The sequence below is a fragment of the Giraffa tippelskirchi genome, chromosome 5 (assembly GCF_054371585.1).
Source record: "Giraffa tippelskirchi isolate mGirTip1 chromosome 5, T2T-mGirTip1v1.2.pri, whole genome shotgun sequence".
NCBI classification, from domain to species: Eukaryota; Metazoa; Chordata; class Mammalia; order Artiodactyla; family Giraffidae; genus Giraffa; species Giraffa tippelskirchi.
The window spans coordinates 100,315,814-100,380,184 of record NC_137279.1 but is presented as its reverse complement, the minus strand read 5'-3'; the positions used below and the strand labels follow the sequence as shown (position 1 = coordinate 100,380,184).

Here is a 64,371-nt window from a genome sequence, read left to right as displayed (position 1 = left end):
CCTAGTTTTCCACAGTGGCTGTACTATTTTACATTCCCACCAAGAATGTACAAGAGTTCCAATTTCTCTGCATCTTTGCCAACAGTAGTTATTTTCTGTTTGTTTTTTACAATAATAGCCATCCTAATGGGTATGAAGTGGTTTGGGTTTGCATTTCCCTGATAACTAGTGTTGAGCATTGTTTCATGTGTTTATGGCCATTTGTATATTTTCTTTAGAGAAATGTCTATACAGGTCCTTTTTCCATTTTTGAATTGGATTGTTTGTGTCTGTTGAGTTGTAGGAGTTCTTTATATATTCTAGGTATCAATTCCTTATCCAGTACATGATTGTATCTCCCACTCCATAGGCTATGTTTTTGCTGTAGACAGTGTTCTTTGAAGCACAAAATTTTGATCATGTCCAACTTACCTATTTTTTTCTTTTCTTGCCTATGCTTTTGGTGTCATATCCAAGAAGTCATTGCCAAATCCCAAGTCATGAAGCTTTCTCCCTATGTTTTCTTTTAAGAGTTTTACAGTCAGAGCTAATCTTTAGACTGACATCAATCCAGTAATTCACTAGTATTTTAAGCATACCTTCATAATCCCAAGTCCACTATTATCCAGCTCACATTTTCCATCTTCCTATTAAGCAACTAGTTGTCTTATCTATTTTTTTTAATGAGTATCTACAAAGCTAAGAACTATGGATACAGTAGTGAAGTGGTCAGAAATGGCCCCACCCTGCTCTCACCAAGTTCATAGTCTACTGATTGAAGAAGTCAGAGACACTGAACAGGTGATTACAAACACAGGTATAATATGAAAGAAGAAAAGGAAGCTGCCAACATGTAAGACTGAGAAACATAAAATAACCCCAAAGATTTTATCAATTTCATGGGAATCCTTGACTTATTGGCTTATTAACCTAAATAAAAGAAATAGTTTAGCTAACTACTGATTCCTAATGGTAATTACTGCTTTCTTCCCTAAGTGCTCACAGACTTCTACTTAAGAATCCATTCTAGGCTCTACTGGGGCCAAGGAGCTCTTGTTTTTCAGATTGTAGAGTCTAACATTTCATGCATTTTAATACAAGGACCACATTTGCCTTTGTATTTTGGCTCTCTGAGACTAAAAATCTGAGAGTATCTTGGGACTTCCCTGATGAAGGTTGGTTAGGAGTTGGTCTGCCAATGCAGGGGACATAGGTTTCATATCTGATCCAGGAACTAGGATCCCATATGCCGTGGGGCAGTTGAGCCCACGCACCACAACTACTGAAGCCCATGTGCCCTAGAGCCAATGCCCTGCAACAAGAGAAGCCACCACAAAGAGAAGCCCACACAGTGCAATCAGAGAGTAGCCCCCACTTTCTGCACCTAGAGAATGCCCATGCACAGCCACAAAGAGCCCTGTGCACTGCAATGAAGACCCAACGCAGCCAAAAAAAAAAAAAATCTGAGAGCATTTTAATTTATCATAGATAATTCTCTGAAGTAACATCTATAACTTCTTTATCTACCTTGGGATATTACTCAATGGATATCAATATCTGAAGTCATTAAAAGCAACTGGATGTTATATCCTCACCTCTTTCAGGTTTTGATTCCTCCTAACAATGTTTGTTTGGTAATTTTGGGCTTGAAGATTGGTTCTCCTTATAGGAGAGACTTGAAGCCTTCCCTGGTAGGGTTTAATCCCTGGGTCAGGAAGATCCCCTGGAGAAGGGAATGGCAACTCAGTCCAGTATTCTTGCCTGGAGAATTGCATGGACAGAGGAGCCTGGAGGACTACAGTCCATGCAGTCACAAAGAATCAGACACCACTAAACGAACTAAAAGTAAAAATAAGTAATTTCTTGTTGTTGTTCAGTTGCTAAGTTGTGTCCAAATCTTCTCGCCCCCATGGACTGCAGAAGCACACCAGGCTTCTGACAAAATGTGATCCACTGAAGGAGGGAATGGCAAACCACTCCAGGATACTAGACATGAGAATCTCATGAACTGTATAAAAAGGCAAAAATAAGTACTAGGAAACACTTACTAGGAAGGAGACAGAATTTGGAGTTAAATGATTTTGTCTTGTCTCTCTCTTTATTAAATCTTTCCCCCAGATGTTGGGGCCTATATTTGATTTTTTCATTATATTCTCAGAATATAGTTTAAAAGCATTAGCTTCCCCTCCACACCCCACCTCACCCAAACCTCAGGTGTCATGGATTAAAAATTGCAGGAGTTGGGGAGTAGTGCTTGTTGGGGGTTAAGGAAGTGCTGAGTGTAAAGTGATGATGTGGCAGCTACATGTGGACAGTTGGAAATAAAGGCTGAGACGTTTGGACTGGTTATAAAGATGTGAATTCCTCTATGAGGAGTTGAGATGAGTATGGATTCTCTCTCAATGGAAATGAGAGAAGAGAGTCACATGGAAGGCCAAGAAATAAGTCATGAAGGACTGGCACAATCAGAAGGGGGGAGAAGTTCCAGCAAAAGAAACTGAAATTCATTGATTAAGAAGAAATGATCTTCCTAGACCTTAGATCTAACTCACCTCTCTCACATAACTGATGAGAAAATCGCTGTCCAGATACAAAAGAATAAGTCACTGGAGTAGCTACAAAAGTATAGAGTTGCATAAATCCTGAAGGGGTGAGAAAGTGGCTTTTAAGCAATAGGAAGTGGTCCACAGGGCCAAGCGGTACTAAGGAATTGAAGAATGTGAGGATACTAAGAATGGGCCTCAAAATTAATTAAATGATGCTTTGGTCTTCTAGCATATAGTTTTGGTAAAGAAAAAAAAAAGAAAAGGAAGCCAGACTGCAAGGTAAGTATCAGGGGAAGGGGTTTGAATGTGAAAGAGACAAGGAGATGGTGAGTTATATATACTCAGCTTGACAAGAGAAATAAGATGATATCTAGAAGGAAAGGAGAAACAAAGTTTAAGATAATGGAAATATTACTATTTTAAGACAGAAAGGAAGGAATGAGAGGGATGGAGGATACAAAAGAACTCCTGCCATCCTTGGCAGGAAGATCACAGAAGCAGAAAAGAAACCAGAGCACAGGTGGAGGTAAGCTTTGGAGAGAGGAAGCTACTAGAAAGTGAAAAGAGGAAGGTACCACAAGCGGTGAAGGAGACAAAGCAAAAGGAAAGCCATACCCCAGAGGACAGGTGTGGGGGAAAAGGGGAGAAAACCAAGCTGACCTCAAGGTCAAAGGTGGGAATCTGAGTCCAGCCTCTGCCTCTCCCTCAATCACTGACTTTCATCCCTCTGAGCCAGCAGCTTTACACTGGGATGTCACAGTCTTCATATGAGGCTGGTATCAGTTAACACAGGTGCATATGCCCAGTACAACCTAAGTTATCAGAGCATTTACGAGATGCATCCCAGGGCTCACAATGCAAAAGAGAAGGTCTGAAATGGCTGCTCCAGTGAGTAAATTCAAAAGCTCACAAGAGGTGTGCTGGCTGGGCAATGGGAAGGTTCTAGCTTGAAATTCCTTATCTTCTTTCAGAAGAGAGACCCAGGAAGCCCTCTTGTTGCTCTCCTGGGCTCTGAAAGGCAGCACAGAAAAGCCTTAAAGAAAGAAGTACCAGAGCAGTAATTTCAAGATGGGACGGTGGGAGCAGTAGCAAGAAGGAGACTCCTAAGAGTCTCCAAGCCCAAGAGGCCCAAGGTGATGGTAGCAACACTCTTAACAGGTTATACTGAGGTCACCAGATTCCCAAGCACTCCTCTCTTCTTTAAAAAGTTCAGAATCATCAAATTAGAGGACCAAACCCCAGCTCTGACCACATGAAAGACAAAAGGAGGCTTGCTTCTGACTCAGACTGTTCACAGGGAATGAAGGATCCTGTGGAATTATAGGACTGCAGGTTCTCAGAGTGGATAGACTTTACAGGTCATTTATTTCACCACTTGGCTGGTGTGTGACCCTTTCCCATACTCTGGTTAAATGCCCGTGTAAGCTCAAAATCCTGCAGGGACAGGAACCCACAGACGTAGCCCAGTTTATGTATGGAAGCTCTGACTATTTCATGGATTATCCTTATATTGCTCTGTATGTCTCTGTAGCTTACATACTGGCCTCAGTGTGGTCCTTAAGACACACATAAATAAAACCTTTGATGTGCCCTGAGCCCTTCCATTCCTCCCCAAGATGGTCCATCTCCAGTTGACCTGTTTGTCTGTCTCTGCTCTCTGAGCACAGCTCTCTGGGAGTGCTCCAAGCTGGGCAGGACAGGACCATCACCTCCTTCATCTCAGGCACCAGCACAGACACAGCACATTTAGAATTTTGAGGAATGCATCATATCATTGACTCGCATTGAATAAATTGCTCACTGCAACATCTATCCTGTTGTGGGCAATTGACTGTGAGATCAAGAACTTAGTATTTATCCCCAGTAAATTTCACCTTGCAATATTTGGCCCAGAATCCAAAAACACAGATATCAATATGGACATCTAACACACTTATTTATTCACTCATTCAGTCATTCAATTACCTATTTCTTCCAGTTTTATGCTTTTAATGAATGTAACTAGCCTATACTCTATATATTTATTCAGTTGTGTTGTTTTTTTGCAAACCATTGAAAAACATGTCTGAAAGGACAGAGCCCTACCATACAACACGCAACACCTCCTTGAAGAATGACTGACTGCTGCATTAGTTGTTTTATTAATTCAGGGAATTTATTCAATTAACATGTGTCAACACAGTATGTGCCAAGGCATGATCTCTGTGCTGGAGAAACATAGAGAAGCAAACAAACCAGACAGAGGTCCTACTGATTATAGAGGGAGAGACAGAGGATAACACGAATACTACTACTAATACTAGCTAACATTTATTGAGCATTTCCAGTATCCCTAGCATTGCTCTAAACACTTTGCATGTTTATTCTTCACAAAATCTTATGAAGTAAATACAGTACTATCATTATTCCCATCTTATTGATTAGGTATACTGAGGCAAAGAAGAGTTAAGACACTTGCTCAGGACCACACAGATCCTAAAGGATGGAGCATCAGTGCAGGCAGTCTGGCTCCAGAGCCTGTCTGTCTAACCACTGAGTCTCTATTGTGTTTCTGCAAAAACAAACACTAAATTAAACATATATATAAACATGCAAGGAAATATATCCTCATATGAAAAGGAATCACATTTAAGCTGAAGTCTGAATGACAAGAAGGAGCCAACACATCAAGAACAGCAAGCCCTCAACAGGGATGAGGGCTTTCCAGGTGGCTCAGTGGTAAAGAACCCGGCTGACAATGCAGGAGACACGGGTTCAATCTCTAGTCCAGGAAGATCCCACATGCCACAGAGCAACCAAGCGACTGTGCCACAACCATTGAGCCTGTGCTCTAGAGCCCATGTGCTGCAACTACTGAAGTCTGCATGCCCGAGAGCCAGTGCTCTGCAACAAGAGAAGCCACCTCAATGAGAAGCCCATGCACCCCAAAGAGAGGGTAGCCTCTACTCACCACACCAGAGGAAAGTCCAAGCAGCAGTGAAGACACAGCACAGCCAAAACAAGTAATAAGCTAACAAAAAAAAATAGGTAGGGGATGAGGCTGGAGAGGTGAGCAGAGGGCCTATTATGAGGGGTCTTGTGTACTAGGGCCTCCTAGGGATGTAGCTCTAGGAATTCAAGCAGTTATGAATATGCACAATTGCTTTAGTATCCAGCCTACATGTGTGCTAAGTCACTTCAGCCATGTCCGACTCTTTGTGACCCAATGGACTCTAGCCCACCAGGCTCCTGTGTCCATGGGATTCTCCAGGCAAGAATACTGGAGTGGGTTGCCATGCCCTCCTCCAGGGGACCTTCCCAACCCAAGGATGGAACCTGCATCTCTTATGTCTCCTGCATTGGCAGGCAGGTTCTTTACCACCAGCACCACCTGTCTACATGTGACCATTTTGTCCACGAATATGCCATGAATGATTTCTCGTCCTAATCCCCATGCATGATCCAAGATGCCCCCTTTACACCCTGGCAGCTCCTACCTAGCTCACTGGTGTACGTCATGACACACTCTGGACCCACAGTCAGGATTCAGCATCCATTACATCTCCAGTGTGCTGTGTGATCTGGCCATGTCACAGCCTCTCTGATCATCAGTTTCTGGGGATTTTCCCCATCGTTCCAGAATGTTACCTCACTCCTCACGCTAAGGTATTAAGCATCTGTGGACACTTAGATCTAGAGAGCAGTCACTCTTTCAACCTTTCCCCTTCCTGATCTCTTCCACCCTTCTCCCCACAAAGCCCAGGTAAACTGTGTCTAACGTTATGCATCTGGCTTCCATTACTAACGGTTCCAGGGACTGCTCTCTCATCTCCCAGAAGCCCTGCTGGTTTGACCCCATCAAGTTCTACTTACCCAAGTGTTATACAACCCTCCCCTTAATTACACACTCAATCAGTTCCTCCAAGCTCAGCCATTTGTGGTCTCTGGGCATCCCCCGGCTGCTCTTCTGGAGGGAGCTCCCAGGCTGGGCCTTGGCAAGCCTCTGAAACACCGACTGGGTTTCTAAGGCCATGGTGCCCAGAGTTGAAAGCCTTGCTGCTATTTCACACTCTATTTCCTTCCAAATTAATTCTCTGATGAATACTGTCCTTTGCAGTGATTCAGTGCAGGCCATTTCCTTACATCTTTCCTTTTACCTTTGAGATTTTTAATCTCTCTCTCCAATCCAGATCTTCCTCCGCAGAAAGCCTGCCTCAGGCAAAAATGCCCTGCTTTCCAACCAACATAAACAGCCCTACCCCACGGCACACTTCCTTTACTGGTTTACCTAGGCCCTACCTTTGATTTCAAAGCCCACACTTGCACTCTCTAAACATCCCTGCACCACAAGGAGCGACTCAGATTTTAGGGGCATACAGTGAGCTGTTGAATCCTAATTTCTTTAAACCCTAAATACATGAAGATGAGGATTCAAAGGTTTGAACTTAGGCAGTTACCACATTCCAGATCCTTTTACATAGTTATTTTGCTTTACATTCTCTACCACTTGCCCCCTCTAGCCCACAGATAGCATCCTCATCCTCAATATACAGACAAAGAAAGACTTGATCATGTTGAATTACTCAAGGTCACAGAGCCCAAGAAAGTGGTAAAGCTGGAATTCAAGCCCCCGGCCCTTTACTCCAAGGTGGGTGCTCTCACCACCCCACAAGAGGCTTAAGCACCTCTAGAACAGTCACCACGGGGACTTCCCTGGTGGTCCAGTGGTTAAGATGCTGTACTTCCACTGCATGGGGCATGGGTTGAATCCCTGGTCAGGAAACTAAGAGGCCATGCAGTGCAGCCAAAAAAATAAAACAAAGACTTCCCTGGTGATCCAGTGGTTAAGAATCTGCCTGCCAATGCAGGGGACACAGGTTCAATCCCGTCTAGGAACTGAGATCCTACATGCTGTGGGACAACTAAGCCTGTGCGCCACAACTACTGAGCCCACATGCTGCAACTGCTGAAACCCGAGCACCCTAGAGCCCGTGCTCCACAACAAGAGAAGCCACTGAAATGAGAAGCCCATGCACCACAACTAGAAAGGAGCCCCTACTCACTGCAACTAGAGAAAGCCTGCACGCAGCAATGACAACCCAGCGCAGCCAAAAGTAATACATAAATAAATAAAAATTAGTTTTTTAAAAAGAAAAAGGTCCGCTTAAAAAAAATTTTTTTTAATGTTATTTTAAAAAAAAAATAGTCACCAGGACCATACTACCAGTGGCACGCCATCCAGGACAGGGCTCCCACTACCTCAACTGCCAGAGGAACACTCGGAAGGAGCCACAGAGAGGCTTTTCTGGCAATACTTTGAGCAATGCCTCATGTGTTTTTTTGTTTAACATTTTTTTCTTTTTGTCAATTGCCTCACATTTGTATAACACTTTGACATTACAGTATGCTTTACACACCTGACCTGTGTGAACCCTGAGGTAGTTCTGTGAACAAGGCACCATATTAGGGTCCCAGTTACAAATGAGGATCTGCAGGCTTGTTAATGGGAAGTTAGTAGAATGTCCTAAGTCACATGGAAACTACCTACAGAGGTGAGACTTGAGCTCAGGGAAGACAGGCTTTGTATTGGGGAAAGTGTTTCTCTCCTCTCCGCACTCACCCCTGGACAGAGATCAGGTTCCTAGAGGTTGATGGGGTGGACTGGGTCGGTCAGGACTGCACGGCCGGTTCCCTGGGCCACTAGAGGGCAGGGTCCGAGCAGAGCACACAGCCCTCTCCCAAGAGAATTTCCCAGGCAGCCAAAGGGACCCACACCTGCTCGTGCAGAGCCTGTGCAGAGCCCATGCAGTGCACAGCAAACCACAGCTCTTGGCCCCAAAGCTGAAGAATACTTCCCTGGCATATATTAAAGCAGCTGCTCTTAAACCCCCCAGTCTTCTTCACAGGTATATGAGCAGTGCCCTAGATGAGTCCAGCTGAGGAGAAGGGGTGCCAGGTATCACTTGCAAAGACACGAGTTTCTTATAATAAACAGGTCAGCACACCAGGACCCAGTGCCCTGAGGTCTAGGGGTGGCGGTGGAATAAAAACTCTTTCCTCCTCCCTCTCTCCAGGTGGATCTTTCAGTTTTGATGTCCTTTCAAACTATGTCATTCAGTCGTTAAGTCGTGTCCAACTCTTTGCAACCCCATGGATTGCAGCATGCCAGGCTTCTCTGTCCTTCACTGCCTCCCAGAGTTTGCTTAAACTCATGGCCATTGAGTCGGTGATGACATCCAACCATCTCATCCTCTGTTGCCCCCTTCTCCTCCTGCCCTCAATCTTTCCAAGCATCAGTATCTTTTCCAATGTGTTGGTTCTTCGCATCAGGTGGCCAAAGTATTGGAGCTTCAGCTTTAAACTATCTACATGAAAATATTAAAGGGGAGTCAGCACACAGCAGTGCCTGGCCTTGTCTTTACCAGTTATTTCATCCCAGTGCCTACCAGGGCCAGGAGCTCCTGAGGAAGATAAGCCATGAGGCCCTCCGGAGGGTCTGTCAGGTGAAGTTCCCAAGAAGTCAGCCTATCTGAACAGGCTCGGTTATGTGGGGGAAGAGGAGTGACCCTTCTCCTGTCTCCTGGGAGGCCCTTTACTTTGCCATCCAAGGGTGAGATCCCCTCTGGAAATTATTTCAACCTTAACAACATTCATTTTAAAAGCATAAAGAGAAACTAGTCGAGGCCAAGGGCAGGTTAGGCTATGCTGTGCTTTTCACATCCATCCTCAGAACAAATTGTCAGGTTAGGGAAATAGTAACATCACTGTTTTGCACTTGGGAAAGCATAAGCTCGGAAAAGTTAAATGCCTTGCCCACAGTCACACAACTGGCCAGAGAGGGGCCAGGGCTCTCCTGCACACATAGGCGTGCTCTCCTTGGTAAGCGTAGGCAGAGGGAAGCACGGCCTGCAGAGAGGGCGGCTGGAAAGAGCAGTCCAAAGCGCCTGACTAGTTGAGGAAACTGTTAGTGCTGAGTCCAGTGGGGCAATAAGGAGCATTTGAAGGCTCTTACATTTACTCAGTTCTCACAACAACCCTAATTAGTTACTAAGTTGATAACAGTTAATAATTATCTCCATTTTACATGAGAGGAAAAGCAGGCTCAGACACCTGTCCAAGGATCACAAAGAAACAACTGTTAGCATCAGAATGTGAACCCAGCAGAAGCCTTGTTTCCCTTACTCCGTGCTTCCCCCTGGTGGTGAGTGGGGAAGAGTGCACAGAAGCCCCCTTCCTGCGAGGCAGAAACAAGGATAGGGAGCCGTCGGAACCCATTCAGTGAATCTTGGCTGAAGTCCACTTTGTGCCACGTCCTATACTTGGCTCTAAGAACATAGCAATGGACAAGACAGGTGCCCCCAACTGACGGACAGACAGAAACACGGGAGGTATCCAGATGTGAGGGATAGGGACTTCCCAGGTGGTCCAGGGGTTAAGACTACACATCCAATGCAGGGGCTGTGGGTTCAATCCCTGGTCCTGGAACTACTACATGCTGTAAGGTGTGGCCAAAAAAAAAAAAAAGAAGTACAAGAAAAGGAAGAAGGAATTCTCAAGACAGCAACACAGAAATTCTGCCTGAGTTTCCAACCATCAAGATGGCAATACCAGCTCTTACCTGAGTCCCCTTCCTAAAGATTTGCTGGTCCCAACTGTGTGAGCCAACTCCTTAAAAAAAAGTCCCTCCCTCTCCTTAAAAAAAAAAAAGAGAAGGATAGTTGGGCAAAAGAGGGTGTGTCGGGGGTCAGGGAAGGGAAGAGTGTGTCACAGGGCCAGAGGGCAAGACTTACTTTTCTTGAAACAGTTCAGTCTGGGGATGCGTGAGGGGGCATGAAGGATGAGGCTGAAGAGATAAGCAGGGGCCACATCTCAAAGGAGATGACCCATTAGAAAGGCACTGAGTAACAGGGGCCACGTCTCAAAGGAGATGACCCATTAGGAAAGCACTGAGTAACCTGGGGGGATAAGTATGAGCCCAGGAGAGTAGAGGCAGAAGGAGTGTGCTCACTCACTCAACTAATGTGTGACTAGTAGCACGTGCCAGGCACTATTCTCAGTGCTGGGGACACATGGGTGAACAAGATGAAGTCTGCCTTCATGGAGTTCACGTTCTTGTCAGAGAGAGAAATAAATACACAGATGTGTAATACCAAGCACTGAGAAAAACCACAACGGAAAAGAGGACAAGATGGATTGGTTTACTTGGGCTACCAGAGCAAAATACTACAGACCAGGTGTCTTAAACAACAGAAATGCATTTCCTCACCGTTCTGAAGTTCAAAATCATGGTGTCAGCAGGGCTGGTTTCTTCTGAGGCCTCTCTGCATGGCTTATAGATGTCCATCCTCTCCCTGTGTCTTCACATGGTCTTCCTTCTGTGTCAGAGTCCTAACGCTCTCCTCCTCATCCAGCCATATTGGATTAGGGCCCATCCATATCACCTCTTTTTACCTTAATTACCACTTTAAAGGCTCTACTCCAATACAGACACATTTGAGGTACTGGGGGTTAGGACTTTGAAATATGAATTTTAAGTGGACATAATTCAGCCCATTGCACAAGGACAGTGTAATTGGCCTGTTGGTAGAGTAAGGGGGTGGATCTGAAATGTTTCATATAGGACAATATGGACGGGTCTCCCAGAGGTGACAGGGAACTGAGATCTGAATGAAGAGAGGGAGCTAAAAATGCCCATGCCTAGGAGAACATTCCAGAGAGGGGAAGAGCGAGTACAAAGAGCCTGCGGTGAGGACATGCCTTGGGACTTCTTGGGAGAGAAGAACAGTATGGCTGGAGTCCAGTGAGAAGAGACAGGGAGGAAAGAAAGTTACATAAAGGCCTTGACCACCATTATGACTGGCTCTTTTTTTGAGATGGGAAGCCTGGGAAGAATTCTGAGCAGAAGACTGACATGATCTGACTCGTATTTTAAAAGCAACACCTGCATTGGGAATAAATTAGCAGAGAGGGAAAGCACAGAAACAGGAGACTTGGCAATAATCCAGGTGAGTGGTGATGCTGGAATAGTAGCCATGGAAGACTTGAGAAGCAGTCAATTCTGGATAAGGCGCAATAGGATTTACTGATGGATTAGATGCAGGACATAAGAAAAAGACAGATGTTAAGGATAACTCCAAAGTTCTTGGCCCAACCAACTGGGTTAATGGTAGTGCCACTTACCTTGATGGGGAAGTTGTGGAGAAGTAGAAGAGGAGTGAGAATTAAGAGTTTAGCACAGGCAATGGCAAGTTTAACACACATTAAATATCTTAAATATCCATGCAGAGATGTTGAGTAAACAGTTGGATATGAGACCAGAATTCAGGGGAAAAGTCCAGAATGAAGGTATAAATTTGGGAGACATCATGTAAATCATATTTTAAGTTATAGAATAGCTTGACATCACCAAAGGTGTGTGTGTGGGGGGGTTGGTAAGTGCAGGAGAAAAGGTCCAAGGACTAAGTCTTGACTCCAACGTTTAGAGATTTTTAAAAGGTAGATTCAGAGAAAACTGAGAAGTCAAGAAGTGAGGAACACCATCTGTCATAGAAGCCAAATGAAGAAACTATTCCAAGACTGCTAATGAGAAGTTGAGTAAAAAGACTGGAAACTGGCTACTGTTTCAGCACTCAGAGGTCACTGATGATTTTAACAAAGCTGTTTCCATGGAGTGGTAGGGGTGAATGCCAAATCACAGTTGGTTCAACAGAGAAGGGGGAGGGAAGAATCAAGAGTATAAAGAACTCTTTTGAGAAGTTTTGTTATAAAGGGGAGAAGATAATAGCACAGTACTTCAAAGATGTGGGAAACATTTTTCAAGACAGGAGATTTTATGGCATGTTTGTAAGCTAATGGGAATAACTGGTAGGGAGAGAAAATTAACAATACAGGAAAGAAATAATTACAGGGAAAGCTGGAGGGCTGGCCTTCGATAGGAGTAGGAATGGCTCATTCTTAGTAACAGGAAAGAGGGCCTTGTAGGTACCAATGCAGCTGGGTTAGCAGATTGGGGAGGGGTGATGGAGATGCAAGTTCTCTTCTGATTGCTTTTACTTTCTTAGTGAAATAAATATAGCAATTAGTAGGGTGAAGTGATATTGAAGGTTGAGGATAAGAAGATATGAATGTATTTAAGACATAAACAGGTGGGATTGATAGAACTTAACTGATCAGACATAGGAAAATGTGAGAGGAAGGAGGTAAGGATAGATTTCTGGCTTAGTAACTGAGTGGATGGTGTAGGTGTCTTCCATTCAAATAAGGCAGGCTTGCGGGGAGGGCAGGTCTAGCAGGAGAGAGGGAAAATTCTGTGTATATGGGACACCCAAGTGGACATGAGAGTCTGAAGCTTGGAAGAAAAAACCTGAATTAGAGAAGGAGATCTGGGAGTCATCACCATAAAGACAGTGGGAAGCAGAGAGGTTTTTGTGCTTGCTGTTTTCTCTGAGAAGTAAAGGAACTGATGGTTTGAGATCAGAGAAAGTTTGAAATAGATTCTGGGGAAGAATTAGAAAACTGAAAAGGAAATAGGGGACCATCAGGTAACTTTGGAGGCCCAGGTCAAGGTGGAGCACATATGCTGAGAGTGGTCCTGACCCACCATGAGGAGACCTCACCCACGCTCCTGGAGCTACAGCCACCAGAAGCCAGTGACCTCCCTGCTGGGTCTCCATAGCAGGGCTCCACCTCACTGCCCAGCTATGTGCCCTGACCTTTCACATGACACCCTTTCCTCCTTGCTTACCTGGTTAGCCGACCTTCTATATGACACTCTTTTCTCCTTACTTAACTGGTTAACTACTACTCACTCATTTTTCTCTATTCAGATCAGGGCAGAACCTCCCAAAAAACCTTTAACCGCTCCCCCCAGCCCCTGCCAATCAGGGCTGAGGGTATCTTCTCTGAACCCAAATAGCCCTCGAGGTACCTTATCACAGGATGAACCATACTGTATTGTCATCACTGATATACTTTATCTGCCTCTCCTACTGGACTGAAAAAACCTTGAGGGCAGAAACCTTTCACCCTTATAATGACCACTACTTAGTAGGTGTCCAATATATGCGTGTGAAATGAAGACAGGAAAATGACTGAGGTCCAAAACCACACGCAATTCTATAGCTTATGTCACAGGCAAGAAAAGGAAAGTGTTAGTCGCTCAGTCATGTCTGACTCTTTGCAACCTCATGGACTGTAGCCCACTAGGCTGCTCTGCCCATGGAATTCACCAGGCAAGAATACTGGAATGGGCAGCCATCCCCTTCTCCAGGGGATCTTCCCAAACCAGGGATGGAACCCGGGTCTTCCACATTGCAGGCAGATTCTTTACCATCTGAGCCACTAGGGAAGCCCCACGTCACAGGCAGCTGCCATGGAAATCAAGCCACAAAATAGGATATATCCTTTTGCTCTCAACATTATACCCTTTGCCTTTCAAGAAGAGACCTTAATATAACTATAGGAAAGAAATACCCTTACCTTATGTTAAAGTCCATTAACCCTTGTTACTGCCTTCCCCCCAAAAAACACTGGAGGCATTGTGTAAAGGAGTTTTATTTAAAAAATCCAGACATTTTACTTGTACAAATCAGTCACTCTCCATTTCCAAGTCCCATCACCTGTGCTTCAGAGCAGAGTATGTGGTATTTTTCTGGGCTTAAGGTATAAACTGACATGGTGTTCAAGAACTTGTCCAGTGGACAGAGCCGGTCAGGGCAACCTTTTGGCACTTGCTCCTGTGGAAGAGATGTAACTCAGCAGGGGCACTGGGGACCCTGTCTGGCTGTTTTCAGCTATGCCCAGAGTTCTGAAAGGCTTTGACCCAATCAGATGTGTACGTACACATGTAACAGCCAAGAAGCCCCCATTAATCAGTCAGCTTCCAGATTAAAAGCACTATGCCCCGCTCGTGAAAGTCACTCAATAACTGTTGATTGAATTGACTGGAAGACACATTGATGTTATACCCCTGGGAAGGCTAAAGGTCTAACCTTAGGGAGTGTTCAGCCTCTGCCCTGGACAGCAACCTGCTGAAGTGGCCAAGGCACCAGAGATGCTGATAGTACACATCACCTCCCAAAGACCTCATCATTAATTTTCAAAACAGGCCTCACAGTCAGGGGTTACATCTTGGGAGAGACACTCAGAAGGAAAGGTGGTCCTGTTGTTAGGAGGGTTCTGTGGCAGAACCGGGACATGGTTCCAGCCCCAGCCTGCCACTAAGGACCCAGTTCTGCCTTATCCCTGGGCCACAGCCATGAGAGGACCCAGAGAGCTCGTGTACCAGTGGAGACTCCCTGGGCCCAAGCAGGCGACTTGGTGCTAAACCAGGTGGGCCAGGTGGCTCAGCCGCCTCCCAACCATACCCCAGAGGTCGTACCTTCCCTCGGTAATAGAGCTGCACAAACCACTCCTTAGACTCCCGGTGCTGGTAGAGTTCCATGGTCAGGTCCACAGCAAATGGGGGCCATTTGTGGTCAAAAATTCCCAGGGTCATTAAGAGAGGCATGAGGGTCACATCGTGAGCTGCATAGAGGTACAGCTTCCTGCAAGAAAACAGTTCTCCACAGTTCTTCACCGCAGGACTCTGGAGGCCAGGACATCGCCTGCCTCCTTTGAGTGAGGAAACCAGGTGACATCTAGAAATCAGTTGAGCCTGGTATAAATCTCCTTTGAGGGACTTTCCTGGTAGTCCAATGGTTAAGAATCCACCTTGCAGTGCAGGGGACATGGGTTCAATCCCTGGTCCAGGAACTAAGATCTCACATGCTGTGGAGCAACTAAGCCCATGTGCCACAATTATTGGAGCCTGCGTGCTGCAATGAAGACCCAGCACAACCAAATAAATAAATGTGAGGGAAAAAAAAAAACTCCTTTGAAGTCGATGGGCTTCCCTGGTGACTCAAACAGTGAAAATTCTGCCTGCAATGCAGGAGACCCAGATTAGATCCCTGGGTTGGGAAGTTTCCTCTGGAGAAGGGAATGGCTACTCACTCCAGTATTCTTGCCTGGAGAATTTCATGGACAGAGGAACCTGGTGGGTTCCATTAACCCCTGGTGGGGTCGCAAAGTGTTTTCTCCAATATCAGGGGGCTTACAAACCACCTGGGAGTCTTGTTAAAAGGCAGACTCTGATTCAGTGGGTCAGGCTGCGGTAGAAAATCAAACAATCTCAGGTGATGGTGAAGCTGTTTATCTGCAGACCACACTTCGTTTAGCAAGTGCCTTGGACACACCTTCCAAATCCATGGTTCCTAATCTGGAGTTCCAGGCACCCCAAAAGTGGTTATGGAGGTTCATAAGCCATTTCCAACATTTTTAAATGCCAGTAGAATTCCTATCTTCCAATATACTCAATGAAGGTGTTTAAACAATCTATTAAGCAATTATCATTGTTTGGGGCTATTTTAATGCCAAATCAGTTCAGTTCATTTCAGTTGCTCAGTCGTGTCCGACTCTTTGCGACCCCATGGAGGCACGCCAGGCCTCCCTGTCCATCACCAACTCCCGGAGTTGTGATGTCCTAATTAGTTATTCCATTGGATGCATGTTCAATTAGTTTAAAAAGATGGGAAAATTAATTTAGGGTTCTTTTCTACTAAAATGAAAATTTCGAAACATGGTAGGACAGATGTGTCAGGAAGAAAGGTAGAAATGTTGTGAATGTCTCTGGGGTACATGGTCTCGAACATCTACTTTCAGTAACCGACGGCCTGGTTCTCACCCTCCTAGAACCTGGGTTCCCTCCCTGTAGCCAGAGCCCCCCACCACCACCACCCTCCTCAGTCACGCCAAGCCAGGCTGCTCGGCCAAGTACCTGGTCTTGCTGGGCGGAGTGGCAGGGTCCACAACTTTCAGCAGGTTGCTCTCCAGGATGTGGAGGAATGGGCCAACTGCCATCTGAAGGCCCTCCCTGTGGTGAGTAAACGGTACTGAAGTACCCAGTGGGCACTGGGCACCCAAGGAATGCAGGCTGCTTCTCCCCCTGGAGCTTCATGAGCCCAGTCAGAGAGCTGAGAAAAGACAAGGGATGCAAGGACAGAGACAGGCAGTAAGGACAGAAACAGCACTGCCTCAAGCTCTCTGTGCACCAAGACTGCACACAGCAGCAGGATACAGACCTGGTATGAACGTGGCTGAGATGGGAGGGGTGAGAGGATAGCAAACAGGATAAGTAATAGAGAACTAGGCCAAAACTGGGAAGGACAGGCTATAATGAATTCCAGAAATTCCAGAAGGCCCTTAGAAGAGCCATCTGAACGGAAATCGCCTAAATTACACTTCCTATGTGCCAGCTCCCCTTCTTTGGCGTTGAGACCATAAGGACTTTTCTTAATTTATTTGATTTAACAAGTTCAGCACTAGTGCTCTTGGGTTGGCACTGTGGCTCCACCACTTTCGTTCTCAAAATGGTCACCTCATGATCACAGGTGGTTACCTCAACTCAAAGCATATTTGAGAAGTAGTAAACAAAGCAGGAACTTGGAGCCAGTAAGCAGCAGAAAGTCTTGGTTTGGGTGACTCTCACTTTTTATCAAAGAGAAGAAAAATCTTTCCCAGAATTCCCAGAACCCAATCACTGACAAAAAGAGTTGCCAGGACTGGCTTAGACCAATCCTTATTCATGGTGACTGGCCACTTTTGTAAATCAAGGAAAGTTGAAGCAGTAGCTGAGGAGTAGGCAACCAATACCATAAGCAGCATATACTTTCCAAAGAATTCGTGCAGGCCAAGCCAAGATGGATGGCATTATGAAACTAGAACCATTTGTTCCTGAAGAAACATCAGTTTTAAGAAACCAGGGCTAATGGAAAAGAAAGTGGATTGGACCCAGATCTTGTTTAAAATGCAGGAGAAAGCAAACAATAGCTGTGGGCTAATTCTAACTCAGCTGTCCATTTTTGTCAATAGTTCCATTGGAACACAGTTGTGCCCGTTTGTTTGTGTATCATCTATGGCTGCTTTCATGCTACACAGACCGAGATGAATAGACACAACAGACAATGCACGGCCTGCAAAGCCTAATACATTTATTAAATATGTGTGTATGGACTTCCCTGGTGGCACAGTGGATAAGAATCCACCTGCCAAGGCAGGGGACATGAGTTGAATAGCTAGTCTAGGAAGAGTCCACACGTCGGAGAGCAGCTAAGCCTGCTTGTCACATCTACTGAGCCCTGGTGTGGCAATTACTGAAGCCCGTGCACCTAAAGCCCATGCTCTGCAACAAGAGAAGCCACCACAGTGAGAAGCCCATGCACCACAACTAGAGAGTAACCCCTGCTGCAACTAGAGAAAGCCTGAGCACACAGCAGCAAACATCCAGCGCAGCCAAAAAAATTCTATATGTAAGTATGTGCTGGTGGAGGGGAAGGCAGTAAGTGACAATTTAGGAACAGTGGGGCCACTTCAGGAAAAGATGAGGGAAGGTGGTCGGTCACAGGAATGGCAGTGAGCTGACAGGTGTGGCTGGAACCTTCCAGAAGCCTGAGGCAAGTGCAAAATGGATACACTGACTGAGTGGGAGAAAAGCAGGCAGAGGCTCCTAGTCTTATGCAAGATCAAGCAAATTCTTGAAGTGTTAGTGGCTTTTTCCTCGCATTCATCTTCCTCAGGATTTCCCCTCTATACTCCCCTCTCTTAACAAGTTACCCATTCTGAGTACAAGCTGAATGCTCTGAACCAACCATTAAAAGGTGTTTTCTTTTTCTTTTTTTTTTTTTTACTCCAAAAAATGCTTTATTAGAGATGAGTAAAATGACAAATCTGAGATGACTACAACCAGTCACTGGGGGCTCTGAAGATAACTCTGCTCCTGTGGGATCACAGACTGGCCAGGTCTCCAGGGTAAACAGCCCAGCCTCCCTGGCCACTCTGCCGCATTGGCCATTGGCATCTTCCAACCTCCCTCGCTTGTCCCGGTCCATCCCTGCCAGGACCCAGTGCCCAGCGCCCATAGAACTGATGTGTTAGACACTGATGATGGCTTGCTGCTGCTGCTGCTAAGTCATCATAGTCATGTCCGACTCTCTGCGCCCCCATAGACGGCAGCCCACCAGGCTACCCCGTCCCTGGGATTCTCCAGGCAAGAACACTGGAGTGGGTTGCCATTTCCTCCTCCAATGCATGAAAGGAAAACTGAAAGTGAAGTCACTCAGTCGTGTCCGACTCTTCGCGACCCCATGGACTGCAGCCTACCAGGCTCCTCCGTCCATGGGATTTTCCAGGCAAGAGTACTGGAGTGGGTTGCCATTGCCTTCTCCTAAAAGGTGTTTTCTTAAAAGGTGTTTTCTTATATTTGGGAAGAGAGATACCCTCCATTCTGATAGTGAGGAAATAGGCCTTCTAAAAAGAGAGCCCTAAATACCAGTAAAACAGAGAAAACACAGGATTGGTGGTCAGAAGATCTGGGTTCAAGTCCTGCCTCCACCTCTTGCTAGCTGAGCCTACGCAAGGTGGCCCACATCTCTCGGGCCCAGTTTCTCCATCGCTAAAGCCAGGACTTAGACTTGTCAGGGATAATGACACCAACCTCATGGTGAGAACAGGAAAATGATTTGTAAACTGTAATGTCATGAATAAAATGAGCAATAATTATTCTTCCTTCAGCATCCCCTGGTACCCCAATGTTTTGAAACTTCAAGGAAAAAGTCAGTGATTAAGAGAAACTCAATCAAGGGACTTCCCTGATGGTCCAGTGGCTAAGAGCTCCCTTATGCAGGGGGCCCAGGTTTGATCCCTGGTCAGGGAACTAGATCCCACATGCTGCCACTAAGACCCAGCATGGCCAAATAAATAAATGAAAATAAAATAAATACTTTAAAAAGAGAGAGAGAGAAACTCAGTCGAGTGGCAGCTCCCGGTTTTGTGTAACAGTGAGTGAAAACACTAGGTTACCAGTCCCCACTCCAGAAATGGAAGGACCCAGGGCTGAGTCTATTCAGAAGGCCAGCAGAATGGGGTGATTTCAGCCTCTGCACACAGAGACGCCAGCTGGCAGGTGTGAGCGGGCCTGACGGGTCCCCTTCCCCACACTCTTGGAGGCCTGACCAAGCATGACTGTATGCCGGTAGCTGAAGAGGCCCCCCTCACCTGTCTTTCCACTGCAGGATGTACGAGGCTGTGTCCACAGCTCTCTGTTCAATCATCCATGCAAACCTCTTCAGCGTGGGGCAGCTTGGGAGGTTGTGCACCTAAAAGGGCCATGGATACAGTTTTAGAAAGAAATACTCATCCAATGAGCCTGGCGGACGATCTGCTTCCATGGAGTCCAAGGGGACTGTCTTCTCCCAGAGAAAGACTGGCTCAAAACTCTATGTCCCCAAGGCCTGTCGGCAGCTATTCCTCCAGATCTGAAGGCCCAGAGAAAAACTGTTTTTTCCTCTCTTACTGATGCTCCTCATCTACTCCAAAGTGAAAAACATTTGTGTTCTTTTAAGCTAAAAAAATAAATAAATAAAATACAAGGCAAGGAATTCATAAATTTTTACTCGGCCTTCATCATCCCCAAAATGATTTCTAAAAAGTATGCCAAATAAATACTTTATCAGCTCTTGTTTTATAACCTCAAACCTATTTTACACATAAGCATAAGGTGTATTTCTGCCTTCAGGGCACACTGTCATCTTCACAAGAGAAGGAAGGAGGATCCAGGCTGTACAGCCTTTGGGTGTCTGACTTCTGAATCTGGAGCAGCATTTCCCATTGTGTGGGCTTCAGTATTTATTAGAAAAAAAAAAAGATTCTACAGCTAAACAAGCTTGAGAAAAACAGAATTAAAGATTAACCCATTTTCTTTCTCACAGTGCTCTCGGGTTCTTTAATAGGCTGACATGCATATAGACTCTCCAAAAAGTGATACAATAAAGAGGCATTCCAAACTTTTCAGACCATAATCCCTCCTTGTTCATCATCCACCCCAGCCCTGCCTGCCCACATTATACATACTTACTTGTGTCATGCGTATTCTAGCGAATATGCTTCAAGGAACTCTGGTCAAGAGTTAAAATGTCTACACTCCTAATTTGGTGAGGAGTTTACCGTACCTCTCAGTTCTCAGGTCCATTCTGCCAGCAAGTGCTTTCACAGCTGCCTCCAAGCCAGGAGGCCTCCACCCACTTCTAACTCAGGAGCCAGCCCACCAAGCCTTGCCCAGGCTCCCCCCACCCTCCCAGAGCCAAGGAGGACAGCCAGCCTACCTGCTCAGCAGCCATGTTGTCCAGCAGGAAGAGGAAGTCCACATCATCACTACTGGCAATGCCCATCCCTTCCTTCACTTTCTTCAAATCCTCTGAGATTCCTGGCTGCAAAGAAGCAGCCTGCCTCCGGCCTCTGCCAAAAAATAAAAAAGTTATTCCTTATATTTCTTTATATTGTATGGTGATTAAGTTTACAAAGTGTATCTAATTCATCATTTAGGATCTCATTTAACTTTCAACAACTCATTGCAGATAGCTAGTATAATTGTCATTTTAAAGATGGGTTAACTCTAGGAGGCCAACTGACTTGTGAGTTAGTACATATCAGGGCTAGAATAACGGATTTTCCAAATCCCATTCTATTCCCTTCTATTATAGCCAAAGCAATGCAAGCATGGCCAGGTCTGCTTGAAAAGATGTCTACTTCTTCTGGGGAACACACTCTACATAGTTTAAGTGCAGTCCCAAAATACCTGAAACCTGCATAGTGCCATCAGCTCCAAACCAATCTATCCTACACAGCAGCATGTTGGTAAGAGAAGGGGAATCTGTGTCTTCTTCGGCGTGCCCATCTAGATTTGCAGTTAATGACTGGCTTACTCATCTTTTCCATAACTTTCTTCAGTTACCCCATCTGAGAGCCCAGGACTAAGCACAAAGGATAACGCTCGGTAAATGGTGAAGCCCCACGTGTGGCTGTATACACCATCTCTCCACCCTAGCGTGTGGTCTCCCTGGATGTCCTGTACCTTCACCATGAACCTGTTCTATGAGCAACAGCTGCCTTCCGTCTGGACAGCTGATGTCAGACCCAAGTTTAATGCCATCTCTCCCATCCATTATCCACCAGCACAGACAGTCTGCTGGCAGAGGTGGTACAATGCTGCCTGTACCCCCACCCTGAAGAATCAGGGGCAGTTACCTGGTTCTTTCCCGCAGGTTCCAGCAGTATTGGTAGTTGGGGTACAAGACTTCCGAACTTGCTTCATCAGTGTGGATGATGATGGGTCCTGGAAGGGAAGGTGGGATGCACAGGCAGGAAGAGACTTCAGTTTGTTCTTCCCAGCAGCTCCACCCCCTTCTTTTTCTCTTTGTGTATACAGATGGAGTTGCTCCCAGAGGCCATCATCCAGGTTACTACTTAAGGACAGCGAATGCCTTCAATATGCTTTGGCTTTGCCAACAGGAGCTCCCCTGTGGTCTGAGAAAGCACACAGCAGCCCAGTTCTGTCGAGCACAACCTCTCCTGCTGGGCTACCTATAGCCTGGAGTAGGTACAGACCTGATCAGACTGGCACATCTGTGCTTAGTTGTGTCCGACTCATTGCAACCCTATGTACTGTGGCCTGCCAGGCTCCTTTGTCCATGGGATCTTCTAGGCAACAATACTGGAGTGGGTAGCTATTTCCTACTCCAGGCACATCTATGATGCATTCCAAAAAAAATGCCTGCCTCAAGATACTACCAGCACTCGGAGATTCTAACAAATAGGCCATCCCTTACTTTAGCAGATCAAGGTGATTTTCTTGCTTTGCAAAGTCCAATCCTATAGGCCAAAATGGGCTTTCCAGGTGGCACTAGTGGTAAAGAACTTTCCTACCAACGCAGGAGAAGTAAGACGCAGGTTCAATCCGAGTTGGGAAGATACCCTGGAGGAGGGCATGGCAACCCACTCTAGTATTCTTACCTGGAAAATCCCATGGACAGAGGACCCTGGCAGGCTACAGTTCATACAGTCACAAAGAGTCGGACACGACTGAAGCAACTCAGCATGCATGCATGCATACACCAATATGGTGACTTATGAAACAATCTGAGAAAGGTGCCTACAGGGTCACAAATCCTCTGAGACCCCATGGCCTTGCCCAAAAGAAAAGCCAGGCTTCTAGATGCACTGCTGCTGCTGCTGCTAAGTCGCTTCAGTCATGTCTGACTCTGTGCGACCCTATAGACGGCAGCCCACCAGGCTCCGCCGTCCCTGGGATTCTCCAGGCAAGAACACTGGAATGGGTTGCTGTTTCCTTCTCCAGTGCATGAAAGGGAAAAGTGAAAGTGAAGTCGCTCAATCGTCCGACTCTTAGCGACCCCATGGACTGTAGCTTACCAAGCTCCTCTGTCCATGGGATTTTCTAGGCAAGAGTACTGGAGTGGGGTGCCATTGCCTTCTCCGCTGGATGCACTAGCAGGAACCAAAGATTAGACTACAAACAGTGTTTCTTACACACCTCACAGCAGCTTGCTCCTGCTCAGAGTTGACAGGTACCCTTGTCTCCTGTCAATGCCCAAGGGAGGTGCTCTAACACCTTTTCATCCTTTGCTCTGCACCAGCGTCCTGTTCTACACAGCTCAAGCCTCTTCTCTTCTGATGGCAGAGGAGCTTTATGGGATTCACTGAGGTCAATCTGTGGAATGATTGCTATATTATGTGTTTAGTCGCTCGGTTGTGTCCAACTCTTTGCAGCCCCATGGACTATAGCCCACCAAGCCCTCAGCCCATGAAATTTTCCAGGCATGAACACTGAGTGTGTTGTCATTTCCTACTCCAAGTGATCTTCCCAACCCAGGTATCAAACCTACATCTCTTGCATCTACTGCATTGGTAAGCAGATTCTTTAGTGCTACCTGAGAAGCCCTTAGATGAATCCAAACCCCAAAGAACTACCATTCCCAAACAAATTACTGATAGTCAAAACCTTAGGATTAAAGAGTAGCCTACAGTGACTTGAGCAGAATACCAGAATTCACACACACTTGGCTGGTCTGGACAGGAGAAGGAAATCAGACTGTGTCATGAGTTTAGCCCTGAATGTACAACCAACCAGCAGGATGACTTTGGGAAGTCACTTCTCTTCTTTGGGGCTCACATGTAAATTGAAGGGGTAAGACTAGTATCAGCAATTTCCAATTGTTTCTAAAGCAGTGGGAGCTTTTTTCTCCCACTATGAAATAAGGTAATAAAAGAAAAGGGGTTGAGGGCTTCAAGGTAGGGGTCTGAAGCACAGTGTACTTGCATGCACCATCCCACTCCTTTTCTGTAGTTCCTGACCCCTCTGAAGAATCCTGGAGTTCTGCAGGACACATTGTAAAACAGACCTCATGATCAGAGGCCCTCTCCAGATACCCAAGTCTTCTGAAAAGCAAGATGGCACAAGAGTGAAAAGTATGGACTGTGAAACCAGACTGCCAGAATTTGAATCCCAGATCCTCCATTTACTAGCTTTGTGTACCTCAGACAGTCCTTTATCCTCTGCCTTAGTTCTCTTACCTGTGAAACAGGGATGCTACCTACTTCACAGGGTCATCACAAGAATTAAGTCAGTATCTGCAAAGCTCTTAGAACCATGTTTGATGTACAGCAAGTCCTTTAAATGTGAGAATAATAGTAACTATGATTTAAGCCTCTAATTAACACATGGTAATTCCTACCTGGTACCTGCCATAAATGTCTGGATAACAGACCTTCAGTTTATGATAAATAAGGTATATTTGAGCTGGCACTCTGATATGTGTTGAAGGAATGAATGACCAAATGATACAGAGCAACACCCTCCAGCCCTTTCCCACCAGCCTGATTCTCTGGAGCTTACTCAAAACCTTCTTGGACTTCGCTAGGATTTTACTCTTGAAACAATTACCAGAGTTGAACCACTCCCACCAATGTTAGCACCTTGTGCGGTTCTTTGGTCTATCCAAATCCCATGATACTGGCCAAGGCATGGAAGTAGCCAGGACACAAGTCAAGTTGGATGGAGTGTGAGGCTGTCCGAGTCCAGCGCAGGGAGCGGCTACCCAGGCGGCCACACCAGCAGTTGGTGATGATACCACTTCCTTCCTCGCAGAAAACCTGGGGCAGCTTGAGTCTGAGACCCGCCTGTAGATCAGGCTGCTAACCAAAAAACACCCTTTTTACATTACTTATACTTAAGGTGGTTCTGAGGACAGGACATTTGCCTTTCAGAAGCTGAGCAAGTGAACAGTTTTCAGAAGGCCATGCACTGTAGACTATTCCTAAGCTCAGGGGCTCCCAAAAGGTATGGAGAAGTCCACCCTGTTTGCTCTGTTACTTAGGCTGTTTGTGTTCAGCCAACGTCAGCCAGAATTGGCAGCCAAACCCAAACCAGCTAGGGGCAAGGCCAGCTTCCTTTGGTCTGGAGGTTCTGTATCTTACACATTTTTTAAAAGCCTGATGTAAATTGTATCTCTATTTGACATACTGCTAAAGAAGCTAAACAAAGTAACAAGAACTTTTGCCTTATGGCATCATTTGACTATTTTAATATTGGTGAGGTCATGATGATCTGAAACTCAGACCAGTAATTAAGTGTAAATTTGAATCGATTACAAATGATAAAATGCAGCTTCACTTGATAGTCAAAAGCCCTCAAATACATGAGATCCATAGGGAAAATAATAAACGTAGTCCTTGAGGGTGGAAAGTTGGAGAACCCACTAGTGTGATCATTCACTGGCTGAATATGTCAAAACCCAAACTCGACAGACTTTCTTAACTGGGAAAGGCCATATAGGACACTATTAACACCACCTGGGTTATGCTGTGGATTATCACCAAGACCAGGGCTGTGGCAGCAGGCCTGGGTCCCAGTGAAGAGTTCCTCTTATTCTCTTTCCTTTCCAGCAGTGTCCCAACTAAACAAAAAGCCCCAAGTATTGTTTGAAAAATCTGGCTCCAGCTACCCTATGCAGCTTGTGTAGACACTTGAGAGGAGCCAAGGGTGCATCGGAGCAGCTGATATGTCGGTGTAGGTGTGAGGTCAGGCTGGCAGGTGCAGCGGCAGGCCAGACAGGGAGGGGTCCGCCACACAGCTGGTACACCAGAGAGGCCCCAGGAGCAGGAGGAGAGAGACCCAGGTGGGGACAGACATCAAGCAAGAGAGAGCGGGGCTTTGGAAGCAAGACGAAAAGGCACCTCAGGGACAGGGGCTGACTTGTAGACCCTGAACTCGAACCTTCTTTTTGACGCTGGAAAAGTCCAGCCAGCAAACAGCGGGTAGACTCCAGGTTCCGATAGATGTTGGTGGAACGGATGCTGGAAACAAAACAAAAACATAGGGAAACTCACAGAAGGAAGATTTACATGTGCACGCTACCTCATTCCACAGAGCACTCATAGGCTTTCTAAACTACATAAAGGGAGCTACTACAGTGTTAGTCACTCAGTCATGCCTGATTCTTTGTGACCCCATGGACTATAGCTTGCCAGGCTCCTCTGTCCATAGAATTCTCCAGGCAAGAATACTGGACTGGGTAGCCATTCCCTTCTCCAGGGGAGCTTCCCAACCCAGGGATCGAACCTGGGTCTCCTGCACTGCAGGCAGATTCTCTACCATCTGAGCCACCGGGGAAGCCCCAAAAGGGAGCTAGAGGGCTGGGAAATACCTTTTCTCTCTTTGTGGGATGGCTGCCCAAGGGACCTGAGGGCCAGTGAACATGACCTCCAGGGACCACTTGTTCTCCGAATTCTATCATATTAGGGTAACTGTCCCCAGACTGCCTAGGAGGTTCTAGCAAGGGAACGCAGCTTCTTGCATACCCTTAACCGAAGAACGGTTCTCTTCTCTCAGGGAAGGTCGTCCTCTTTGACTGAGCACGCAGCATCAGGAGGGATACACAGAACAGTGAGAGAGGAAGGGGACACCAGCCTAGCCAGCCAGATGAGCCAAATCAACCCTGGCGATCAATGGGGCGACAGGTTGCAGCCAGATCACCCTCACATCTCCCACCTAGACCACCTCGGATGAGAGTGGGAACCACATAGAGGGTCAGGACAGGTTTTCTCACATTTAAGACCTGACATTGGGTGCAATATTCCTTTCTCAAGTGACTCACAAGACCTCCTGTGGGTTGAAGGTTGGTGAAAGAAAGGGGACGTCCTCCACGTAGTTCTTCCTCAGCCTCTCCCCGAGGGCAAACATCTGCTCCATGCCCACCTTGGTCAGCTGTCCAGCAAACATGCCCCCCTGAGGTGTGGGAGGAGAGAGAAGAATGAAGAAATCTCACAGCCTGCTAAATCACTTCAGCCCAGGGCAGACCATCACAGCTCTGCAAGGTGCTTAGCGAGCAGGAAAGCATCACTCACCTTCAGCATGGTCTCACGGTACTGAGAGTCAAAAGGAGAGTGTGGTTTTGGGCCACCAGCAAGATTGGTGACTGTGTAATCAAGCTGAGTTTGGGGTGGGACTTCTAATAGCTGGGGCTTCCACTCTACCTGCTGTGAGCACAAAAAAACAACACATTGCTTAAAAAGGTTCTGGAAACTTAGAACGTTAACATCTGGCAGCACATAGCTAGAATCACACTGATGCTAGATGAGCAACCTTCACAAGAAGGATGGGAAGAAGGAAAGAAACTTCAACTACAGCTCCAATTAAGGGAAGAAATGACTGTAATTTATTAATCCAGGTATCCTCAGCCCAAGTCCTGTAAATGCCACACTAGTACTCACTGCTGAGGGGCTATTCCGGCACCAAGCCCAGACTGAAGTAAAGGGTAGAAGCAGCCAGAAGGCCAGGCACCCAATACTTGGTGAATGAATGAATGAACAAATGAATGAATATAATACAATCTCAGTGACCATATACTTGTAAGAATTTTTAAGGACTCAACCTGCAGGGTTTTGTGGCCTCTCGTTAAAGACTCTACTTAATGCCCTTTGAACTACTACATATATCTCTTCCTTTTATCCAGTTTCTCAAACAAATAGCTGCCCTCTAAGAAACCTTCACTTTTTACCATCTTCCTTTATTCCCCATAATCTGGCTCCTGCCCCAACTGTACTGGTTTTCAAAACATAACAAGTAGTCATAGGCCTCACAGCTCCAACAGCCCATAAAATTCTTATACTCATTGAGTCGGATGTGATGACTCAATTTTAAAAACAAGTCTTTCCTTCTAATTCCATATGCCAGCTCCTCTTCCCAACTTATTATGACTCTCAATGCTATCCCAATTCTAATCCCTAAAACTCAAACCTGACTCTTTCCATCGCTCCCCCATTTCCACCCCAAACCCTGTGGATCACTGGCTAGAAAAAAATGTCACTCCCACTGGTCCTTCTTTTATCTTATTATTAGAGTAAAATCCTTATTGTTTTTTTAGTCGCTATGTCGTGTCTGACTCTTTTGCAAACCCATGGACTATAGCCTGTCAGGATCCTCTGTCCATGGGATTTCCTAGGCAAGAATACTGAAGTGGGTTGTCATTTCCTTCTCCAGGGGATCTTCCTGACCCAAGGATTGAACCCATCTCTCCTGCACTGGAACTCCTGAGCCACCAGGGAAGCTTCATAAAACCTTATTACTAATACATGAAAAGATGCTCAACATTGCTCATTATCAGAGAAATGCAAATCAAAACTACAATGACATATTACCTCATACCAGTCAGAATGGCCATCATCAAAAAAAAAAAAAATCTACAAATAGTAAATGCTGGAGAGGAAGTGGAGAAAAGGGAACCCTGCACTGCTGGTGGGAATGTAAACTGATATAGCCGTTATGGAAAACAGGATGGAGATTCTTTAAAAAACCAGGAATAAATCTACCATGTGACCTAGCAATCCCACTACTGGGCATATACCCTGAGAAAACTACAATCCTAAAAGATACATGTACCTCAATATTTATACTATTTACAACAGCTGTTGTAAAGAGCAACAATATTTACAATAGCCAGGACATGGAAACAACCTCAGTGAAATGAATGGATAAAGAAATTGTGGTACATTTATACAATGGAATATTACTCAGCCATAAAAAGGCCTGGAGTTTCTTTAGCTGAAGCAGGAGTGGGAACTCAGAGCCCCAGTCACTCAGCATCCCTTTAGCCCACAGGCTCCACAGAATGGTTTGAAGGCTATCAGATAGATCACAACTGAAATGGAAAGACTCAACACAGAAAAAGCCAATTTCAAGATGTCTGTACTAAAACCAGCGAGTGCCTAAGGGCTCATCTAAGGCAGTCAGAACAGAAAGGGTGAATTCAAGACATTGCGTCAATCCTGGCAAGTAAGTAGATAAAAGCTTTTTTTTTTTTTTTCCTTTTTTTGGAGGCTATATTGGTAGGTGAACAAGAAAGAATAAAGAAAAAAATTACTTTGACTTGGAGTCTGGGTGCATGAGGTGGTAAGGGGTGATGGAGGTACTTCTTGACTAAAACTGAGGCCAAGACAGAAGAATAGTTAACAAACTGAGTTCAGTTTTGTACAATTTGAGATATCTCCTCTGAGTTTCCTGCATTCCCAGCATATTCCCATAACTGGAGTCCATTTTTGTCTCTTTTCTTCATCACACTGTAAACTCTTTTCTTTTTTATAGCTGAGACTGAATTATCCATCCATGTAAGTCCAGTGTCTGAGCACAGGTCCTGATGCCAGGTCCATTAAGGCCTGCTCAGCCACACTAAAAAGTCTTCTCCTGTTAGGTGTATCCACCAACAGAGGACCTCTGGTTTTTCCAGAAGATGACTCCTGAGGTCTAGGTCACGTCAAGTCTAAAATACATGTTTTCAGGCTTTCAAGAATGGATGATAAATCAGTTCAAGACACAGTGTCCATCCCACATACATACTGTCATTCTTGTTCCTGTTTTTCAGTCCAGAGTCAGTAGCAAAGAGTAACTTTATAATTTTATTTATTTATACTCCATTTTCAAGAACTAACTTGAAGTAGGTGGTAGCAATACCTAAAATATAGCAAGGTAACCAATTTATTTATTTATTTTTTGGCTGCACCACAAGGCTTGTGGGATCTTAGTTCCCTGACCAAGGATTGAAACTGTGCCCTCAGCGGTGAAAGCATGGAATCCTAAGCTCTGGACTGCCAGGGAATTCCCAATATAACCAATTCAAAGTCGAAAAGAAAGACAAAAGTAAGCAAGTAGAGTGATCAAAAAAATGGATACAGCAATAAAGTTTCTCAAAAAATATTAATACATGCTGTGAAGATCTATATACTTACTGTAGGTGGGCCAAAAGATTCAGCACTAAGCTTTCTGGCTTTTATGTAAAAGGAGAAACCTGATCAGCTAGACAAGCTTAAAGATAAAAGCAAGCCAACTGTTCAGGAGAAGCACACCATTTCTCAAGTGAACAGACAAATTCCTCCCAAGGGTCCTCATAAAGAGGATAGAGGAATATAATGAACATCTTTTCAGTAGTCACAGCAATGAGTTTTGTGGGATTGTTTCTTATTGTTCTCTCGACACAGAATGATAGCATCTCACCAAAGCACATTTCCATGAAGACAATACTATACAGGGATCAATATGTTACATTCCAGGTAAAAGGAAAAAAAAAAAAATCTACATAAAAGTAAACAAAAACTTCCAGGTGTAGTTTTCAGAATAAACTAATGATGTGAAAGCTTGCACACTGCACACTACTATAGCTGGAAAAATTTTTTAAAGTTACTGATGCCTGAGCTCCGTCATGAGTTAATCACATCCAAATCTCCCAGGGATGGGGCCTCAGTTTTTTAAATGCTACTCAGTCTAGATAATTATATTCACCAAAGAAGCTTTTATCATGACTGGGTGCTCTGAGTCAACTAAATTAGAATCTCTGGGAGAGAGACCTAGGCTTCAGTATTTTTTAAAGTTCCCCAGTTGAATCCAATGTCCCACCAAGGTTAAGAACCACCATTGCACAGGAATTAATGGACTGATTGGCACATCCTTTATGTAATGCTTCCTGAAAACCACTTATCTTAGCTGAGCTTTGAATAAGTGTTAATCTACAATGATACTGACATCATCCTTCCCAGCCCACTTGACGTTATTCTTCCCGGCTCATTTACACTATAGAATAAATATGGACTTGAATGTCTTCATGAACTGTGGAGTTTGAACACATTGGACTTTATTTTCTAAAAACTGAAGAGTCTTCCTGGGTTGGGGGCTATCTTGCCATGAAATAGAGAGAAGCTGACAAAAATCCAAAAGTAGGGCCAAATTTATTTTTGGAAAGTGTACTTGGATCTAATCTAACAATCAGAAAAAATGACCAATCAAGTTCCAAAGTTTTATTTCCAGAGCACAGATACAATACTTTTAGGAAGACAGGTTAATTCATCAGTCATTCAATCATAAAAAAAAAAGCTCAATAAAACATCTAGTTTTAAACAATGATATTTTCTAAGGATTTGTGAGATAATGAATGCATTGACTTGTCACGTGTTTATCTATAAACCAGTCAGAAGTCTGGAAACATCTACCAAAGGCAATTTTAGTTTTAGAACTGCTGCCAAATAGTCCTTTCCAACTCTAATTAATAGCAGAACCCAGGAAGATTAGAAAATCCCATTAACAACCTCTATCAAACTGGAGCTTGGAAAAGAAATCCTGATAGAATAGCCAGAAACAAGTCACAGGAGGCTGATGACACCTGTTCATAGCCTAAGTTGAACAAAGGCTGGTTATACCCCTTGCTTTTATGCACAAGACTTTATACAGAATAACCAAAGGCGTTCAGTGCATCTACATAAAATCTGAAAATGTGAGCAGGCCTGAGTGGTAATGTGCCTTATTTAATTGCAAAATGAGACCAAGGACTCAAATGCACCATATTTTGTGGCTACAAAAACAGAAGATGTAGGAAGCCAGCATTCTACCTTAGCTACGACTGCCCCTTCCAACATAAAGGCAGAGATACCCATCACACCCAGTGGCTCAGGAGAAAGCCCTAGAAGAATCTAAATCTTTTTCTGGTTCCTTCAGGGAACATATATACTGTCTGAAAGAGGTCCAGGCCTACACATTCAGACTTTTATTCTTGGGCTCCAAAATCACTGCAGATAGTGACTGCAGCCATGAAATCAAAAGACGCTTCCTCCTCAGAAGAAAAGCTATGACCAACCTAGCTAGACAGCATATTAAAAAGCAGAGACATTACTTTGCCAACAAGGGTCCGTCTAGTCAAAGCTATGGGTTTTCCCAGTAGTCATGTATGAATGTGTGAGCTGGACCATAAAGAAGGTTGAGTACCAAAGAACTGATGCTTGTCAACTGTGGTGTTGGAGAAGACTCTGGAGAGTCCCTTGGACTGCAAGGAGATCAAACCAGTCAATCCTAAAGGAAATCAATCCTAAATATTCATTGGAAGGACTCATACTGAAGCTCCAATACTTTGGCCACCTGATGCAAAGAGCCAACTCATTAGAAAAGACCCTGATGCTGGGAAAGTTTGAAGAGGAGAAGGGGATGACAGAGGACAAGAAGGTTGGATAGCATCACCGACTCAATGGACGTGAGTCTGAGCAAGCTCTGGGAGATAGTGAAGGACAGGGAAGCCTGGCGTGCTGCAGTCCATGGGGTCACAAAGAGCTGGACACGACTGAGCAACTGAACAACAACAATTCTCTACCAAGAATAAATGGAGAAGAAAGGGGAGTATACAAGAGATGGGCTGTACAAAACTAGAAGGAAAATTTAGTGACCTAATATAAAAAGGCAAAGTAAGAGACTGAGAAAAGATCCAAATATTTGAATAAGGAAAGAAAGAGAAGGAAAGGAGTCAAGTTCAGGTACCAGATAGAATGTGGAATAGCCATATAGAAAGGCTAACTAGAAACTTGATAATAGAATTTAAGTGCCTACCAAGATTTATTATGTGGGAAATGCTTTGAGGTTTGATTTCATGTGTGGCCAGCTTTAAAAACTGGGTTTTCAGTTGTACACCGTGAGTTGTAGAACCCTGAGGATTTCTTAAAAGCAACTATCATGAGTATGCCTAATATCAATTTGGACATCCTGCTGAACCTGCTCCAACATCAACCTGGAGAACCAACAACGCGAAAGCACCCCACAGGTAAGTTTGCCACCTGGATGCCTGGGAATTCCAGGTTGCCTCTTTATCTTCATTAGGAAGACAATTCTTTAATCACAGGCCTGCCTGCTCTGAAAGGCCAGAGATCTTTACTGGGTCTCCCCAAGAATCAAATCCAGAAAGGGTAATCATCTTCAAAACCAGCTATTTGTACTTTAATCATAATTATCCTGAGCAAAATCGAGTGGATTTTAAGACTGATCAATTAATTTTGTTTTTTCCTACCTCAGATCCCTTCTACAATAAGTTTAGGAACCCAGAATGAAAAAGGAGAGCCCCAAGATACAGCACTTGTTGCCAAAAAAATCTTCAGGATCTCAAACGGTCTCCAGTAAACCCGGAGAGAAAGTTGAGGTAAAACCTGTTCCCCAAAGTGATGTTGGTATTCTTGTTTAGTCGCTAAGTCCCTCCAACTCTTTTGCAATCCCATGGACTACAGCCCACCAGGCTCCTCTGTCCATGGGATTTTCCAGGCAAGAATACTGGAGTGGGTTGCCATTTCCTTCCGCCCGGATCTTCCCCACCCAGGGAATCGAACCCCTGTCTCATGCATTGGCAGGAGCCACCATTGAGCCACCAGGGAGGTTCCTTCCCAAAGGCATTATTAACCTCTCTTATCCACTGTGAGCCCAATCAGGTTGGTTCCTGTCACAAAGGTCCCTGCAACTCTTTGGCAACCATTAAAATGGTCACACAGAACTGCATTACACCCTTGTACTCAAGTTCCCACAAATATTCACTAGAAATACAGAGTTTCAGGCTCCCACATCTACTGAATCCACATTTTAACAAGATCCCTAGGCGATTTATATGCACCTAGGGAAGCACACTACTACTAGCTGGGCTACATCACAGCCATGGGAAGTTTCCGGGCTGCCCCACAATCCGGGTGTCCGAGGGGGCTGGGAGGGGTTGGGGGTACATGGTCAGCACCTGTGTTCACACTGTTTTCCCTTCGTCAGGACCCAGTCCGAATCCCCGCTCCGTGAGAGTAAAATTCCAAAGGTGGTGCGCGTTGGTAAAAGACCCTGGCCCGCCACTAGCTGGCCACACAGTTCTCGCTCCCCAACCGTGCCGGTCTCTCTCACCTGGTCCTCCTGCGGGAGCTGCTTGAGAGGGCTCCGCGCCCCGTGTCGAAACACGACTTGCACCATTTTCAACTCCAATAGGCTTCGGTCGACGGGATTCTGGTCGTCCGCCCCCCTAGGCTCGGCCAGGGCCACCCGCCGCTGGTGGAGGCAGTAAGCTAGCGAGGTCAGGACGCCCACAGGGGTCCACATGCGCAGCTTGAAGACCCGGGAGATCATGGTGGAAACCCCTCGGCTGCCCTTCGGGGTGAGGGTGCAGAAAGCGAATACAAGTCCCCCGCGGGCGACGGGGCTCAGCAGCCTCCCCTAAGTTCCCGGGAACCGGAGGGTGCACACATCCAGCCGCCCAGGCTGCGACTGCTACGACTCCCAGCTTTGAACGGGACCCAGAGCAGCGAAGACTTCTCGGGAGTTTTAACCCGGGTCGGGGTTGGCCGCTCCTGCAGCAGACTGGGCGGGGATACCGGGAGCCGGGGAGCTCAGCTTCTTACATTTCGTCCTCTAGGGAACCTTCAACTTGTATTTCAAGTTCGGCCTCCAGCACTCTTGACAGGACAGAAACACGCCTTGAGTTCCTACGTGGCAGTGGCTGCGTTAACAAAGACCGCTGAACTCTACTTTTTTACGAGTAATATGCCAGCCACTTTCTCACCTACCCAGGGACTTGCCCCAAGTGGGCCCGCGCAAAGGAGCACGGGAAAACGAGTCCCGTGACGCTTGTCCGAGAACTCTGAGTTGCGAGAACTACAACTCCCACAAGGCTGCGCGGCCCGGGCCCTAGCTGGAGGTATTACCCCCGCCCTCCGCAGTGGGCCTAGCCTGGTAGGCTAGCAGATGGCAAGTCTCCGGGGCAGGGCGGGAATGTGTGTGGGAATGAATTGGCGAGTTTGCAGGCTGATTGGGTAGGAGACATGAAGAAAGGGGTAGATAGAATTGGGTAATGTAGATCCTCTATTTGGAGTCTAGGGAGCATAGAAGACTTCCTTGAAGTTGAAGTTACTGAGTTAAGAGCCAAGGCACCACTTACTGAATGATTACTCTTGGCTGCACGGGCGGTGGGGAGGGGTGGGGGCTTTATATTTAATCATTTGATATCCCACTTCTATGTTTAAAGAGATTTAGATCGTTGCAAACGTATAGAAGTTCAAGCTCATTGATGCGTTACTTGTATCCAGAATATTTCTTGTGGAAAAATCAGGCCTTGTCTGTAGATGTCCCAGTGAGTAAGCACCTTAGCTAGCCTAAACCACCTGATGGTCTGGTTTCTCATGAATATACTGCAGCTCCAAACTTCTGTTCCACGTCTTTGCACAGGGCACATCTGTGTCCTCAAGGCAAAGGTCAAGTTGTGAGGAGAGTCTGAGTATATTGACATAAAAAAAAAAACCAACTGAGTAAATTTGAAGATTTAATTGTCTTTATTCAACTATCCATGAATTGGGCAACACCCCATCTAGCAATTAGAAGGGTGCTGGGAGGGGTTGTACAAAATGGAAGGTTTTTCATAGGGTGGAGCAAGAAAGTATTAACAAAAGAGAAGATGTAATAATGAAAGAAAAGAAGGATTCCCCTACTGGGAAGAGGGAGGAGAAAGGAACTGGCAAGGGTTTTATCATGCAGATTGCCTCTTGGCAGCTGGGGATGGGGGAGTTGATGGAGAGGGACCCTGTGACAGCTTAACTTACTAGTGCTTAACCAGAAAATAACAGACTGGTCCATTAACATTACATTTCTAGGGGAGGTTAAAATTGCAATTTGACAGAGATACTAAATCTAGGTTTGGTACCATGGACTTTAGTACAAGTGATGCTGAGCAGGGCCTTGTGGGATCCTGGGCATGGAGGCCTTTTTGTCCTCTATTCCTTGTAGGCAAGAGTCCAGCCTCCATGACCTTCTCTGAGTTCCAAAGGGCAGAACAGTTACTAATCAAAGGAGAAAGAGTAATGAAACCACCTGAGGCAAGATTAAAGGGACCAGTTGTTGTTGTTCGGTTGCTAAGTCATGTCTGACTCTTTGCAACCCTGTGAACTGCAGCACTGCCAGGCTTCCCTGTCCTTCACCATCTTCTAGAGTTTGCTCAAACTCATGTCCATTGAATCAGTGATGCCATCCAAACATCTCACCTACTGTTGCCCCCTTTCCTCCTGCCCTCAATCTTTCCCAGCATCCAGATCTTTTCCAATGAGTCTTCACATCAGGTGGCCAAAGTATGGGAATTTCAGCATCAGTCCTTCCAATGAATACTCAGGGTTGATTTCTTTTAGGATTGGCTGGTTTGATCTCCTTGCTGTTTTAGGGACAGGATTAGGAGATGAGCCACTTGAGACCCTGCACACACCCTAATCTTGTCAGCAACCCCACCCTTTTGAAACTTTAAAGAAGAAAGAATGAAGCCTGTTACTGCCTTATCACATATCCTGCCTGACTAGATAATCTCTCCCTACTATATATCCTGCCTGACTATATAATCTCTCCCTACTCACAAGGGAGGGGAGCACAGTTCTTGAGGTACTAGCCTATTGTGTTCCCTCTTTGTCTGGCAAAATAATAAAGCTACACTTTCCTTCTCCTCCATAACTGTCTCTGTATTTGTCTGGTATTGGTGCACAGAGAGCCAAGATTTTGGCAACATGAACGACGCCATTTGGGGCTTGTGGTTTTCTTTTTAACAACATCCAACCAGTTCTTTTATCATTCTGAATTCTATCATTGAGTCAAACTGGGTCAGATGTAAAGGCAACACACTTATGGAGTATAGCTCCTGACCTGAGTCTAAACTTCTTCATCAGGCTAGAAAATTCTGAATGTCCTACCATTGGGAGGGGTCATTTTGGAACATTGCATGTTGTCACAGTTTTCTCCTTGGCCTAGCCCGTGGAATCACTTCTCAGAGTCTTCTTGTGTGTTCTGATATTATTAAAAACTGAAAGCTGTTTTTCTAGCCTAAGTAAGGTATCAAGAGCACTAGACAACACTGCTTCGGAAACTGAGTGATGAAATGTAACCTCAGTGGCAAAAAATGTTCTCAGCGGTTGAGCGAAAATGTGGTATGACTTGAGTACAGAAGGGCCCTGACATTTGAGCAGCTACAGGAGCTCTGGTAATTCTAGGATGTCAGAACAGCTCCAGGGCAATGTAATGTTGGCATCTGGGTTCCATTCCCTTCTGCATAGTGGACAGGTCAGCCTAGTCCACATGCTGTTCCCTGGCAGCCTCAGCACAGTCTTGTCAGTCATCGTGAGCAGCACCTTTGACCTGGTTTAGCGCATGCTGTCAGGACGCACATGTGTGGTTGACGTGGGAGCAGTCTTAGCAGCAGATCTTTGCCAGAAGCCAGAGAGAGTAAGGTTGGAAAAATGATAGATTCCTTGAGGTTGTTTATTAATAAAAGCCCTGTTTGTCAGCACATGTGAGACAACACTTGGGGAATCCTATAAATATTTGGTGTGTTGTGTACAGTGGTCCTGGTCATGTTAATAAATTGCATTTTAAAAGAAAGGTTAGATTGGATAGGAGAGGAGTTTGGGAGAGAATGGTTATATGTATATGTATGGCTGAGTACCTTTTCTGTCCACCTGAAACTATCATAACATTGTTAATCGGCTATACCCCAATACGAAATTAAAAGTTTTTTTTTAAAGGTAAAAGAAAGGCTAGAAATTCTGAAATCATGCTCTGAGACTGCAGAGCAGCAAGGGTTGGGGGTAGTAGGTGGTGGGGTCACTGAACAACTGATATTGTGACCTTGGCTTTATTCGTCATACAAGTCTGGCTTGGGAAATAAGCCCTCCTCCCCCTAAATTGTCCTCAGAGGGTTGGCTTTAATATTATGCCCAAACTCAGGTTGAATTACGAAATTAGATAAGAAACAACCACATTCACTGTTTTATCTCCAATAGTGAGCATAGTGCCTGACTCAAGTACCCTACAAATACTTGTGGGATGAAATTATAGGTTATATCATAGGAATGGTGTTGAGGACATTCTTCATTACATCACTTATTGCTCTCTATATAAATCTCCTCTTGAGAACCTTGTTTTAGTGTCAGCATTAGAACAAACAGCAAAACATATGAAGATTACTTTTCCTTCTTTTTTGCCTTGGCTGACAGGAAGCTTGGAGCTTAATTTTAAATTTGACCACAGCAAATACTTAGAATCTAATAGCTAGTATAACTGTGATCTTTTCCTCCAGGAAAATCACCCCGGATTAGTTCAGTTTAGTAGCTCAGTCAGATCTGACTCTTTGTGACCCCATGAACTGCAGCACGCTAGGCTTCCCTGTCCATCACCAAATCCCGAGCTTAATCAAACTCATGTCCATCGAGTCAGTGATGCCATCCAACCATTTCATCCTTTAGCATCCCCTTCTCCTCCTGTCTTCAATCTTTCCCAGCATCAGGGTCTTTTCTAGTGAGTCAATTTTTTGCATCAGGTGGCTAAAGTATTGGAGTTTCAGCTTCAGCATCAGTCCTTCCAATGAATACTCAGGACTGCTTTCCTTTAGGGTAGACTAGTTGGAGCTCCTTGTAGTCCAAGGGACTCTCAAGAGTCTTCTGCAATACCACAGTTCAAAAGCATAAATTCTTCAGTGCTCAGCTTTCTTTGGATTGGAAGGGGGCAAAACAGGAGAAAGGTCAGTGCGGGTGTTGCAGGCCTCTTTAAGACAGAGAGTTAACAATAGAGAGTGAGAGGAAGGAAGGAGTCAAGAATGACTTCTTAGTTCCTGGGTTGGGCGACTTGCAGAGAATGACTTTTGGAAGGAGATTGAGCAGAGATTAACAAGTTAATTTTGAACATGTACATTACGAGGTTACCTGTGAGGCATTTAAATAGAAATACCCTCTAGATTACATATCTCTCAGGATAAATTTGGACTACGAAAATGTAGGTGGAACTCCTCTGCACATAATTATTACTTGAAACAAAAGGAGCAGATAAGATTCCCAGGGTGAGTGAATAGAGTAGAAGGAGAAAAACAGAAGGCTAAGACAGGACTCTGAGTGTTACCGAGCAAGGGCTCACTGTACAACACACATAGAAGCCAATATTATGGCAGTGGCTTCTCTTTTTTTAATTGGAGGATAATCACAATTTTGAGATGGTTTCTGCCACACATCGGCATGAATCAGCCACAGGCATAACCACGTCTTCTCCCTCTTAAACCTCCCTCCCCATCTTGCTGTTGTTAAGTCACTTCAGTCATGTCTAACTCTTTGTAACCCCCATGGACGCAGCCCGCCAGGCTCCTCTGTCCATGTGATTCTCCAGGCAAGAATACTGGAGTGGGCTACCATTTCCTTCTCCCCATCTTACCCCTTTGGAATATTGCTCAGCTATAAAAAGGCACTGGCTTTTGAGAAAAGAAAGAACTTTATCTTGAGGCTGATTGATAAGGAGGCAAGGCTCTCAAACCTGTCTCCTTGATCCAGTATAAGGGCAAAGCTAGTGGAGGTGATGGAATTTCAGCTGAGCTATTTCAAATCCTGAAAGATGATGCTGTGAAAGTGCTGCACTCAATATGCCAGCAAATCCGGAAAACTCAGCAGTGGCCACAGCACTGGAAAAGGTCAGTTTTCATTCCAATCCCAAAGAAAGGCAATGCCAAAGAATGCTCGAACTACCGCACAATTGCACTCATCTCACATGCTAGTAAAGTAATGCTCAAAATTCTCCAAGCCAGGCTTCAGCAATACGTGAACCGTGAACTTCCAGATGTTCAAAATGGTTTTAGAAAAGGCAGAGGAACCAGAGATCAAATTGCCAACATCCGCTGGATCATCAAAAAAGCAAGAGAGTTCCAGAAAAACATCTATTTCTGCTTTATTGACTATGCCAAAGCCTTTGACTGTGTGGATCACAAGAAACTGTGGAAAATTCTGAAAGAGATGGGAATACCAGACCACCTGACCTGTCTCTTGAGAAACCTGTATGCAGGTCAGGAAGCAACAGTTAGAAGTGGACATGGAACAACAGACTGGTTCCAAATAGGAAAAGGAGTCCGTCAAGGCTGTATATTGTCACCCTGCTTATTTAACTTATATTCCGAGTACATCATGAGAAACGCTGGGCTGGAAGAAACACAAGCTGGAATCAAGATTGCTGGGAGAAATATCAATAACCTCAGATATGCAGATGACACCACCCTTATGGCAGAAAGCAAAGAACTAAAGAGCCTCTTGATGAAAGTGAAAGAGGAGAGTGAAAAAGTTGGCTTAAAGTTCAACATTCAGAGAACTAAGATCACGGCATCTGGTCCCATCACTTCATGGGAAATAGATGGGGAAACAGTGGAAACAGTGTCAGATTTTATTTTTTGGGGCTCCAAAATCACTGCAGATGGTGATTGCAGCCATGAAATTAAAAGACACTTACTCCTTGGAAGAAAGGTTATGGCCAACCTAGATAGCATATTTAAAAGCAGAGACTTTGCCAACAAAGGTCCGTCTAGTCAAGGCTATGGTTTTTCCAGTAGTCATGTATGGATGTGAGAGTTAGACTGTGAAGAAAGCTGAGTGCCGAAGAATTGATGCTTTTGAACTGTGGTGTTGGAGAAGACTCTTGAGAGTCCCTTGGACTGCAAGGAGATCCAACCAGTCCATCCTAAAGGAGATCAGTCCTGGGTGTTCATTGGAAGGACTGATGTTGAAGCTGAAACTCCAATACTTTGGCCACCTCAGGCAAAGAGTTGACTCTAATGCTGGGAAGGATTGGGGGCAGGAGGAGAATGGGACAACAGAGGATGAGATGGCTGGATGGCATCACCGACTCGATGGACATGGGTTTGGGTAAACTCCGGGGGTTGGTGATGGACAGGGAGGTCTGGTGTGCTGCGATTCATGGGATCACAAAGAGTTGGACACAACTGAGTGACTGAACTGAACTGAAATAAGGGGTTGGGGAAATTTCAAATGTGGAAGCTGATTGGCTAGTCTTGAATTAGTCCAACATAAGCTACTCATGCTGCTAGAAGCCAGAATTTCCTTATTGAAGGACTTCTCACTTAGTAAAGGGCTCTGGTGGCAGTATTTCTAGAGGCAAGTCTAGTTTGTGGGTTAGAGTCCTTCCCTAAGGGAGCCTATATAAAAGGTTACAGCCAGTAAAGTACTCAAAAGGATTAGAGTCAAAAGCTCTGGGTTAGAGGCCAAGGTCTTTGGATTTCTCTGCTTGTATATGTTTGTCTATGATTGTTTTATCTGTTAGGAATTGGCTAATAGGTTAACTCATTAGAGTTAGACTCATTAGACTGACTGTAATGAGTTAGACTCATTAGAAAATTTCCTGTTGCTGGGAATGATTGAAGGTAGGAGGAGAAGGGGACAACAGAGGACGAGATGGTTGGATGGCCTCACCGACTCAATGGACATGAGTTTGAGAAAGCTCTGGGAGATGGTGAAGGATAGGGGAGCCTGGAATGCTTCAGTCCATGGGGTTGCAAAGAGTTGGACACAACTGAGCAATAGAACAACAATAGGGTTAACTACTGGATGGCCACAGCAAAGCTTTGTTGAATCTGCTTCTTGCCATTTTGCTCTGGTTATCCTGAAGAAGAAAACACAAAATGAGGAATGTCAATAGTACACCTGCTAATTTAACAGGGAGAGGGAAACGGGGACAAAAAACACGATCATATCAGTCAGTCTAGGAATAGAGTAAGAACAGTAAAAACAAGTAGGAAGTATCAGGAATAAAATCAGTGAAATGGGAGCTACAAGAAATCATCTATTTCCAAATAGGAGGTCAGCACGGATTAAAAAGCACAGTTTTTGCGTCTTTAGAGTGATTTGATGAAAGGTAGAGATTAAAGAGAAACAAAACAGGTGGGGCAACATTATTAGATAAATAGATATTTTAGGAAGGTTGAGATTGTTAAGATAGAAACAGGACAAACAGGGATTGTATAAAATTACCTGCAATTTAAATAAGAAATATGATAGTTGAAGTTGGCCTACATTTAGCCTAATATAAAATAAACCAAAAAACTTTCAAAACACAAGCAAAACTTGTTAAGAACATTTTTAGTGAAAATAGCTCTTAAATACTTTTAGAAAATGGCCTGAGAAAATTGAAGTATTTTGAAGTTGGAGATAATGTTTCTAAGGCAGGTAACATCTAGAATCATCTGCATATAGAAATCTATCAGTAAGTTTGTGCTTTGTTCTGTTTGTACTTGTCCTCTCTGATAACAATATAGTTTTTTAGCTATGTGCATTTATTCTGTAATTTCTAACACATGTTTTTGGTGTTCTATATGAGTTCCTACTGTATACAGTATCCTGGAGTTATAACCAAAAAAAAAAAGTGATTTTCTTTTCTAACACTGCTGACCCCAGGATCAGTTAGAGTCAGAGGAAAATGGCCCAAGAATGGATCTTCGAATTGTAAGCCTATCTTACAATTAGACTTGTTTTGCAGAAGAAAGGAGAAATGGAACAAAATCAGCTTCATCTCCATTTCTTGCAAGGGAAGAGCTTTTATACAATAGGACGCATTTTAGCCTTTCTTCACTGAGAGTTTTAACCCTCTTTTGTACAACTCCTCTCTCAAGGAGTTAGCACTGAACTGCTTTTAAGCATGTGTGTACATGTATACACTATTTTGAGCAATATAATGAAGGAAATCCAGTCAACCAATTGCAAAGCTCAGATTTGACTAGGGCTTGTTTTTCTTCAGAGAAAAGACTCCCAACTGGAGAACTCTTGGCTATCCTACCATCAGCTCTGCCTTGCACTGCGGTTATCAACTTTCCTCAGATCAAGAGTTGGCAGGTATGAGTAGTGGCCTCACAACATTTGACCTCAGCTGGTTTTTCTAAGTTATTTTGTACATTTTTCAGCAGTGTGTCCAAACTGAGTCTTTATATCAGAATAAGAATTTGCAGAAGATGTGTAAAGTTATGGTTCAGAGGAAGACCCTCACAAACAGTCTGTCTTCCCTGAGTCTAAGCCCAGTGATGATCCTGACTTACAACATCTGGCTCCCCTTTGGTGCCTCCCACTGTTCCCCCACCTTATGAAGGGAGAAATCTCTGTGAGTAGTGCTGAGGCTTCTACCAACAATCCTCCTAGAGCCCCAGGTCCAGCGCTAGCCCTGTAACCTTCCTTACCAGTCAATCAACAGTCTCCCCTCCCCATACCCAAAAAGGAACAGAAAGAGTTAGTTGCTGTCTGACTCTTTGTGACTCCATGGACTGTAGCCCGCCAGGCTCCTCTGTCCATGAGATTCTCCAGTCAAGAATCCTGGAGTGGGTTACCATTCCCTTCTCCAGGAGATCTTCCCGACCCAGGGATCAAATCTGGGTCTCCCGCTTTGCAGGCAGATTCTTTACTGTCTGAGCCACCAGAGAAGTCCCCTCATACCCAGGAAGGTACTCAATTCAGCCCAGGGATACTCTGCCTCAGGCAGGATAACATCCATGGAAACAATTTCCAACAGGTCTAGGTGCCCAAGGTCAACTCAGGGGATTTGTATATGTGTCCTCTTGCTTTTCTACCTCTGATCGATACAAATGGGAAAAAAATATTTAAAGCACAGCTTTCTGCATTTGCCTGAATGTTCTACTCCTTTGTAGGTCAAACCTACTAACAAAATTAAATGACTTTATCACCAAAAAAAAGTAAGCCTGCACCCTCCAAGCTGCACTATTACAGTTGGGAGACAAGCCTCAACTAGAAGTCCCTGAAGAAATTCTACAAAGTGTAAGAACAAATGTTTGGGCTGATGAGTGTGTAGGGAGAGCCAAAAGGAGAGTCAACTCTGTCCAGGTGCCAAGGCTGCAAGTTTAAAACAATACCCTTTAAAGAGGCATGCCAAGGAAGGTATAAAGCCTCTAATAATCATCTCTCTTAAATTCCAATTAATCTGACCTTGTCAATCCCCATGTGACACTCTAGTCCTGCCCGTGCAAAAACCTGGGACAAAAGAGCATCATTTTGTGCAGGATTTGAGAGCCATTAACCAAATTGTGGAGGATATACATTCAGTGGTGCCAAATCCTTATGCAACTTTATCTGAGACTTACTTGTTTACAATTCTGGACTTAAACGTTGCCTTTTAATGCATCTAATCACTAAATCCTGAGTCCCAGGAACCATTTGACTTTGAATGGGATGATCCAGCAACTAATATACTCATACAAGGATTTAAGAATGCTCCTACCAACTTCAGGGCAGCCTTAGCCAAAGGACCTCCAATTAAAAGATTCCCTCATTTAATTCCCTTATACTAACTGCTTGTAAAACTAAGGATGCTTCAGACCAAAATACAATCCTTACTTTTTGGCAGACCAGAGTTGTAAAGTCCAAGGGAAAAGTGCAAATTTCTCAACCAACTGTAAAATGTCTAGGATTTGATTTACCAAAAGGACAAAGACAAATCTAAGGGAAGCAGTAGCATTAGGTATGGTGGTTGTATTCACCACCAGAAGGCAACTGCAAGGATTCTTAGGAATGGCTGGGTTTTGCCGTATTTGGATTCCTAACTTTGGACTCCTGGCTAAACCCTTATAGCTTTTAGAAGAAATGACAGTGAACCACTAAACTGGGCTGTGGAATGCCCTAAGGCATTGCATACCATAAAAATAATTGAAGAAGTCTATTCCAGCAGACCTGACCTGACTGATCAGCCTTTAGAAAAGCCAGATGTGGAAATGTTTATAGATGGAGCAGCTTCATGGGCCAAGGATTTCAAAAGGCTGCTTGTGCAATTGTAATTCATCAGAAAGTCCAAGAAGCAGAAGCCCTCTTCCAGGTACATCTGCCCAAAAGGCAGCATTCATAGCCCTCATGAGAGCCCCATACCTTAGAGCTAAGAAAAAGGTAACTGTTTATGTTGATTCTAAGTATGTCTTCTCTGTTGTGCATACCCAGGGGGGCAGAGGGAAAGAGAGGTCTACTGATGTCAGAGAGGAAAGAAATTAAATACAGAGAGGAGATACTGGCCTTATTAGACTCTGTTATAATGCTTAAAGAAGTAGCCGTAGTACATTGCCCTGGCCACCAAAAGAATGATAGTTATGTAGCTAAAGGAAATAATTTGATGGATCAGGCTATAAAAAGGCAGCCAGAGCCAAAACCCCGGATCCTAAGGCCCTTGCACTAATTCCAAGTGTGGATTCGTCACTTTTTAAGCCTTAGTATTCAAAAATGGATCTAAAAAAAAGAGACTGATGGGGATTTTGATGACTTAATACTTAGGGCTTCCCTGGTGGCTCAGACAGTAGGGAACCTGCCTACGATGCAGGAGACCTGAGTTTGATCCTTGGGTCTAGAAGGTCCACTGAAGAAGGGAATGGCAGCCTACTCCAGTATTCTTGACTGGAGAATTCCAAGGACAGAGGAGCTGGCAGGCTACAGTCCATAGGGTGGCCGAGAATCTGACACGACTGAGTGACTAACACTCAAGACTTAAATGATAATCAGTACCAAACTACCAAATAAGGCTGGACTTAAAATGAATAGAGACTAGTGCTTACAACTGCACATATACTTGAAAGAACTCATCTACATCAAGGAGCCCATTATGGGAAAGATACAACCTGTCATTCATTGGCTACAAACGTTTATTGTTGGTTAGCAAATTCAAAGGACCATCCAAAAAGCAATACAAAATTGCCTCATCTGCACCAGAAACACTCCTAAAACTGGTCCATGCCCAATAGTAAAAGGGGTGCAAACCTGAGGGACAAAACCAGGAAGTGATTGGTAAACAGACTTTACTGTTAGGCCAAGAACAGTGGAAATAATAGATATTTGCTAGTATTTGTGGACACCTTCACAGGATGGGTCGAAGCATTTCTATGCTGAACAGAGAAAGCTTCCGAGGTAACAAAGGCCTACTAAAGGAAAGTTTCCCTCTTTTTTAGTTGCCTCTTTCTATCAAAGTGACAGTGGAGATTTCATAGCCAAGATAACTCAAGGGGTATCTTAGACCCTTGTAATACAGTGAAAGTTATATGCTTCAGGGAGACCTCAGTCTAAAGGAAAAACTGAAAAGACGAATCATACCTTCAGAAAGACAGTCACCAAAATATGTCAAAAAACCAGCTTAGCTTGGGGTAAGAATAACCCCTAGACATAAGCTCCAAATGAGCCCTTATGAAATGTTATATGAAAGAATCTTCCTTAAAGCTAGGTATTATTACAGTTTTGAAAATGATCATGCAGCATGAGTAGCTCATATTGTAAAACAATTAGATACTACAACATGTTTTCATGTATTCCCAAAGGAACAGGTGTGTTTTTGAAGAACTCTTAAAGTTAGGAGTCATAGTTTTGTGTATCTTAGGGTTAATCCTTTCATTCATCAGATTTTGTACTTATTGTTCATCGTGTATATTTAAAAAGGCCTCCCCCATTTGCATGAGGTTGCTCAAGACTTAAGAGTTCAAGGTGGAATTTGCAAATATTTATGATTGAATGAAAAACAATTTCCTTCCTCTTATAAAAAGTCACACCTCCAATCAACAGAAAGCACCTAGAATGGTCATTGCCCTATTTCCTTCAAGACTGAAGAATGTACAAAGAAAAAGGGGAGAATTTTTGAAATAGCACATAAAACATCAACCAGCTTCAACTGCTTTTGCCTCCTCAAATAGGTTGCTGACTAATCGAACTGAAACAGCACCAGCTTAAATTGGTTTTACTTCATTTAAACAGGTTGTTGATTAATCAAAGCTGGAGTTATTTTACAGAGATAGCACTGTGCGTGTGCCAGACAGGAACCCATGTCTCCAGGATGACCCTAGAACCAAAAATCTTCAGTCTACAGAACTCAGAGAATAGAAATGTTGCCACCAGAGCCCTTTACAAAGTGACAAGTCCTTCAGTAAGGAAAATCTGGCTTCCAGTAGCTCATAAGGACTATTCAAAACTAACCGATCAGCTTCTAGGTTTGAAATTCCCCTGCTGCTGCTGTTGCTAAGTCGCTTCAGTCATGTCTGACTCTGTGTGATCCCATAGATGGCAGCCCACCAGGCTCCTCTATCCCTGGGATTCTCCAGGCAAGAATATTGGAGTGGGTTGCCATTTCCTTCTCCTAACCCCTTGAATTTCTCCCCAAACTCTGGGTTGAGGAGACAGATTTGAGAGCCTTGCCTCCTGTGTCTTTGTCAGTATGAGGTAGGAGATAGGTGGGCTCCAGGTTGGAAATTTATAATCAGTCACCCTTCTGCTTGCATTTCTTGAGATGAGATAGGTGGGCTCCAGTTAAGGAATTCGTAGCCAACAAAAACAGGGTAAATAGCCAGTCTTTGTCTCTTACCTCAAGGGAATAATCATGACAAGGACAAAGAAAGGGGAAAACCCTGTCTGCTAAGGTAGACACTACACATGTGCAGAAAGGCTCCCTGGAGCCAAAGTCAGAGGATAATTCCAGGCCATAATGAGTCTTGTTCCTTCAGAAGCCTTCACTTTGAGATCCATCTTGGCTAGGGTGTGCATATGCACCTCAGGGGGGGTCCTGAGATAAATTAACCAGCGGGGGGGACAAAGCAAGGTGATTGACCTAAGGGAAGATGAAGACCCAGAAATCTGCCCCTTTATAAAGGATTTAAACTTCCAGAGGCACAACTCTCTCTCTGATCTCACCTGTGTGCCTTTCCACATGTACTTTTCTTTTCAATAAACATTTTACTTTACTGTTTACCTTCTGCTTCCTTGCCTGAATTCATTCTTGATTAGGCAGGCAAGACTACGGAACTTGGCCCCTAACTGCTGGCTCCTGCGGTCCAGTGCTTAGGACTCCTGGTCTGGGAAACTTAGACCCTGCTTCCAGCTACCACTTGCTGCTGCCTGTTGCAAGCTACCGCTTACTGCTGTGCGTGTCCGAAATCAAGTAGACCTCACAATAATGCTTTCTTTTCTCAAAAACCAGTGCTATAGTACTGGCTTCTGTGCTGGCTTCCATGTGAGGCAGCAAGCCGTTGATTAGTAACATAAGGAACATCGCCATTTAAGGGAAGGGCAGAGAAAGAGAAACCTGAGAAGGAAAATGATAAGGAGTGGCAGAAATAAATTTTTTATTTTAAAATTAAAAAAAAAAATTAAAGGTGTAGCAGAGATAGAAAAGACTTAGGTATCAAGAAAGCCAAGAGAAGGAAGAAAGCCAAAAGAAGAGAATGGACAGTAGTGTCAAATGGAGCTGAGAGGTCATGATGGATGGACCAAGTGTCTCCTGAATTTAACAAAATATTCTCCGGTCACGTTAGGGAGAGCAGTTTCAGTGAAATAGTGGGATGAAAATCAAATAGAACTGGGTAATGAGTAGGAAGAAAGTGTAGACATCTTCCTGAAGTTTAGCTGAGAAGAGGAAGTGAACAAGTACGGTATCCTGAGGTGTTTGATTCAGGAAATTAAGGGAGAACTAACTGTATTTTGAAGATGAGAGATGTTCCTATGTGTGCTTAAATGTTGATAGAAAGAAGGCTGTAGATAGGGAGAGGCTGAAAATACAAAAGACAGAATAACTGAGTGAAGTATTTAGGAGGCTATTAGCTTCAGAAGAAGGTACATATTGTCAACGTTGACAGATGGGAAAAAAGAAAAAGTAGACGTAAGTGAAGAATACACTTACAGTGTGGGAATTAGAGGGGTTTTGTGGGGGGTGTGATTCTTTTTTTTCCTGAGTGTGGAGGGGTAGGTTTGGTACTTTTGAAGATTTGAGGGATGTGGGAAAGTGAAGTAGCAGCAGCACAACAGAGGGTGATGATGAGGTAGCCAGAGGCGTGCTGGTCCCCAGGTGATTCTGATATAGGAGTGCTTCAGATTACACTTTGAGAACTACTGATAGTCAGGAGGGGCATTTTTTTTTTGGATGCATCAGGTCTTAGTTGAGACACGCAGGATCTTCCGTGTGTTATGTGGACTCTTTCGCTGCGGCACACAGAGTCTCTAGTTGTGGTTCTCAGGCTCAGTAGTTGTGGTGTGTAGGCTTAGTTGCTCTGTGGCGTGTGGGGGTTCTTAGTTCCCCACCAAGGTTCGAACCTGCCTTCCCCTGCATTACAAAGCAGATTCTTAACTACTGGACTACCAGCTAAGTACCAGGAGGGGATTATTTTAGTCTGGGAGAGTTTTGTTTATTTGTTTGTTTGTTTTGATAAAATGGGAGCAAACTGCCAGTGAGGGGAGAAACAAGAGGACAAAAAGGAATTATCGATAGGGCAAAATCTCTAAAGAGAAGTTGTGATAAAGAAGAAAGGAGGAAGGGTCAGTCTTGGACAGGAGATGCGTCAACCTCTCTAGATCAGCCTTAGGCAGAAAGAGCCTTAAGTCCTCTTTCATTAAGGGCTGAAAGTGGAAGTGAAGTTGCTCAGTCGTGTCCGACTCTTTGTGACCCCATGGACTGTAGCCTACCAGGTTCCACTGTCCATGGGATTTTCCAGGGAAGAATACTGGAGTGGGTTGCCATTTCCTTCTCCACGAGATCTTCCCAACCCAGGAATTGAACCCGGGTCTACCCGGATTATAGGCAGACGCTTTACCGTCTGAACCACCAGGGAAGTCCTCATTAAGGGCTACCTCTCCCATTAAGATGGAAAAGGAGATAAAGACATAAGCATGGAGGCAGGTAACTGACATTGGTATTTTTACCTCTAACAAAATTTTTCCCCAGTGATAATCGCCAGCAAGTTTGGAAAAGAGAAACTATCAATAATAATATTAATACCTGGCCTTATGCTAAACCTTTCACATGCAATGTGCCATTTAATCCTCCTAGTAAGTTAAATGGAAGGTCCTATTACCATTTCACAGAGAAGGAAACTGAGGTTAGAGAACAAAAATTAAGTAACTTGTCCAAGGATGCAAGTAACTTGTCCAAGAGTCTAGGTGATCTGAATTTGAACCCATGTCTGTCTGACATCTGAGCCAACACTATGAGCCACAGATGCTATACTGTTCAACTCATTGGGGAAGGGATAGTAATTTGTGTTCCATTTTGCATACCTGATTCAGCCCAGGTGGCGCTAGTGGTAAAGAACCCACCTACCAATGCAGGAGACATAGAAACTCGGGTTCGATTCCTGGGTTGTGAAGATCCCCTGGAGAAAGAAATGGCAACCCACTCCAGTATTCTTGCCTGGGAAATCCCACGGACAGAGGAGCCTGGTGGGCTACAGTCCATGGGGTCGTAGTCGGACGGGACTTAGCGACTAACACTTACTTACTTGCATTCACCATACCCCTCTAACTTGGGAGACTGAAAGGGTTTTTCCTTCATGACTTGGACCACTAAGTCTTTCTTCCTACTATCACCTCAGTCCTAATTGATGGCTTTCTGGGTTTTTCTTATTTTCTTCTTAAATATCATTTAGAACTTTCTGTTGTAAATGTAGAAAATTTGACTCAAGTTGGCTTAATATGAAAAAATAAAAGGAATTAATTAGGCTGCATAATTGGAAACTTCAGAAGGCTTGGCTGTGTAGAAGCTCAGATAATAATGAGTTCTGGTTCTTTTGAGGCCTCCAGATCTTTCTCTCACTCTGTTGTCTTTTTCCTGAAACTTTATCTGGTGACTCCTAACTCACCCCTGGGTCACACAATGGCTATAGCAGTTCTATCTCTTGACCATCCAGTATATCCGGAAAAAAAGATTTTCCCCCACATAAATAAACCCTAGACGCAATCATTTGCAAGATTGGAGACACGTGTTTAATTCATGACACATCACTTCCAACCATCTCTGGAGTTGAAGGGGAAGTCAAACCCACACACACAAGCTAGATGGGTACAGGCAGTTCTTCAAAGGAGACAGAACTGTTTTTACTAGAAAGGAGTGACAGGATGATTAGGGGAAAACAACAGATGTTTCCATGCCTTTCCCCCAGCTTTCTTCCCCTCATTAATCATCTTCCCATGTGACTGTCAGTGACTCACACTGAAGTTGCTGACCTTTCAGCAGAGGTGGGTGGGCTTAACACTCTCTACAACTCTAACTGGGTCTGTCTATGTCGGCGTCTATATATCTTTGTCATTTCCTTGTTTAAACATCACTATTGGCTCCACATTGCCCATGGAAGAATGATTTACAGTGTCAGTGTTCAGTGGTCCACTGCTCTGGTCTTCCACGCTGTTTTAAAGTCCTGGAATATTGGCAGTCTTGTTGGTGTGATACGGTTATTTTGGAGTTTAAAAAATCTGAATCATTTATGTCTTCAGGCAGATCAGAGACATGCTTCATTAAAATTTTGAATCAAATATAAGCGAGCTTGTTTAGAAAGCTATCTTCTATACTTCCATAATCCTTAAGCCAAAGAAGAAAATTACAACCACTAAAGCAAAGCCTCTAATGCAAGAATAATTCTTATCTGTTACAAAGATTTCCAACAGAAGGAGGAGGATCAGAACACTACTGTTATTAATATGGTGTCCACATTAGAATCTTCATAAATGTAAGATCAGCTAGGAAGATGAAGACAAGTGAGAGATACTTTTTTGAAGCAAAAAAAAAAAAAAGATTGTTACAAACAAAAATTTGTCCCTGCAAAGAAAGAAAATACTGCCCTTCACCCAAATCTCCTCGAACTTATTAACCTAGAGATAGAGTTGTTTGAATATACAGGACTAGAGAAAATATTTAAGAACATCTTATAGCTATCTCCTTATCATTCCCTTAACCAGCATACATTCAGAAGTTTTCAGCAACTGGAAAGTTTTTCACAGCTCAATGATGACATCGTTTGATAGACGAATATCACTTGAAAATGAAAGGGAAGTCGCTCAGTCGTGTCCGACTCTTTGCGACAGCATCAACTGTAGCCTACCAGGCTCCTCCCTCCATAGGATTTTCCAGGCAAGAATACTGGAGTGGGTTGCCATTTCCTTCTCCAGTAGATCTTCCCAACCCAGGGATCAAAAGCCCATGGGGTCACAAAAGAGTTGGACATGACTTAGCAACTAAACACACAAAAAGAAATAAAAATACTTAATTTTACTGATCTTGAGTATTTATATACTATGTGAAACAAGTACCAAAATACCCTGAAATTTTATCCAGTATTTATATGACTCGAGCTTGGCGCTGGAGGCCCCTCCGGTCAGCCCCCTGTCTACAGTCCCAGCTCCCTCCTGCTCTCCCCTATCCCAAGGAGAGATATGTCTATGTTTCCTTTTCCAAATAGAGCTTGGATCTGGTCATCTCTATTCCTTTGCTTGAGGCCTTCTCCTATTTTTACCTGTAAAGGTTACATTGAACGAGCACAACTGGTAGAATGCAATCTTAAAGCCAATTCATTTTTGTCTCCCACTGTCTCTTTAAGTCTGCACCGAGGGGCTATTTCTCTCTTACCCTTAGAAAAGACATAGGTGGTTCCTCAGTGGTAAAAACAGTACTGTCACTTTTTAAGGCACAAAATGTCAATCGGAAACTTAAATGGCAGTTCCAGATAAGAATTGCTGTAACTTCAACTTTAACTCACAGTTGAAGTGTCTCTTCTCCTCCAGCTCATACTGGCCACAATCTAAAAGTCTGAAATTTGAAGATCAGGGAGAGAAGGGTTCTTGGCTTCATCTCACTTTCGTCCTTTCATGTTCCTCTTCTCTTCTCCCATCTTACAAACTTGTTTCTGACCCTTTCAGAATCTGGAGCTTGAGGAGGGGAATTTGTTGATTCACAAAATTCTTGTTTGATGCTTTGGAAGTGATCACACTGTCTCTGGACTTTGCAGATGTTGGAAGCTGATTTCTTTCTCGAGGGACTTTCATGGGTTCCTCAGAGACCTTCCCTTTCCCCATTTCTGCAGCATCAAGTTGTTCAGCAGCAATTCATCTCCAGCTTTCACCCCTCCCTCCCCAGGAGGCCATTTTGATCAGGAGCAAAGCATAACCACCTCAACTCCCTTTCCTTTAGGGACTTCATCTTGTCCATAGGAAACACCATTTGCCCAGGCAGACTCTGAGAATGCAGCTACTTTCCCACACCTCAGTCCTCAAGATTTCAATTTCTTCAGTGTGAGCCTATCAGCAGACCTGTGTCCTTCCAATGTAGGAGGCACACATTAAACTCTGCAGATGATTCCATCAAAATCCTGTCCTTTGATTTGAAGTAAGGAGCTGATGGGCTTCCCTGGTGGCTCAGATGGTAAAGAATCTGCCTGTAGTGCAGGAGATCCCCTGGAAAAGGAATGGCAACCCACTCCAGTATTCTTGCATGGAGAATTCCATGGACAGAGGAGCCCAGGCTACAAACCTGGACAAGGTATTAAAATCAGAGACATTACTTTGCCACAAAGGTCTGTATAGTCAAAGTTATGGTGTTTCCTATAGTCATGTACAGACGCAAGAGTTGGACCATAAAGAAGGCTAAGCACTGAAGAATTGATGCTTTAGAATTGTGGTGCTGGAGAAAAATCTTAAAAGTCCCTTGCCTAGCAAGGAGATCAAACCAGTCAATCCTAAAGGAAATCAATCCTGAATATTCATCTGAAGGACTGATGCTGAAGCTTGAAGCTCCAATACTCTGGCCACCTGATGCAAAGAGCCAACTCTTTGGAAAAGACTCTGATTCTGGGAAAGATTAAAGGCAAAAGAAGAAGGGAGTGGCAGAGGATGAAATGGTTGGATAGCATCACCAACTCAATGGACATAAATTTGAGCAAACTCTGGAAGATAGGTAAGGACAGGGAAGCCTGGTGTGCTACAAAGAGTTGGACACAACTTAGTGACTAAACAGCAACAACAACAAAAAGAGCACATATCCCTCCTCTTCCTCCTTCACCCTTAGTGAGGAAGATAGAATTCTTCATACTTAATAGTTCTTTTCAAAGAAATCCTTTTCAAAAAGCTTCCTATCTCCAGTTCAGCATCCCTTTATGTCATCAGTGTGGGTGACCAGTTAAGAGTTACTTGCCTCTCCCTTTTCCTCTTTTTACCATCAGACTTCCCTGAGAGCTCAGTTGGTAAAGAATCCACCTGCAATGCAGGAGACCCCGGTTCGATTGCTGGGTCGGGAAGATCCACTGGAGAAGGGATAGGCTGCCCACTCCAGTATTCTTGGGCTTCCCTTGTGGCTTAGCTGGTAAAGAATCCTCCCTGGGTTGGGAAGATCCCCTGGAGAAGGGAAAGGCTACCCACTTCAGTATTCTGGCCTGGAGAATTCTATGGACTGTATAGTCCATGGGGGCGCAAAGGGTCAGACACAACCGATCGACTTTCACTTCACTTTGAAAGTGGTTGCATTTTGGTCCAACACAAAATTCTGAAATGTGCCTCAGCTGAAACTTTTATTTTAACATCTTGTTATATCAATAAAGCTATACCTCCACAAAATCTTCCTCATTAACCCCAAAGTAGTAATTTTCTACTTTGCCAAACTGTTAGGTGTGGATCATTATGCCATTCACATGGTACTTATTTTCTGCCTTGTATTGAAGTTAAGTGAGTTTGGGTAAACTCCGGGAGTTGGTGATGGACAGGGAGGCCTGGCTTGCTGTGATTCATGGGGTCCCAAAGAGTCAGACACGACTGAGCGACTGAACTGAACTGAACTGAAGGTAGATACTATGCATCTTTGGTTTTATTTAATGGAAGTCTTACACAGTATGCACACTATATTTATTAAATCCCCAAATGGATTGCTCAATATTGCTGTGTACTGTAAAATCTTAGAAAGTGGACAGTCTCTTCGATTCAACCTCTATCTATACCCCAGTAATTTTTTTTTTTAATGAAATGTTCTTACTGAAATATGGTGAAAGCAATGTCATGAAAAATCTGCGAAGGGGGTGTTTTTAGAAAATATCCCTCAGAGTCTTCTTGGTTCAGTACTAAAAATTAAGGAAGCATGCCATATGTGACAGCATTATAAAAGTGCTTTATAAGATTGCATTATTGTTATTAATGTTTGTTCAATAAATAAGCATATAAAATTGGACCATAAGATCTTGGACCCAGGTGGGATATAGTATAAATGGAAATAAACCACATAGATCTCCCTTCTTGGTGGTATAATCAACAGAGAGCCTCCAGCTATCAGGTCTTTCTGATTCTGCCTCCATTACAGAAGGTTAGGTCACTTGAGGTCATGCCCTTCTCTGTGTGCAGCCTGCATTTAGTGATTGAGAGGGTTGGGAGAATAGAGGTCAGGCCATTTTGACCCAGTTTGGGACACTCTTGTGGGTATTCCTTGCTCTAAAGCTTCCTAGTGGGTTGGCTAAGATTTTCTCAGGTCTTTACTAGAGTTTAATCTTTTCCTCTGCTTAATCCTTCTTCTTCTCACTTTCTTTACAGTGTTGATACCTCCAAACTCCAACTCAATGTCTGCTTCCAAAGAACCCAGCCTTAGAGATTATCTAATGTGAACTCTATATTTTTTAATTAATAAAGTTTTTTTCCCCCCAAATTCTAAAATATTCTTCTTTCTTATAGAAAATGGTATATATTTAAGTAGAAAGAAAAAAACTCATTTGTATCTTTGGAGACCATTGATCATAATCTTAAGTAACTATTCCAACATTTGAGTGTATTATAATTTATTTACCTTTAGGATGATTATTATTGTTTCTAGTTTTTTCTAGTTTTTCACTAGCATAAATAATGTTACAATGAAAATTTTGTACATAAAGGTTTTATGTGTTCTAAATTATTTTCTTAGAATAGCTTCCCAGAATTACTGGGTTAAAGGGTATTCCATTTTAAAGGCTCTTGTTGGATGGTCTTCCAGAGAGTTGAACCAGCCTTTACCATCCTTACTAGAGTACAGCATGCTAATGGGGTTCCCATTTCAGTGCATTTTGTCCATCATTTTATAGACAAGATAATTGCTGGTTAAATACTAATTTGTGACAGTGTGACATCTAATGAATTTAGATTAATTCTCTTAGCCCAAATGTGTATAAAACCCAAAAGCACAAAGCAATTCTTCTCAGCAGCACACCAATATTCTTTACTTTCAGGCATGGAATGTCAGTCTTCAGAGAATGCTTTTGTGGGGAAAGAGGTGAGCGGTGGTGATGGCAAATGTGCAGAGATTCCTCCCTGGGGAACCATTACAGCTAAACCACCGAGGGAGTGGCCTTAAAAAGAACCAGCTAGGCAGAGTTCAGCGGTAAAGCCTCTGCCTGCAATGCAGGAGCCAAAGGAGACGCAGGTTCGATCTCTGGGTTGGGAAGATCCCCTGGAGAAGTAAACGGCAACCCTCTCCAGTATTATGCCTGAAAAATCCCAAGGACAGAGGAACCTAGTGGGTTATAGTCCATGGGGTGGCAAAGAGTTGAACATGACTGAAGTGACTTAATGAAAGGTTGTTGCTGGACCACGAAAAGAAGGCCGGGATTCTTGGCCTCCGGAGGAGAAGAATTCGATCCGGGGCCAGAGAAGAGACTTGATCACTCAGAGCTTTTGTGCAATAGAGTTTATTAAAGTATAAAAGGGATAGAGAAAGCTTCTGAAATAGACATCAGAAGGGCACAAAAAGAGTACCCTCTTGCTAGTGTTAGCAATGGAATTATATATTTTCTAATCAATTATTACACTGAATCAAAAGAATGTCTAGAGGTTGTAAAGACCTCACCAGACCCACTCCCGTAATTTACACTTTAGGATAACAGGATTAGCCTTTGACAATAGAAAGATCCTCCAGACCCACTCCCATAATATACATTCTAAGATATCAGGATTATTCAGAAGGTTTTCAGGAAGGAGAAACTGTCCTCTAGTTGGATACATTGTTGTCGTATAATCCCTGGTAGAGTTTAAACTGAGTTGTGTATTTGACTATGACTAAGGAATGCAGAGGAAAAAAAAAAAGTTTGTCCTTTTTCTCCTCCTTGAGAATTCCAGACCCCTCTCTCTGTGGGGACCCCTAGACTTCTTATCAACCTGCCTAGGAGATGACTCTCTCATTAATACGCATAGGCAGAGACAGTGGCAGGGAACCCATGGACTGGGGGGCTCCCCTTCCCCTGTTTCTATCACAATGTTCAAGGAAGAGCCAATTCTGACTCCCTGTTGGATCAGTTTCTTTGACTTGCTTTTTCACTGCTTTTGTTATTATGATGATACATAATGGCCTGCCTTATACAACCTTGCCCCTCTGCCTGACTATTAAACTAAAGTGCCTTTGTTCAGCTCACAGAGAGATATCTGACCCTGCCCACTTGTGAATGGCTGCAGGCAAGAAGAGATTAACACATTCCTTCCAGAAGGCTGGTGTCCAGAGATGTTTCACAAGACATCTCTGATCACCCTTTTTACTAAACTTCCTTACCACCTTTCCCTCTCAATTCTCCCTTTTTTACTTTATTTCCTCACCCCCCCATCTCTATTCTTAAAGGAACCTGGCACCCAGACCCCGATAATGCAAAATGCCGGGCTGGATGAAGCACAAGCTGGAATCAAGATTGCCAGGAGAAACAGCAATAACTTCAGATATGCAGATAACATCACCTTTATGGCAAAAAGCGAAGAAGAACTCAAGAGCCTCTTGATGAAAGTGAAAGAGGAGAGTGAAAAAGTTGGCTTAAAACTCAACTTTCAGAAAACTAAGATCGTGGCATCCAGTCCCATCACTTCATGGCAAATAGATGGGGAAACAATGGAATAAGTGACAGACTTTATTTTGGGGGGCTCCAAAATCACTGCTGATGGTGATTGCAGCCATGAAATTAAAAGAGGCTTGCTCCTTGGAAGAAAAGCTATTACCAACCTAAAGAGCATACTTAAAAGCAGAGACATTACTTTACCAACAAAGGTCCGTTGAGTCAAAGCTATGGTTTTTCCAATAGTCATGTATGGATGTGAGAGCTGGACTGTAAAGAAAGCTGAGCACCGAAAAACTGATGCTTTTGAACTGTGGTGTTGGAGAAGACTCTTGAGAGTCCCTTGGACTGCAAGGAGATCCAACCAGTTCATCCTAAAGGAAATCAGTCCTGAATATTTATTGGAAGGACTGATGCTGAAACTGAAACTCCAATACTTTGGCCACCTGATGCGAAGAACTGACTCATTTGAAAAGACCCTGATACTGGGAAAGATTGAAGGCAGGAGGAGGAGATGACAGAGGATGAGATGGTTGGATGGCATCACCGACTCAGTGGACATGAGTTTGAGTAGGCTCCGGGAGTTGGTGGACAGGGAAGCCTGGCATCCTGCAGTCCATGGGGTCACAAAGAGTTGGACATGATCGAGCGACTGAACTGACTGACTAATCTGCCATCATGTCTCGGTCTGCTGGCTTTCTAAAAAAAGTCGTATTCCTTCCCTCAACACCTCATCTCTTCGTTTTATTGGCCCGTTGTGCAGCACAGAGAGAGAGCGTGGACTTGGTAACAAGCGACTGAACTGACTGACTAATCTGCCATCATGTCTCGGTCTGCTGGCTTTCTAAAAAAAGTCGTATTCCTTCCCTCAACACCTCATCTCTTCGTTTTATTGGCCCGTTGTGCAGCACAGAGAGAGAGCGTGGACTTGGTAACAATGGTGCCACATAGATGTGGTAGCAATAGATCAAAACACAGAAGAAAACTTGGGACATCCGCACAGTAGTGTTATGTCATCTTACAAACTGGTTACATTCTATAATAGTTTCCATAACTTTCCTTTTTTAATTTATCATGTCATAAAATTTCCATGTCATTAAATATGTGTCTGGTGTGGTTTAAATAGTTTGCATTATGCTAAATGAACTAGATTCTGAAATAGGTTTTCATTTTAAAGTTGAAGAAACTGAGGCGCAGAAAGTTTTTAAAACTTTTATAGGTCCCACAACTAGTAAGTGGAGGAACTCCTGTTGAAATCTAGTCGTGTCTAACTCCAAAACCCAAGATTTTCCCATTATACCATGTTGACCTTCCAGACATAAAAAGTTAAGCCAGACACCAACTCTTGCAGAAAGGAAGGCAATTCTGACTCCAGGTTGGAAAGTGCTTCTTTGACTTGCTTTTTCTTGCTTTTGTTATTATAATCATACATAATCAGTTCAGTTCAGTTGCTCAGTCATGTCTGACTCTGCGACCCCATGGACAACAGCTGGGAGTCCCCCTGGACTCCAGGCTTCCCTGTCCACCAACTCCCGGAGCCTACTCAAACTCATGTCCAATGATTTGGTGATGCCATCCAACCATCTCATCCTCTGTCGTCTCCTTCTCCTCCTGCCTTCAATCTTTCCTATCATCAGGTTCTTTTCAAATGAGTCAGTACTTCGCATCAGGTGGCCAAAGTACTGGAATTTCAGCTTCAGCATCAGTCCTTCCATGAATAGTCAGGACTGATTTCCTTTAGGATTGACTGGTTTGATCTCCTTCCAGTCCAAGGAACTCTCAAGAGTCTTCTCCAACACTGTATTTCAAAAGCATCAATTCTTCAGTGCTCAGCTTTCTTTATAGTCCAGCTCTCACATCCATACGTGTCTACTGGAAAAACCATAGCTTTTACTAGATGGACCTTTTTTGCAAAAGTAATCTCTCTGCTTTTTAATACACTATCTAGGTTGGTCATAGATTTTCTTCCAAGGAAATCGTATGTAATGGCTTGCCTCAAAGGACTCTGCCCCTGCCTGACTAAAGTGCTTTTGTTCAGATCGTAGAGAGATCATCTGACCCTGCCCTCCTGTGAATAGAAGAGATTAACACACCCTTTCCAAAGACCAGCCCTTCTAGGAGATGTTTTGCAAGACTGAAGACTCTTTCACTTTACTCCCCATTGCCTCTCCCTCTCTGTTCTCCCTTTTGACTTTAGTTTCTCATTACCTCTTTCTCTGTCTCTGTAAGAGAACCTGGCTTCCAGACACAGACAGGATGGTTACTCTGAGACATTGGTCTGCCATCTTCTCCATCAGCAGTCTTTCTGAGTAAAGTCGTATTCCTTGCCTCAACACCTCATCTCTCTGATTCATTGGCCTGCCATGTGGTGAGCAGAGGGAGCTTGGACTAATGAAGCTCCAACCACCATCCCTCTGAAAATTTTCTGTTGTTTTGTAATGAACAAGCTTACAGCAATTTGAATTCCATTCAAGCACTTAGCTATTGATATTGAGCACTGAGAACACAAAGATAAACAGGGATGCCACAGTTGAAACAGCTGTGCCTGCTTCAACAGATTTCAAAAGCAAGGGTGAAGGTTGCAGGAAGGGGGACACCTTCCAGGGCCCAAAAGTGGGCTCCTGTGTAACACTTGGAAATGAATTGTCCAGGAGACACATGTGCTGACAAAGCAAGAGATTTTATTGGGAAATGGTGCCCGGGCGGAGAGCAGTAGGGTAAGGGAAACCAGGAGAACCGCTCTGCCACGTGGCTTGCAGTCTCAGGTTTTATGGTGACGGGATTCATTTCTGGGTTGTCTTTAGCCAATCATTCTAACTCAGAGTCTTTCCTGGTGGTGCACGTCTTGTTCAGCCAAGATGGACGCCAGCGAGAAGGATTCAGGGAGGTGGTTGGACACGTGGTGTCACTTTTTGACCTTTCCTGAACTCTCCTGGTTGCTGGTGGCTTATTGGTTGCTGGTGGCTTATTAGTTCCGTGTTCCTTACCAGGATCTCCTGTCATAAAACAACTCATGCAAATGGTTACTCTGGTGCCTGGCCAGGGTGGGCGGTTTCAGTCAGTGTGCTACCCCTAAGAAAGGGGTAACAGGTTCTGGCTAGGAACCCTGTGGCTGGGGACAGGTCCCAAGAGTGAGCCAGCGGAGGGACCACACACTGGCGCCCCACCCAGGGATCACCACTGGTCCCTCCCCTGCCTACTACTTCTGCCAGAGAATGTAGCCTGATTAGATCAGCACACATTTTCTCAGACAAGAGATTCCTCTTGATACCAAAGGACACTTTCCTTTCTGTCTTTTAGTGACGAAGACAACAATTTGGGGGGGGGGGTTGTTTGTTGTATCATATGCCAAGAAGTGCTCACTTCAGGGAGGACTTGAGAATTTGCCTCTCACATAGGGTGCCTCTGATTCCCACTAGGGTGCACTTGCTGCTGATTCTGGGCGACGTGCTACTCCCAGGGAAATTGAAAGTCCTGCTTCTACGATCAGCCTGCTGTCAGATTCACAGCACGCTGTGGTGCTTGGTTTGTTTGTTCTAGAGAACCGAGAGTGTTTCCTTGGCCAGCTGGGAGAGGTAGACGGCGCGATGGGAGGGTTCCTGGCCCACTTCACTCTCCTCAACGCACCCCTCCACTCTCTCCTCTCCAGGACTCATCCTAATTTCATCCAGTGCCGCTCAGAGCCCGCGGTGTTTGGAGGATCAGGTTAACTATGGAGGGGTTGTGAGAACTCCCAGTTCAGAACACAAAGGAAGAAAGAACAGCACATTGAGATGCAAAGATTTATGAGGGAGAAAGACTAGCGTAGGAAAAGGAAATTAGAAACCAAGCAAGCAGAATATTCAAAAGACAGCCACACACCACGCATAATAATGAAGTTTCCAAGACTCCCTCCGGGCTCAGGTCGGTCTCCTTAATAATTTAGAGAGCAGCTCTCCTTCCCTCAACAAACAGGTGGGTGTGGGGGGCTTTGCAAACGTTTCCTCACTGTGCCTTTTATTGTCTCCGAGAGGAAGGTCAGGTTGTCCAGAAGGCTTTCCTTTGGGGATCCAGATGGAGAAACAGGCTCAGCAGGCCTTCCATTTGCATAAGGCAACAGAGTGAGACAATGGCAGTTCTGAAACTAGCGGGCTGACTTCCTCATCAGAGCCCTATGGACAGCACCTGGGGCCCTCAGGTGCCTCAAGGGGATGGGGGTGGGGCCGCAGAGTGCAGGTTACTGTCGGTAGGTGAGTGGAGGCAGTGACTCAGACTGCGATGGGTTCCTTTGGAGAATTTTGCCACAAAGCCCTCATCTCTGGTTGTGTCTTTTTCACCTGGTGTGTGGTGTGGGGACATCCATGACATGCTGGCTCCACTGCTATCCACCCATCCAGGTCCACTCCTCTCCACACCTGGGCTCGAAGCTAGTTTTCCCTGCCTTCACCTTCTCCTTACAGCCGAGACCATGCACACTGCTTCTAGAAACATCTTCCCAGAACATTGTTTCTACCATGCCCCTCCACGGATAAAAAACCTTCAACTGTGGAAGCCCTGAACAAGTCCTCTCAGTCCCATAGATACTCTTTGTTTGACTACTTGATACTTTACAAAATATTTTGAATTCATCTCCAACATTGTAAAAGGAAGATTTTTAGATAAAAATCCAAATTTCTAGCTTTTTGGGGGGTGGGGTGGGGAATTAGATTATTTGGCAACTCAAGGCCTGCATTTCCACGTTGCGACTGATGGGTGCAGTGGAGCATCGCTGCCTTCAGACAGAGCACGGTGTCTTTTAGTTCAGCTCAGCCCTTTCCTCTCCACTGTCTACATGCCCCCCACTGCCAGCTTTACCCCACCACAGTGAAGTTACTTATTTTCATAGTCAACTGACTGTTTACAGAGACACAGACCTACCTGGATCCTCTAGACTGGGTTTAAGATTCTTGTTCTATGACAAGCCCTGACCCAGCACAGAGGGTTCAAATAGTCTCCCCATCAGCATTATTGAAGGGTTGTTGCTTCAGAGGTGATAAATTCTGTGCAGTTGTTGTGCATGCCTACATGCTCAGTCATGTCCAATTCTTTGCGACCCTTTGGATTGTAGCCCATCAGGCTCTTCTCTCCATCAGATTTCCCAGGCAAGAATACAGGAGTGGGTAGCCATTTCCTCCTCCAGGGGATCTTCCTGACCCAGGGATTGAATCCACATCTCCTGCGTCTCCTGCATTGCAGATTCTTTACCGCTGAGCCACTGTGGAAGCTTCTGTGCCAAGTGATGATAATTCCATGTCTGGGCTTAGGAAAACAAGCACACGACAAATGATACTGCTCCTCAGCCAGGCAGGGGCACGGAGGATAGACAGGGGGGTCAGTTATAGAGAGTTTTCAATTGTATTGTAGAAGCGATACAGGGGGCTTCCCTGACAGTCCAGTGTTGGGATTTCCCTTTGCAATGCAGGAGAGGTGGTTCCATCCCTGTTTGGGAAGGTAAGATCCCACATGCCTGTCAGCCAGAAAACCAAAACATGAAGCAAAAACAATACTGTAACAAAATCGATAAAGACTTTTAAAATGGTCCACATCAATTAAAAAAAAAAATAAAAGCAATACAGACTAGTGATTTGATTATGGGGAATGAGGGAGCAAAAGAAGACTAGGATGGCCCCAAGGTTTCTGGCTGAGAAACTAGGTAGATAGTGGTGACATTTACTGGCACAGGGAGCCCTGGAGGAGAAGTGGGTTTGGGCAGATGGAGAGATGCAGAAGGCAGATGGATCTCTGACTCCCAGGCTCAGTGGGGAGACCTGGTCTGGAGAGAGTTCGCAGAGCCGCAAGCCCTAAAGTGGTTGAAGCCATGAGAGTGAAGAGATGGCTGAGGCGAGAGATGTGGTCTGAGAAGAGAATGCGGCCAATGTCAGAATACTAGGGAGCATCAGGTAGAAGGGGAGTCAAAACAGTGGCAGGTACCAGGAGAGACACTGGGAGCAGAGGGCTTCTCAAGGGGAGCAATCAGAGAGGGCAAGTCAAGTGAGGTCTGAAAAAAGAATCTTTTTGATTGGGAACTTGGGAGGAGGTCATTGTTCTGTTTTCAGAGTACAATAGTTAAAGGGTAAGTGGCAGAAGCCTTATTTCTGTGGACTGACACACAAATGGGAGAAGAGTAGAAACATGTGGTTTCCAACCATTCTTTTGAGATGTTAAGAAGATAAAGAAGTAGTTGAAGAAGTGGCAGAATTGGAGAAGAAGTTTTCTTTTTCTTTGGATGGAGGAGGTGTGTACATTTTGATATGTGGCAGAGGGCAGTGGAGAAGGAGAGGCAGACTTTAAAGAAAGGGGATTAAATGTGAAGCAGAGCCTAGGAGGACAATGCATGAAGGGATGAGGAGCACGTGGCCAGCTGAGATTGGGAAAAGCGACCCTTCACCCTCTGGGTCTGGAGAAAACAGGAGAAGGCAGTTGCAGGTAAAGAGGTGGGAAGTTGGAATTCATGTCTGATTGCTTCAAATTTCTTGAAGTTGGAGACAAGGCAGGTGACTGGAGGAGTGTTGGGTGTGTGGAGTTGGTGGTGTGGGGTGTGCTCTTCTGGGGCTGCTCCGAGCCCTTGTGGTAGTGGCTGCTCCTTATATCTGCTTTTCTTGAATTCTTTGAAGTTGTCTTTACATTTTTTGAAAAAATATTACTCAAAGTGTAAAAATTCAATAACTTTTAGTATATTTATAGAACTGTATGACTATCATCACAATCTAATTTTAGCAACATGTCCATCACTCCATAAAAATCCATCATACCCATTTTTTTGTCAATTGCCATTCTCTACCCCAGCCAACCATTAATCTACTTCTTATCTCTGTGGATTTGTCTATTCTGGACTTTTCATATAAATGGAATCATGTAATATGTGATCTTTTGTCTCTTCCTCCTTTGACTCAGCAAAATGTTTTAAAGGTTCATCCACATTGAATATATTTCAGTACTTCATTCCTTTTTATGGCTGGATTATATAGACTATTATCTAGACTATATGCTTAGATCCCATTTATTGATTTATTCACTATTTAGTTGATGGACATTTGATTTGTTTTAAGGCTTTGGCTATTATGAATAATGTTGCTCTGTACAGTTATGTTCATGCCTTTGTGTGGACTTGTGTTTTCATTTCTCTTATGTAAATACCTCAGAGCAGAATCACTGGGCTACATGGGTTTTCACATTTAAAAAAAAATTTTATTGGAGTACTGTTGTTTTACAATGTTGTGTTTTTTTCTGCTGTACAGCAAAGTGAATCAGCTTGT

The 64,371-nt window shown here is 44.3% G+C and overlaps 1 protein-coding gene and 1 long non-coding RNA gene across 7 annotated transcripts; one reads left to right on the top strand and one right to left on the bottom strand.

The window, feature by feature from the left end:
* The first annotated feature begins 14,041 nt into the window (after nucleotides 1–14,041).
* On the top strand, nucleotides 14,042–19,508 carry LOC145507772 (uncharacterized). The gene is made up of 2 exons (XR_014055114.1): nucleotides 14,042–18,199; nucleotides 18,773–19,508. It is a non-coding gene; the product is annotated as an uncharacterized LOC145507772 (long non-coding RNA).
* ACP6 (acid phosphatase 6, lysophosphatidic) lies at nucleotides 14,042–34,298 on the bottom strand. Of its 6 annotated transcripts, none has more exons than XR_014055113.1 (10): nucleotides 33,628–34,298; nucleotides 26,799–26,930; nucleotides 26,549–26,679; nucleotides 25,669–25,748; nucleotides 21,624–21,711; nucleotides 20,702–20,834; nucleotides 19,596–19,696; nucleotides 16,321–16,516; nucleotides 14,884–15,319; nucleotides 14,042–14,239 (listed from the first exon to the last, which is right to left on the bottom strand). XR_014055113.1 is itself a non-coding variant. In XM_081495175.1 (10 exons), exons 1-10 carry the CDS (start codon nucleotides 33,844–33,846, stop codon nucleotides 14,096–14,098), a joined length of 1,560 nt encoding a protein of 519 aa, XP_081351301.1. In that variant the 5' UTR covers nucleotides 33,847–34,298; the 3' UTR covers nucleotides 14,042–14,095. The 6 variants fall into 6 exon arrangements, 4 of the variants coding, with proteins under 4 accessions (XP_081351301.1, XP_081351304.1, XP_081351302.1 ...); XR_014055112.1 differs by having other exon boundaries at nucleotides 14,884–15,049; XM_081495175.1 differs by having other exon boundaries at nucleotides 16,321–16,416.
* Between the last annotated feature and the right edge of the window lie 30,073 nt (nucleotides 34,299–64,371).

Coding starts and splice junctions, on each gene's coding strand:
- ACP6 (XM_081495175.1), bottom strand. CDS start 33,846: ATGATCTCCCGGGTCTTCAAGCTGCGCATGTGGACCCCTGTGGGCGTC. Junction 26,931..33,627: donor AGCTCCCGCAGGAGGACCAG/GTGAGAGAGACC, acceptor TTGTGCTCACAG/CAGGTAGAGTGGAAGCCCCA. Junction 16,417..19,595: donor ATCCTGCAGTGGAAAGACAG/GTGAGGGGGGCC, acceptor TACTCACCACAG/GGAGGGCCTTCAGATGGCAG.